Source organism: Pleurodeles waltl, chromosome 9, assembly GCF_031143425.1.
Source record: "Pleurodeles waltl isolate 20211129_DDA chromosome 9, aPleWal1.hap1.20221129, whole genome shotgun sequence".
Taxonomy (NCBI): domain Eukaryota; kingdom Metazoa; phylum Chordata; class Amphibia; order Caudata; family Salamandridae; genus Pleurodeles; species Pleurodeles waltl.
The window spans coordinates 730,446,422-730,518,510 of NC_090448.1; the positions used below are offsets into that span (position 1 = coordinate 730,446,422).

The 72,089-nt window shown below is 46.4% G+C and overlaps 1 protein-coding gene across 1 annotated transcript; it reads right to left on the reverse strand.

The window, feature by feature from the left end:
- Positions 1-6,791: 6,791 nt before the first annotated feature.
- Positions 6,792-59,822, reverse strand: LOC138259739 (uncharacterized). Its single transcript, XM_069207632.1, has 6 exons — positions 59,575-59,822; positions 56,211-56,262; positions 56,020-56,118; positions 55,744-55,872; positions 55,159-55,619; positions 6,792-7,025 (listed from the first exon to the last, which is right to left on the reverse strand). Exons 1-6 carry the CDS (start codon positions 59,632-59,634, stop codon positions 6,792-6,794), a joined length of 1,035 nt encoding a protein of 344 aa, XP_069063733.1. The 5' UTR covers positions 59,635-59,822.
- Between the last annotated feature and the right edge of the window lie 12,267 nt (positions 59,823-72,089).

The window sequence follows — 72,089 nt, forward strand, 5'->3', positions numbered from 1 at the left end:
AGACTGTGGCTTTGCACTCCCCAGGATAATGCAGTGGGCAAACCACCCAATGTATAGACTTGAGAGACTGTGGCTTTGCACTCCCCAGGATGCAGAAGTGGGCAAACCACCCACTGGAGGGACTTGAGAGACTGTGGCTTTGCACTCCCCAGGATTGAACAGTGGGCAAACCACCCACTGTATAGACTTGAGAGACTGTGGCTTTGCACTCCCCAGGATAATGCAGTGGGCAAACCACCCACTGGAGGGACTTGAGAGACTGTGGCTTTGCACTCCCCAGGATTGAACAGGGGGCAAACCACCCACTGTATAGACTTGAGAGACTGTGGCTTTGCACTCCCCAGGATAATGCAGTGGGCAAACCACCCACTGTATAGACTTGAGAGACTGTGGCTTTGCACTCCCCAGGATAATGCAGTGGCCAAACTACCCACTGGAGGGACTTAAGAGACTGTGGCTTTGCACTCCCCAGGATTGAACAGTGGGCAAACCACCCACTGTATAGACTTGAGAGACTGTGGCTTTGCACTCCCCAGGATACATCCATGGGCATGGAGCCCCCTTGTGGATCTGGCGTCGTGCACTCATCCGGCTGAGGTGCCCCCCCTTCCCTTCCCCCTGAGGTGCCTGTTGTATTTCTATCTGATGCCCCTGCAGTGTTCTCTCTGTTTTGATCTGGTATTGAGTGTGGGCCTCGCCCATGCATTTTGGGCCCAGTAGTTCACGGACTATGAATGGTGCAATACCTAGACTACTATTCTTGGTGTATATTTTGTTAATAGTGTATATATGTATATTTTTGCGTACTGGATTTTAATATATTACAATGGTTACACTCATTTCCTTTTGTCTTTGCAATCTTCCGGGGGGGGTTGGGGGGTGTTACTATAATGTATAGATATGTATTAGTGTGTGTGTTGTAGTGGGTGAGGGTGGGGGCGGGGGTGTTGCGTGTCTGTCCCCCTGTTTTTTGCCTCCCCTGTGTCGTAGGTGCAGTACTCACCGTGGTCTTCACCGCCGGCGTTGGTGCTCCTGGTACAGGAGCAGGAAGACTATCGCAGGTAGGATTTGGAGTTCCGGGTCCATGGTGTCCTCGTTCCTCGTGGAGTGTGTAGAGGTGAGCGTTTTCCCTCCGAAATTCCTGTTTCCGCCGTGTTTTTATCCGCAGTGAATCCGCCCCGGAAAAGGTGGCGGATTGGCCTGTCATCATAGTGTGGGCGGTACATTGTCCTCCGCCTGTCTGTTAGCGGTGACTGCCGCGCTGTTTGTTTGTACTGCCGTGGCAGTAGGAGTGTTAAAGTGGCTGTCTTTGTTGGCGGTTTCCGCCACGATCGTAATTCCAATTTTTTTACCGCCGTCCTGTTGGTGGTCTTACAGCGCTTTAACACCGTCCACCAGGGTTGTAATGACCACCAATATGTTTAGTGGCCCCAAACTGAGGCGGGCTTTGAATCTTCATGGCAGCAGAAGCATTTGTATAGAAATAACCCAATGGCAGTGAAACAATGCTGCTGGTGGACCATTGGCTGCAGCCAAAGAGTATGTTATGTACTAGAGTGGGTGAGTTGAAATTTACAACGACACAGTCACCTTGTCGATCAGCAGGCCCAGGTCCAATCCAACCCACTCTCCTAACCAATGAGATTGTATTTGTCATATATCATGGAAAATTCCTATGGTGGCCCAGCCAATGCAAAGTCTTGTTAAACAAGTCATTATAAGACTCCCTCTGGTCCTCGCGCAAAGGTGGCCCTCCGGATAGAACAAGTACATAGGGACAAGAGGCTGGGGAGGTTAACGACTGGTGTGTTACACTTTGACCTCATCCTTGGGCTAAATAAGCAGTTACAGATTGAGCAGGCTTCTTTTAGGTTCCACTTTGCTGTGAAGCAGAATGTTGCTGGACGTTAGATGGGATGTTAGAAAGAGGCTTGCGATTTGAAATAGCAGTTGTAGAGCTAGTGGGAGTATTATCTATAGGATTGAGGGCACAGCGTGCAGAATCACCAAGGGGGTTCCTTTGACTGCTCTACTTGTTGGAATCTAGGGGTCTAAAGGACTGTGACTGCAGTTCCACTAAGTGGTTAGTGCCTTTAAGCAGGCTCTTAATTGCTTCCAGCTTTGCACTGAGTGGAGAAAGCTCAGTGCGCAAAAGTTCCTTGATGTTATCCATATGTCCCTCCAGCAAGCTCCTTATCCTAAGAGAGTCCATTTGCAGGACCGCTAGCAGATTGTGAGAGTGGGTTGGAGCCAATACTGTCACAATACACTCCGGGAGCAGACACAATCCCAGCGGTATTTCTTGCCTGCGAGAAAGGTAGGTATCTGACTAGGAAGTCGGAATAACAGGCACACCACATGCAAAAGGCCTTAAAGTCCATAACTCAGTTCGATACCTTGGAAGAGAAGGAAGGGGAGAAGGAGCCAGGGAAGCATCAGTCAGGTGAGGATGCAGAATGGGAACAGTACCATTCCTTACCCGTGAATCCTCTATGTTTAAGGAATGTGTTGGAAATGGTGAGGGAAGAAGGGGTGATGCTGTGTGGAACAGTACCAACCCTTACCTGGGAAACCTCTGTGTTTGAGAGAAAGAGAGGTAGACAGTGATACCTGGGTCTAATTGAACTGCTGGAAGAGGGACCAGAGACTGAAACTGGGGAACATGCTGAAGGACTGTCATTAATACATAGGGCCAGATTTGCAAGGCCCAAGCACCACCAGAGTGTCACTTTTTGTGATGCTCCGGTGGTGCTAACCATTTCTCCATAGTTACAATAAGGTATATTGCCACTTTTTGTAGCATTAAACCTCCTTGTAAAAATGGGCCCCTCCAACACAGTTTTCTGTATCAGAGGGGCGTGCAATGGGTGTTCCACCGCAACACATATTGTTTTTGACACTGCCCCAGATTTACAAATCTGTGGTGGTGGCAAAAACTAGCGGGGTGGTGCTAACATGGCACAACAAGATGGAATACTTTTATTCCTCCTTGTTTGCTTTTTCCATGCGTGCATTTTGCAGCACACGTAGAAAGAGCAAAAGGCCATGAATAATTGTTTATGTACAGGAAGGTGTCCCTCCTTGCACAGAAACAATCATTCAGAAATGACGATTTGGTGCTGAATCGCCAATGTAGGAAACCTTCCTGCACATAAACAATCATACCCCTTAATGCAGACACCCTTGCACTATGGTGCCAGGATGCTTGCGTTGGCGCTGGCAGCTAAAGTTAGCACCGGAGTGGGGGAAACAAAGGGGTGCGCTGTATTCGAAGTGAATACGGTGCATCCCTGCGTTTTAAAATTGGCACAGCACAGCTGATTTTGGCGCAGCACCACGCTGCGCCAGTTTGTTGTAAATCTAGCCCATAGAATTTAATGGTGAATATTCTTCTGAGAGTTGGACTACTCCGAGAATTAATGCTTTCTTCACGTATTTAGTAAAACTATATTCAATTGGAAAGGACCCTTTGTGTACCAGGAGATTCCTTACACAGATTCACTTTTGTCCCTGGTGACTGGGAAGCCGCGGTTATTTGCTGCAGCGTTGTGTTCCAGTGTGCACTGGGGCATTTTTCCTCCTTGAACGTCAAGCACTAGGATGGTTATTCATTTTGTTTATTTGTCAGAGTGGATAAAATCAATAAACCATCATAATAAAACACATATTAATAATATAAATATTCACCTAAAATACACAAATAAAAACACAAGTTAAAATTGGATTAAAAATATATCAAGTTCTCCCTTAAAATACATTACACAGAATAATCAATGACTTACACGCATGATGCGGGTTGCTGACTCTTGTCCTCACATGCCAAATTGATTCCAGATATTTTGAAACAGAAAACCACATAGAGAATAGTATCAAAGTTGCAAATCCTTTTAGGATCTTATACCCAGCAGAGGACAAAGAGAGGCAATCCATCTTGACATTTGTCTTCGGTAAGCGGTACAGGAATTGTTTAGTCTCTTTAGTTTGACTCGCCCTTAGTCGATAAAATGAGCTAATGGTAAGATTCCTAACCTCAATTTAATGTATAGATTTAATCGATGATGGGTTGATATAATCCAAAAAATCTTTGTAACTGGATTTGCATTTCATTATTACAAAGGAAGTTGCCAATCTGCCCAACAATGGGGCTGATTGCAATTTGTCCAACTGACAGTGCTCAAATCTTTCCTTCGCAATGATATGCAAAGTGGAGGTAATAGATGTGATTTTGTGTAAATAATTTTTCAGACCAAGTGCACTCAAGGAGAACGATTATTCATTTATTGTGCTGCTACATGGTTGTTGACTGCTAAGCATGAGCACATCCGTACTACCACCTTAAAAAAGATGGTGATTGCTCTCCATCGCTACCACTAAGGGTCAAGTGCTGAAGAGGTAGAAATTGGCCCAGTTTGCATAGCCTTAGAATGATAGACTCTGGTATTTCAGAAGCAAATAACCCCAAATCCCTCTGTTAAGACGAAGTAGCACCTGCTTGCCTCACTCACCCTCAGAATGGGGTCTGAAATTGGTGGAAGTAGTAGCATCCTGCTTAAACTGGTTGTGATTTCAGAAACAAAGTACAACCAGTACAGATCAGGACCAGTTCCAGAATCTGTGTTAGATAGGGGGTAGAGGGGTACCAGTAACAAGGACAGGGAAGGAAGAAACCGTGATGGACTCTTGGCAATTGTCAGGAGCCTATTAGTAAGTGCATTTGTGTCAGACCTCTTAGCAGAAGTTGTCTCCAGTCACACCCAGTGTATCACCCAATTTGCTTCTAAGGTTTTCTTAATACAATCACTATCATCATTTTCTAAGACACTACTGTCATCCACTCCGTGTGTTATTTCCTTCGGTAGGTTAAGTCTAGCTGAGACCCTGATCTTGCTGATGGATCTCTAGAAAGCTAAGGCTGAGGAAAATGTGAAGGTCAGGGAGTTAGTGAGGGAGAAGCTGAGGATCACACCCAGGAACAAGAAGAATGGGTGAGAGAGAGAGACAAGAAGAATGTGTCAATGAAGAGAGGAACAATAGTTTGAGGAATGGGAAAGAGAAAGGTGAAGGCAGGAAAAGGAACATGAGAGAAAACTGGAGAGAAAGAGGATGGCTTTGAAAAAGAAGAGCTCACAGAAGCAGTTCATACAGCTACATATGGGAAACATGATTCCACGTAAAACTCTACTGGAGTACCTGCCAAGATTGAAGTTTCCAAAAAAGGTTTTGAACATGTATGTGGCAGGGCAAGATATTTTGGGCATTGAGATGTTGCTCAGGCTTTGAATGATGTGTGTCAGGCAGCCACTTTAATGTGTTGCCGTAGAAGGTAAGTCAGTCATTGTAGTGGTGTAACATAACTTGAGGGGGCCCGTGTAAAGTACATGGACGGGCTCTCCTCTCGAATCACCCCAGGGCTCTCAGGTCAGGGTACTCTGCTAAGGTCCCACACCACAGGGGCTCTGGAGGCTTTTGGTACACCACTGAGTCATTCAATCAATCAATCAATCAATATTTGTTAAGTGTGGCTACTCACCCAGGAGGGTCTCCAGGTGCGGAGGGGAGGGGCCTCATCCGAAGATGTTCTTCCTGAAGATGGTGAGTGATGGGCTTTGTCTGAGGTGCAGGGGGAGGTTGTTCCAGCTCTTTGCTGCAGTGTAGGTGAAGGATCGTCCTCCGGCGGTGGTTTTGTGGATACGAGGGATGGTGGCTAGGGCCATCTGGGTGGAGCGGAGGGATCTGGTGGGGTTGTGGAAGGAGACGCAGTAGTTCAGGTAGGCTAGTCCTGCGTTGTTTATGGCCTTGTATGTGTGGGTGAGAAGCTTGAAGGTGATTTGCTTCTCGACCAGTAGCCAGTGGAGGGTCCTAAGGTGTTGGGAGATGTGTTCTTGGTGAGGGAGGTCCAGAATGAGTCTGGTGGTTGCTTTCTGGATGAGTTGTCGTTTTTTGATGGTCCTAGTTGAGGTGCCGGCGTGGCGGGTCATGGATAGGGAGGAGTCGAAGATGATTCCTAAGTTGTGAGTGTGCTCAGTAGGTGCAGGGGGGGTGCTGAGGGATGTGGGCCTCCAGGAGTTGTCCCAAGTTGAGGTGGCAGTTCCAAAGATGATGAGCTCAGTCTTGTTGGAGTTGAGCTCGAGGCAGCTTTCTCTCATCCAGGTGGTGACGGCTTCCATTCCTGAGTGGAAGTTCCCTTTGGCCATGTCTGGGTCATCGGTTAGGGAAATGATGAGTTGTGTGTCATCGGCATATGACATGATGTTCATACTGTGGCTTCTGACAATGGCAGTGAGAGGGGCCATGTATATGTTGAAGAGTGTGGAACTCAGTGAGGATCTTTGGGGGACTCCACAGTTGACTCCTGTGGGTCTGGAAGAGTAGGGCAGAAGTCTGACTCTCTGCGTCCTCCCGGAGAGGAAGGAGTGGATCCACTCCAAGGTTCTTCTGCGGATTCCTATGTTGTGGAGACTGGTGCGCAGAGTGCTGTGGGAGACCGTGTTGAATGCTGCTGAGAGGTCGAGGAGTATGAGTGCTGTGGTGTAGCCGCGTTCTAGGAGTAAACGGATGTCATTGGTGGCTGCCAGGAGGGCTGCCTCCGTGCTGTGGTTGCTGCGAAAGCAGGACTGGGAGCTGTCCAGGGAGTTGTTGGCCTCGATGAAATTCCGTAGTTGTGGGTGGATTGTTTTCTCCAGTACTTTGGCGGTGTAGGGTAGCAGAGAGATGGGCCAGAAATTCTTTAGTTCTGATAGGTCGACCGAAGGTTTCTTCAGGAGAGGGCATATTTCTGCGTGTTTCCAGTCTTAGGGGAAGGTGCCCGTGTTGATGGAGCAGTTGATTGTGTTCCGGAGCTCTGGGGCGATAGATGCTCTGGCTCTGATGCATATGTGGTGCGGGTAGGGATCCGAGGGGGGTCCGGAGAGGATGCTGTTCATGATGTTGGCTGTCGTTGGAAGAATGCCTGTGGCTAAGCGTATAAAATGTGATGAATGAAGGAAGTTTTGAGCAGGTCGTTTGGTCTTAAGCCAGCTCAGTATCTTCAGATGTTTAAAAAATGAAAGAGAACAGATGTTGTTCCATTTGATACTTTGATTCATGGTATGATGTGGGATTGGAGTGAGTGAGTGAGTCAGTGAGTGAGTGAGAGGGATGGAAGCAAAGGATTTTCATGCTCTTAACTAGTTGATAATGAGAGAGAGAATCAAGGAGGAGTGCTCTCCCACACTTAGGTAATACCTGTGAAATGTGACAGAAAAGGATCCAAGGCATGTTGTGGAGTTAATAAAGGGCTGGAGCAGTATGTCTCTAACATAAAGGGAGATACAAATTCTCAACAGACTTGTTCCAACTGGAGCTTAAGGGCCAAAGGGAAATTCCAAGGCTCCAAGGAATGACCTAAGCAGAAAGGGAATTCAGTTACAAAAAATCAGCAAAAAGCAGAGAATGGAGGACAAGAAAGTTCTTAAAAGCACAAATTATGTGATTCTTTATTGCACTTGTTTACATGTCACAAGGAGTGGCATTACAAGAGAGGCTGTCAGGTGAAAGACCCTGTACCAGCTGCACCCATAATAATAAATGCGTACCTGTGGGTGAAGGCTGTACATCAGACTCAGGAAGAGACTAGAACCATCCTAGATTTGTCTAGTAAAATGACTGCACAGAGCCATATCCAGGCATCACTACACTGAGCCCATGGAATCTCAGAAACTCTTCATACCATGATCTAGCCTTCACCTGGGTTCTTTGCCCCATCTGCTCAAGCTGAAAAAGATCACCAGGGACCACACAGGAGCAGGACCACCTAATTTGCATTTTCCAAGAGGGCTACTAGCAGTCAGTGCAGAGATCTCAGACAGAGTTGCCAGTAGCTTCCCACCTCCAGCAAGATGTAGCTGGACAACTATCTGAAAGACTGGTCCTCTGCAGGTAGCAAGAAACTGTAAACATTGGACTTTGAGAAACTGAGCTTAAGCACACTGGAGAAGATATATGCATCTGGGCCATCATCATGCTTATCCTGATTGTGCAGAAGGGGTGCAGGGGGGTGGATAGTGGCACAGCCCTGCTTAACAACACCCCGGACACTTCATTGTGCTGAGACTATATTTATGTGTGGTATTCTATACTGAAGTGCAATAAAGTGTGAATTTATTTTTTGAAAATCAAGCACTTTGTTGGGCTTTCATTTATTGCACTGTCGAATGATTGTTGAGCTCTGAGCTCAAGCACCACATACTATCTTCCCTGAGAAGCCAGTCACTGCTTGCCATCACTACCACTGAATCAAGTGCTGTAGGGGTCCAGTTTGCAGAGCTGTACCTAGGGACATCTGAGACAAACACACCAACCCCATTGTTGAGGCCCAGTAGTCCCTGCTTGCCCCACGTCCCCCCAAACAGGGTCTGATAATTATTATATTAAAGGCCCTTTAGACAGTAATAGCAACTGCATTTAGCCACAAATCCAAGCTGTGCCTGATTTAAAATCAATTTTCTGGATAGCCAGTCTTTGAGGGATCTTGTAAACAATTTAACAAAAACCTTTCCCTCAGTGCACAGCATGGTAATAAGATGTCAGTTTTCAGTTTCAGTTCTAAACCCTTCCATAGGAATACTGATTAATATGCTACTCAGCCAAGAAATGGGAATGGTTACGATTACTAGCACTTTCTCAAACAGAACTGTCAACATCTATTTGATTTAATAACAACAGCTGTAGGTCCATTTTTGTCCTGGAGCTGGATAATAATTTATGGAATAAATCAAGATCTGAATTTCAGTTGCATTGATCCACAACCTGTCCAATTGTGAGTAGGAAACACATTAAGAAATTCTAGAAACATAGCGCTCCCTCATAAAACAGCAATTAAAGCTTGACCTTTGTGTTTGGCTACTTGAATGTCCGGTCGTGATTTTTTGTTAATACCAATCCAGAAACCTCTCACCAGAAGGCTATAATATTGTTTCTTTTGGAGATAGCCAATAAATGTACCCATTTATGTTCCTGATAACTTCTCTTTCACCGTTTCATTTTAACTTTGTACTTGTTTTGCTGCTTACAAGCTGGCTTTGTACCATGTCAGTTTATGCATTTTGTTTTGAGCGGGGACAGCATGAGATCATAGCATCTTACTTTTTGAAAATTTGTGATGGAAACGAGACTGGAATAAGCAACTCCACAGACAGCTACGAAACATCTACTGGGTGATACTCTAGATCAGTGGTTCTTTACCTTTTGTCTTCTGTGGAACCCCGCTAATCAATCCTGGGGCCCAAATTGAATCTTTAATGGAATCTGAGGAATCCTGCTTCGTAATTACTGGAAGTCAGGGACCATGGCCAGCCTAAGCAATCCTAATTGTTTGAATTGCAAAACAGTACGCAAAAATACAGACACAAGCATTAACCAAACAAATTCACAAATTATTAAATATTTGATTTAATTCACAAACAAATATAAAAAAGAAAATGTTCAATTTTAATGGGAAGGTAGGGTCTTTTCTAAAATCAAGTGAGGCCCCCTATTGTCCATATATTATTCTGTTTGATGCACTTGCACTGCTCTTGTTAATCAATCTGCGGATCCAACTTAGTTTTTAGCCTTATATTTCAAATTTGTTTGCTTCTTCATTTATTTATACACTTTATTAATCTGTTTATAATATTAAATTTTCTAAGCAACTATGTACCCTGTGAGTAGACATTGCAGACCCACAGGTGGCCCCGGACCACTGATTAAGAACTGCTGTTCTAGATGATCGTTTAGTTAAAAGTATGTGCACCCAGTAAAGGAACACATCCCTAAATTCATAGAATATACATCCCTCAGCCCATCTATTAGTGCAGCTTAAAATGTTATCCACATTTCCTGAGGGCCATTTTGCCACATAATTATTATGGGATTTTGTAGATGGCCAGAGTCCTTTCAACTAATTCGACTATAATCTTTTTGCAACCAATAGTAACTTGTTGGGGGAGATGATCATTAGTGAATTTTTGTATATTATAGAAATTTTTCAAGTCTAATTTAAATACCACTTGTTCACCCAGGTATGACCTAAGACTGTATTAGAGTTCATGGAGGAAATATTTGTAATATTAGCAGGTTGGTCCATTAAGAATCTACCAGTTAAAGGCATAAATTGAAGACATCATTATAAAGCCCTTTGGAACTTAAGCAACGTCTTTGATTATTATGGGGGCAATCTCACATCAATTATTGTATAAACATAAATCTTCATCCTCCTCTTAACCAAATAAAAACAACTGAAGTCATCTCTAATTATAATTGTAGGATGACACATGTTCTCCTAAGAATAATGAAGAAGTTCAATTATTTTCTGAAGTGATAAAGTTTGATCTCCCTTAACTGATGTGAGACATGTAATAATTAGAAGGAATTAAGCTGATGTAGATCATACAGTAGCATCGGTACGCACAACATGAAAGCAAAGTTGAGCTAAAAATGGTTCCTAGGAATTATCAATGTGAAGAGGCCATCTTTAGGGCAACCATTTAAAGAAGGCTACACTATAATGTTAAAAGTACAGTAACCTTTGAATGAAAGATCAGTTAGTTTCCAGATTTCTTGTAGATACACAAAATCATAAAGATAACAAAAATTTCTGTATTATTATTTGCCATGTGTGTAAACAGACCAGATACACTTCATGGACGTAGTTTTACTTGGGTAGCTCTAGAAGATAGTTCATAGTTCAGGCACCATCCTGGTTCGAATCGCCTACATACTCAATCAATAAACCATCAAACAGCTATTTCTTAGACTCTTAGATTGTCATCACTAGCTGATTGGCCGGCTTCCAAAATAATCTGTGATTCGCCTGATTTAATGTGGACTTGTAATTGATTTTCTAGAGTAAATATATCTGGGTCTGGGATACAAGAAGTACTAAGACGAGTGTGTAGTGTACCAACATTGATTTGATTGATTTGATTGATAGGGAAGTAAATATCTAGACACTTTTAAGGACGGAGGCATATTGGATTAGGTGTTTCATGTTCAAGCACTAATTATGCCCCTATTGCCAGAAAGCTAGAAATGTAATTGAGCACCCAACTTGTGTGGGTATTTTGTGAAATGGTAACCATGGTGTATTCGTCCATCAGGCCTTTCTTTGCCTACTTGAATTCAACTTGCTCAACTTGTCTAGAATAAATATTGTTTAGATGTATACAATTTATTATAAGAACCTTCTGATAAAAACAGTAGGTTAAAAATCAAATAATTAAAAGTCTCATTAGAGTTGTCAGCTCCCACACTTATTTGTGTTGTCTGAACAGCTCCCCTGTATTTTTACGTTGGTTGGGGCACAAGGCACAGGACAGTGAGATTTAGGACCTGATCTAGAGTGTGGTTGATGGGTTACTCTGTCACAAACGTGACAGATATCCTGTCCACTGTATTACAACTCCCATAGGATATAAAGGGATCGTAATACAGCGGCAAAAGGGATATCGTTTCAGCCTTAAACATCAGTTACCTCCCAATGTCTGAGCAGGCTCACAGGGTCCATAGGCCCAGATTTACAAAAAAAGTGGTGCAGAGCGGTGTTGCAACAAAATTTGCAGCACCGCGCCACTTTTGAAGCACAGGGATGCGCCGTATTTACAAATATATGGCGCACCCCTGTGTTTCCCCATGTGCTGGTGCTAAATTTGGCTGCCAACGCAGATATCCTTGAACCATATTGCAAGGGTGTCTGCGTTGAAGGGACAGATTGTTTATGTTCAGGAAGGTGTCCCTTCCAGCACATAAACAGTCTACAATGGAGGTTTGGCACTTCTATGTGTGCTGTAGAATGCAGAACACATAGAAGTACCAAATCGTAATTTTTGAATGAGTGTTTATGTGCAGGAAGGGAAACCTTCCTGCACATTAACAATAATTTATGGCATTTTGCTCTTTCTATGTGTGCTGCAGATGCAGCACGCATAGAAAAAGCAAAAGAGAGGAGGAATACAAGTATTCCTCCTCGTTGTGCCTTGCTAACACCACCCTTGGGGTGGTGTTAGTTTTTGGCGCTGCCACAGATTTACGATTTCTCATAAATCTGGGGCAGAGTCAAAAGCAATGGGTGTTGCCGTGGAAGGCCCACAGTAACACCCATTGCATGCCCCTCTGCCGCAGAAAACTGCGTTGGAAGGGTCATTATTTACAAGGTGGCGTTAAGCCAGAAAAAGTGGCTTAATGCCTCCTTATAAATATGGTGCAATGCACTATAGCACTAAAAGTGACGCTTCGGTGGCGAAAGGGCCTTGTAAATCTGGCCCACAGTGCGATAACATAGGGCCTGATTTATACTTTTTTTGTGCCTCATTTGCGTCATTTTTTTACGCAAAAGCTGCGCAATCTTACAAAATATAATTTAATTATGTAGCTTGCTCCGCTTTTGCTTAAAAAAATTACGCAAATGCGGCGCTAAAAAAGTATAAATCAGGCCCATAGAGTCCAAAGTTCAGCGACCGAGCCTTAAATCCGCAGCAGCTCCCAAAGGCTTCCTGCTTAGCGTTGGCTTCACAGTTCTGTGCCATTTCTTTCCAAAAGGAGCTCTGCTCAGGCTCAATTTCCCTCCCTCAAATGAGGCTTCCAGAGCTCTCTGCTGAAGTATAAGTGGCCAAACCTAACGCACGGTTAACAGTACTGCTACTAAAGCATGATAGTCCACTGCCTAGTTCTATACCAGTTGTTTTAAAGCCTTCTTCTAGAGTTATAGGCCCAGCTGCAGGCGATGGCCTATAATGAGTCACTTCAGTGGACTTTTCACCCACCAGTGTGAATAATTTAGTCCACCCAAAGGTTAAGTGAACAATTTTGCCTATAAGTGATGTCAGGGGCAGGGTGAGGCGGAGGACGGGACGTTTTTCAAATAATCTAATTCAGTTTTATAGGCCCATGTCGAATGCCAGAATTGCAAAAGCAATTAGAATCCCATAAAACGAGCAGCCGGCTGAAGCGAGGTTTTATAGGTCTTGGACCTGTATGAATGCCTATCACTGTGGCACCGCAATTATCACCCCAGCCTCCGCGCCGAGATCTTCCGTTAAATTCCAAGCTTTAGTTTTAAGTGTTACTGCAGTGAAGTCGTGTTCCCTGTGCAGAGAACTGCCTGTCGTAAATGTGTGCAGAGTTTCTAGCAAATAATCCTCCCGTTTTAATCTTTAATGAGCTTTCGTGTCCTTGGCCTTACATTCGCCACGAACTCTCCTTTTTGTTTATTCTTTCTCTTCTGTTCATGCGATTTTCTAATATATCTTTTCTCTTACTGTTCTCTCCACATACATTTCAGTCCTGATTTATGAAAGATGTGTCTGAGTGTTTGTGTGCCGCAAAGCCACAAAAAGTAATGCAAATTATAACACCAATCCACTTTCAACTACAAAGGTATTTCTGGACTGAAAATGGACACAAGTGCAGCATTGTTTCCTGAAGCCTGAATATCCTGATAATACATGTAACGGGGGTCCAACCGAGCAATAACAATGTTAACACCCCTAAGTTACCATGTATAGCCAGATCAATTACAGTCATTAAGAGCTGGATTAGGGTGGAATACTAGTGCCAAAATAAAAATAGGTGCAAACCAGGCCCGGACTGGCACTACCAGATGCTGGGCAGTTTCCCAGGGGATTGACGGGCTTATTTACTGGTGGTGGGGACCGGTTTTATTGACGGTGATGGGCAGGCCTTGATTCCTACCTTCAGCGCTGTGAGTAATTCCTGTCTCCTTCACGATATAACCAGCAGTGCTGACCTTCAGGGCTTTGGGAGGGAGGGGTCTGATTTTGCTTGGTTCAGAGAGTCCACTGAAAATATGATACTCTTCAGAGTTCAAAACAGTGTATTTCTTTACAACATGATCTTTGCAACCCTTTCAAGTCTGCTGTATTAGGTTGTTTCATTGCCCTAGATGGCAACCAGGCGTGGCCTCTCCTCTAGGGCAGTAGGGGGGCACGCCCCCCTCACCTTTTGCCCCTCATGAAGAGTGTCTGTCAGGCTGCACAAAGGTCAGCCTGACAGACACTCTTCATTTCCAGCTCAGACAGCCAGGAGTGAGTCATGCGCGATTTGCGCAGACCCCAGGCTCCCTGAGCTGAACTTTGCTGGGTTGAGGAGGTCACCGCTCCTATGGGCGTGACCTCCTCGGCTCAGCAAAGGTGCCTCGGGGCCCTCCCCTGGGTGACGAGGAAAGCATCACCCATTGACTTCGACCTGGGCGCTTCAGGTTTAAGCCCAGAAGCGCCCAGGGCGAGTGTCAATCAGTGACACTTCGTCACAGAGTGGGGTGGGGTCAGCAGTCTCACTGACTCCATCCCACTCTGTGTCGAGGCTGGGACTTCTGCCTTCCCTCATTGGCTGACCTAAGGTGGGGGAAGGCAGCAGTCCCAACCTTCCTGGGACCTCGAAACTGAAGGTAAGTGTGTGTGTGTGTGATGTTTTAAAATTAATATTTGGTGCGTGCCTGCATGTTTGAATGTTATGAGTGTTGTTAATGGATGTGCATGCTTGTGTGTGTGAAAGAATGAGTGTGTGTGATCTTTTAAAAGGAAGGTTTGGTGCGTGCATGCATGTTTGAATGTTATGAGTGTTAATGGATGTGCGTGTGTGTGTGAAAGAATGAGTGTGTGTGTGATGTTTTAAAATAAATGTTTGGTGCGTGCGTGCATGTTTGAATGTTATGAGTGTTGTAAATGGATGTGCGTGCGTGCATGCGTGTGTGTGTGAAAGATATGTGTGTGAATGAACTTTTAAAAGAATGTTTGGTGGGTGCATGCATGTTTGAATGTTATGATTGTTGTTAATGGATGTGCGTGCGTGTCTGTGTGTGAAAGAATGAGTGTGTGTGTGTGTGCTTCCCACCCGCCCCCCTCCCTCATAAAGCTGCCGGCCGCCACTGGTGGCAACTGTTGGAAGTGATAGATTCTAGTCATGAGCTCGAAACATTCATGTCTGCCCCCACGACCACTGCCCTTGCGACATTGCTATTGGTGAACTTGAGAGATAATTCTCTTTTGTCCCCTGTGCGTGGCCTATGCTGTTGCTGTGAATGCAGTTACATGTTTTTTTTGTTGCTTTGTGCCACATGTACCCTGGGATGACATGTTTTGTGGTGCTCTTATATGGTGATGGCGAGGGGTGAGGGGTGCACTATGAGAGTAGTAAATGTCCAGGATCACGTTGTGTGGTCGAATGGGGGCCTGTATTGTTGCACAGTTTTTGTGCAATTCAGCCACTACATAGTTGCCTCGTTTTCCCTCCCACTTTACATCAGAGCTTTATGTAATTCTTTGAGATGCTAAACAAGTGCACTATGTTAAATACATCCAGATGTATGTTCCATAAGGACCTATGATATTAGAGTTTTAGGTGCATGATGTTTGAATGCAGAAGCTAAAATAAAAACCAGAGCCTCCACCCTTGGTCATTATATTGAGACCATTTGCACCATGTAGCTAAAAGTCTTTATTCATTGCTATTAATTTTTTAATTAATTAAATAATCCACCTTCCTCACCATCCATCTGTTCATTTACTGACCCTGGCAGCCCTGTCTCCAATCTACATCTATTCATTCAATGACTTGATAAGGCTCTATCATGAAAAATGTGTTGTAAAACTCAATATTTTTGCAATTGTTTAGGATATTTCGTGGGAGAAACCTCAAACCCCCCTTGCAGTGAGCAAGCTCACTTACTGCACTTGCTCGCTATATTCAGTATGGAGGCTGGCCTGACAAAAATTGCCAGGGCTGGTTTTAGTTCCCAGTCCTGCCCTGGTGCAAACAAACAGTGAACAGAAGCAGAAACTGTGTGCTGTTCTCACGTGTATGTGTGTAATTTTCATGAAAATGTACACATATTAAGAGATTGACTTTTGGGACGCGACTGTATGAAGAAACTTTGCAGTGGTAGGTTTGGCTTAAATATGAATTTCATGCAAAATACAATTGCACAACGCCAGCCCAAGATTAGAGTCACTCAAACACAGTATTTTTAGGGCCTCATTTACAAGGCCCGCTGCACAGGGCAGCACAGGAAGTGCCTTGCTGCACATCCCGAGCCACCACGAAGGCGCAGAAATGCTCAGTACCTACAAAATATGGTGCATTTCTGTCCAATCACCCTGTGCTGATGCACACATTGCTGCCTAGCACCAATGCAGGCACCCTTGCACCATGGTACAAGGGTGCCTGCATTGTGGGGATGATTGTTTTGTGCAGGAAGGGACACCTTCCTGCACAAACACAATTACGAGAGGTGTTTTCCTGTTTCTATGTGTGCTGCAGGGGATAAATAAAGATATTGCTACCCGTTTTGCCATTGTTACACCACCTCTGAGGTGGCGTAGGAATCTGAGCATTCCTAGATTTCTAAATATGGGAATGCATCAGATTCCTTCCGGCTCCATGGTTGTTTCATGTGAACACCCCGAGCAACACCCATGGAACACCCCTTTCATACAGTGTTATGCCTGAAAGGGGTCCCTGTTTACAAGGCCATGAAAAGCCACACAAGGTGGCCTTGTAAATAAGGACTAGCACACTGTGCCACTAAAAAAATTATGCTCCGATGGCTCAGAGTATCGCTAGGACCTCGTAAGTGAGACCCTTAGTGTTTGCCTGGCCAATGACGTTATTGACACAACACATTAATTCAACGCTCCAAAATGTTGTTTGCCATTCACACAGGACAAGGCTTTAGATGTTTGCATATTTATGCTGTTCTTGGGAATTTGTCTTGGCATCTCTCTCAGGAAAGAAGTAAATTCATCAGAAGAGAGTAGCAAGTAAAATAAAATGCCCCCTAATTTTAACCATGACCCAAACAGCTGTGAGCTAGTGGATGAGAAAAGTGACCGCAGCAACAGTTTCGAAGACTGCTCACCCTAGGATAATTTTAATATTCTTCACTTTCCTTCTCTCCTTCCTTCTTTTGTTCTTATCCATACTTCTTTCTGTCTTTTTCATCTTGCTTACCTGTTTTCTTTCCATCCTTTCTGTTCTTTTTTACTTCATCTATATTTTTTCTGTCTTCTGCATCCTTTCCTCCTTCTCTATGTCTTTCTTTTAAGCCCTCTTTCCTTCCCTTCATCATTCTTTGGCTTTTTGCTTCCTTATTTTTCCGTACATCATCTACCCCTCCTTCTTGCCATCCAGCCACTGTCCACTATTCCATCCATCCATCCATCATTCAATACTAAATGTCCTTCCTTCTTTCTGTTCACCACTCAAACTTTTCTCTCCAACCATTCAGTATTCTCTCCATTCATCTCTTCTTTATTCTCTCCATTCATCTATGTCTCCATCCACCTCTCATCTACCTTCTCTCTGTCCTTCTCTTTATTCACCCTTCTCCAATCTCTTTCTTTCTTTCTTTCTTTCTTTCTTTCTTTCTTTCTTTCTTTCTTTCTTTCTTTCTTTCTTTCTTTCTCTGCTTGGAGTCCAGAGTATGCAAAGGAGCTACAAATAAAAACACACGTTTCATGTTACACATAATTGCCCAGTGACACGCACTTCTCACTCAAGAGAAGCAAGCAACGATTGTGATAAGTCCTGTCTTCTCTGTAAAACAGTACTTTAAGAATGGTGGTGGGCAGATTCTCTCCTCATCATCTTTTCGACATGGAAGTTGCTGACACCTAGATTTCTCTTTGTTTAGTGGAAATAATTAATGTCCTGAGCTCAATTTTTAAAAAACTTTAGACATGAACTATAGAACTTGTAGAGGAACATGTTTTTGCACATGCAACTCCTGCCACACAGCAGTATGGGTTTTGCAATACATATGGGCATGGATGAGAATCCATTCCAAATCACCCCTTTAACAAGGATAAGAGGGCTAGGATAAAAAAGGAGTGGTATATAGAATACGTTGCTCTCTGGTAGTCAGATATCAGCAGCATTATAGTCAGAACCAACTCTCCAGGTAGGATGAAACTGACAAACACACCAAACTCCTCTGTTCCCATTCATGAGATGTTGGAATCTAACGTTAATTTTAGTACAAAATTGTATATTTCAAGTAACTGGACTTCTGGTCTACTGAAAGATATGAGCTCCAGAAGATAGCTTGAATTTGTTAGGTGGATATAGGTTCCAAATTACTTACTGGATGAGCTATTGATGTTGTACCATTAGTTCATGCTATTTACGCAGGACCTTTATGAGTGAAGCATTATGAAACCTGGACCAATATTTCTACTATCTAGGCTAGTATCTCCACCACAATATCAACATTTGACATCATCGTAAGAACTACAGGTAGAAACTAAGAACATTCTCTTTCTACAGTTCCTAGGCTTGCCAAGTGGAAAGTCAGTGCTGTCACTCTTAGCCTTTTTCTGAAGACCCATCTGTTCCATTTCAGCACGGCTATTCGCATTCACAAGGTGCTGTTGTGGTGTTATCTGTAGCACGAACAGAGTGCCCAACAGACAGAGGGGCATATTTAAGAGCCCCTTGCACTGTCTTAGTGCTGCCTTAGTGTCATTATTAGAAATCGGCTTTCTGGTTGGCTAGGGTATGCAACTAAGCCAGGCAGAACCCACCCATTCTGGTCAGGTCAAGGGAGTTACACACCTAAGATAACGCCTGCTGACCCCTTGGTAGCTTGGCACGAGCAGGCAGGCCTATCCCAGAGGCAATGTGTATAGTGTTTGCACAACACACACAGCACACGTGATGCACTATCCCCACCACAAAGGAAACACAACACCAATTTACATAACAATAAACTGTATTGTACACAACATCATTTGACCAAACACAACACGTCGGTAATACCCTTCTCCCTAAGCAGTTGTCTGAACATTACCTAGTACTATTACTCTGCGAAAGCCAGCAGCATTCATCTAGAACACATAGGTTACTGATTATTCTGCAACATAAGTAGTAGTCAGGACAACATTACTAAAGAAATGCACTTGTCCTAAAATCATCATAAATGCCCATAAAAGGAACATCAGAGAACACATAACAAATCATAAAGGTACACTGTAGAGAACATATGTCACCAAAAGGTCATGTACAATACAACACCAGTCCTCTTGTGCAAGGGTTACCCAAACACCAAGGATGGTCCTGACCAGGAACCCTCCCTGGCCAAGTTAAAGGAAAGGGTGGGCCCCCAGTGCTCCTTATGTGCTAACCTGTGTATGAACACCCTCAGTTCTTTAAGAAAGGCCCATCCTAGGGAAAACGGCCTATCCAGGAGGCCTATTGTCCCCAGGGATCCCGGGGGCCAAGACCAGCACTCACGGGGAAGGGGAACCCCAAAACAAAACAAGAGGCAACGATCAGCGCATCATGCTTTTCTTGCAGTGATTGGGGGAAGAGGGGACTTACCCTTATCTCCCTCCCACGTCCTGCTCTTCGGGTCACTTGGTGCTGCACTGGGAGGAGCGGCAATCTGGATGGGTGATCCCAGTCCTTGCTGGAGGGCCATCCCGTTTTCTAACTCCACGGCTGGACGGGGGCCTTTGATTTCTCCCTGGCGTCCTCCGGAGACCGAGCATTGTTCCTTCAGGCCCGTGGTCCCTGCGGGCTGGGGTCTCCTGGCCCTGCCGAACTCCTCCACCAGCCCTCCACTGTCCTCAGGGGCTATTTCACAGCACGACACCAACTTCAGACAGAGCGCTACTCCATGCGCCTTGACAACTAAGAGAAAGTCGAAGGTTGCAGAGGGCAGGAGCCACTGCACCCAGCCTCTGGGGACGCAAGTAAAGCACAGGGCTGCAGGGCCCAACAACAGGCCAGCAGAAGGGGGATGCAGTCAGTGACAGTTTCTCCTAGTCACAGGTCAGCACAGCAGTAGCAGTCCGAGGCGGTTCCTTTTGCGTTCCTCCAACAGCATTCAGTGTCCAGTTCCAAGTATGTTTCTTGTGCACACTACATAGGGGAAAGTCCCCTGTACTTTTACTTAGTTTTGCAAAGAATTTCCATTGAGGGGGGAGAAGAGGTTCAAACCAGTGACAACTCTGGTTCTAGGAGTGTCCTCTTCTCTCCTCCAGTACAGGCTCCAGACATCAGTTGGAGGTAAACAAGCCCTTTATGTGAAGCCAGGGCACAGCCGTTACAAATGCAGGTGTGACCCTCCTCCCCTTCTATCAGCCCAGGAAGACCATTCAGTTTGCAGATGAACTTCTGTAACACCGTCACCCTCCCTGTGTAAAGGCTGTCTGAAAAGCAAGCGCATAGCCCAGCTGTCCCTCTGCCCCAGATGTGGATTGGAGTCAAGCTGCAAAACACCAGAGTTTTAAGCACAGAGCAATGCTCACTTTCTAGAAGTGGCGTTTCTATAATGGTAATAAAAAATCCACCTACACGAGTAAGCAGCATTTCCAACTATCATTACAACCATACCAAACTTGCCTTTGCTACCGCTCATAAATCAGACAATGCCCCCTAGTCATAAGGCAGGGCATTTCCAATGCAATCCTATGACTAAGGCAGCACTCACAGCAGTGAGAAACCAAAAAGGCTGTTTGTCACTACCAGGACAGGCCACACAACCAGGCACATGTCCTGCATTCCACATACCTAGCACCCTGCCCATAGGGCTAGCTAGGGCCTACCTTAGGGGTGACTTACATGTAGTTAAAGGGGAGTTCTGGGCCTGGCAAGTAAATTTGAATGCCAGGCCCCAGTGGCAGTAAACTGCGTACGCAGGCCCTGCGCTAACAGGCCTGAGTCAGGTCTGAAAGGCTACTTCAGTGGGTAGCGCAAGCAGCGCTGCAGACCCACTAGTGGCATTTAATTTACAGGCCCTAGGTATAGGGATACCACTGTACAAGGGATTCACAGGTAAAATAAATGTGCCAATTAGATTTAAGCCAATCATACCAACTTTAGCAGGAAGAGCACCTTCACTTAAGCACTAATCATCAGCGATAAAGTGCTCAGAACAGGATTACCATCAAGAATATCGCCACCCCGGACTGGACCGACCATCACTCCCTATACTTTGCCATCACTGCACCAAACAGCCGCCTCCTCGTCCCCAGGGCACCCCACAGGAAAAGGAACAAAATCACCAACGAGCAACTCACCACGGCCTTTGCCAAATCACCCCCGACACCGACAGACGACTCCAACAGAGAAGCACGCAACCTCAACTCCTGGATCACCGAATGTGCCAACTTCTTATCCCCCCTCCAATCAACTTCGGCAAAGCGCATCCCAAAAAAAAGCTAGCTGGTTCACCACTGTACTCCAAGAATCCAAATGCACCTGCAGGTGCCTAGTGAAGAAATGGAGAAACAGCAAAACCAGCGAAGACCTTGCCTCCTTCAGAGCTGCCACTGCCACCCATCATCAACTCATCAAAAACGCAAAAAAAGCTGCACTCCGTGAACGCATCATCACCTCCCTGCACAACACAAGAGAACTCTTCACAGTTATCAACGAATTCACCAATCCTTTCTCCGAAGCCACCAACATCCCCCCCATCGCAAGACCTCTGTGACAAACTGGCCACTTTCTTCCATTACAAGATTAAGGACATCTATGACAGCTTTCTCCCACAGAACCCACCCAGCATCAGAACCTACGACTGACCCAGCCCCCCAGAACACACCCAAACCATCCACAGCTGGTCCACTCTCACCACGGAAGAGTCTGAAATTATCATGAACAGCATTCACTCCAGAGCTCCACAGACCCCTGTCCTCACCATATCTACAACAGAGCCATTGTCTCAAACTCCGCAAGACACTGAACTACTCTATCAAAACAGCCACCTTCCCTGATGATTGGAAACATGCCGAAGTCTGCCCTCTCCTGAAGAAACCCACAGCCGACCCATCAGAGGTCAAGAATTTCTGGCCCATCTCTTAGCTACCCTGTCCAGCCAAAGTCCTGGAAAAAGCCATAACCTCACAGCTGCGACAATTCAAGGACAACAACTCTCTGCATACCTCTCAGTCTGGCTTCCGAAGCAACCACAGCACAGAGACAGCTCTTCTTGCAGCCACCAATGAAATCCACACACTCCTCGACTGCTGACACACCACAGCACTCCTTCTCCTCTCAGCCGCCTTCGACACAGTCTCCCACAGCACCTTATACACCAGACTCCCCGACGCAGCAATCCATGGAAAATCCTTGTAATGGATTCACTCCTTCCTCACCGGAAGAACACAGAGAGTCAGGCTCTCACTCTTCATCTCCAAACGAACAGACGTTAGCTGCGGAGTCCCTCAGGGATCCTCCCTGAGCCCAACGCTCTTCAACATCTACATGGCTCCGCTTGCAGCCATCGTCAGAGACCAAGGAATACGTGGTTGACACACAACTCATCATATCCCTCACTGAACACCTGGACAAAGCTAAGAGGCCAGCATAAATGATGCAGTGAAATTTAACCGATTTCACTGCGCCATTTTTAGTGTCATTTTTAACACCAGTTCAGAGCGGGCATTAACCTGTTCTGTGCCTTGGACGAGGTGACCTCGTCCAAGGCTACAGTTCCAGTTGGGGGGCAGAAACCTCTAGGCACCAGGGCAATTTTTTTTTTTTTTTTTTGTTTTGTTTGTTTGTTTGTTTTTTTAGAGATGGGGAGCGACCCATTAGGCAAGGGTAGCTCCCCTGGGGGGGCAAATTGTATTTAGACCACTTCTGCCCCCCTTAGGGGCAGATTGGCCGATTTTAGGTCAATCTGCCCCCAAGGGGGCAGAAACCACTAGGCACCGGGGATTTTGTTTTTGGCGCCAATGTCACGCAGGGGGAGCGACCCCGTAGGCAAGGGTCGCTCCCGGGGGGGTGTGGGTTGGGGGGGCAAATTAATTTTAGGCCATTTCTGCCCCCCCTGGGGGAAGATTGGCCTATTATAAGGCAGATCTGCCCCCAGGGGGGTCAGAAACCTCTAGGCGCCAGGGCAAAAAAAGAATTTTTTTTTTTTTTTTGTTTGTTTGTTTTTTTTAGAGATGGGGAGCGACCCATTAGGCAAGGGTCGCTCCCCTGGGGGGCAAATTGTATTTAGACCATTTCTGCCCCCCTTGGGGGCAGATCAACCTAAAATCGGCCAATCTGCCCCCAAGGGGGCAGAAACCACCAGGCACTGGGGATTTGTTTTTTGGCCCCAATGTCACGCAGGGGGAGCGACCCCGTAGGCAAGGGTCGCTCCCAGGGGGGGGGTGTTGGGGGGGGGCACATTTATTTTAGGCCATTTCTGCCCCCCGTGGGGCCGGCTGAGCTAGAGGCCAAAATCCACAGGTAGGCACTTTGCAAAAAACACTTCTGTTTTCTTTAAAAAATGTGTTGTGTCCACGTTGTGTTTTGGGCCATTTCCTTTCGTGGGCGCTAGGCCTACCCACAGAAGTGAGGTACCATTTTTATCGAGAGACTTAGGGGAACGCTGGGTGGAAGGAAATTTGTGGCTCCTCTCAGATTCCAGAGCTTTCTGTCACCGAAATGAGAGGAAAAGTGTTTTTTTGGCCAAATCTTGATGTTTGCAAAGGATTCTGGGTAACAGAATCAGAGCCCCGCAAGTCACCCCATCTTGGATTCCCCTGGGTTTCTAGTTTTCAAAAATGCGTTGGTTTGCTAGGTTTCCCCAGGTGCCGGCTGAGCTACAGGCCAAAATCCACAGGTAGGCACTGTTTTCTATGAAAAAATGTGATGGGTCCACGTTGTGTTTTGGGCCATTTCCTTTCGTGGGCGCTAGTCCTACCCACACAAGTGAGGTATAATTTTTATCGGGAGACTTGGGGGAACGCTGGGTGGAAGGAAATTTGTGGCTCCTCTCTGATTCCAGAACTTTATGTCACCAAAATGTGAGGAAAATGTGTTTTTTTAGCCAAATTTTGAGGTTTGTAAATGATTCTGGGTAACAAAACCTGGTCAGAGCCCCACAAGTCACCCCATCTTGGATTCCCCTAGGTCTCTAGTTTTCAAGAATGCATAGGTTTGGTAGGTTTCCATAGGTGCCGGCTGAGCTAGAGGCCAAAATCTACAGGTAGGCACTTTGCACAAAACACCTGTTTTCTTTCAAAAAATGTGATGTGTCCACATTGCGTTTTGGGGCATTTCCTGTCACGGGTGCTAGGCCTACCCACACAAGTGAGGTATCATTTTTATCGGGAGACTTGGGGGAATGCTGGGTGGAAGGAAATTTGTGGCTCCTCTCTGATTACAGAACTTTCTGTCACCAAAATGTGAGGAAAATGTGTTTTTTTAAGCCACATTTTGAGGTTTGCAAAGGATTCTGGGTAACAGAACCTGGTCAGAGCCCCACAAGTCACCCCATCTTGGATTCCCCCAGGCCTCTAGTTTTAAAAAATGCATAGGTTTGGTAGGTTTCCCTAGGTGCCGGCTGAGCTAGAGGCCAAAATCTACAGGTAGGCACTTTGCAAAAAACACCTCTGTTTTCTTAAAAATAATGTGATGTGTGCACGTTGCGGTTTGGGGCATTTCCTGTCGCGGGCGCTAGGCCTACCCACACAAGTGAGGTATCATTTTTATCAGGAGACTTCGGGGAACGCTGGGTGGAAGGAAATGTCTGGCTCCTCTCTGATTCCAGAACTTTCTGTCACCAAAATGTGAGGAAAATTTGTTTTTTTTGCCACATTTTGAGGTTTGCAAAAGATTCTGGGTAACAGAACCTGGTCAGAGCCCCACAAGTCACCCCATCGTGTATTCCCCTAGGTCTCTAGTTTTCAAAAATGCATAGGTTTGGTAGGTTTCCCTAGGTGCCGGCTGAGCTAGAGGCCAAAATCTACAGGTAGGCACTTTGCAAAAAACACCTCTGTTTTCTTTCAAAAAATTTGATGTGTGCACTTTGCTGTTTGGGGCATTTCCTGTCGCGGGCGCTAGGCCTACCCACACAAGTGAGGTATCATTTTTAGAGGGAGACTTGGGGGAAGGCTGGGTGGAAGGAAATTTGTGGCTCCTCTCTGATTCCAGAACTTTCTGTCACCAAAATGTGAGGAAAATGTGTTTTTTTAGCCAAATGTTGAGGTTTGCAAAGGATTTGGGGTAACAGAACCTGGTCAGAGCCCCACAAGTCACCCCATCTTGGATTCCCCTAGGTCCCTAGTTTTAAAAAATGCACAGGTTTGGTAGGTTTCCCTAGGTGCCGGCTGAGCTAGAGGCCAAAATCTACAGGTAGGCACTTTGCAAAAAACACCTGTTTTCTTTAAAAAAATGTGATGTCCACGTTGCGTTTTGGGGCGTTTCTTGTCGTGGGCGCTAGGCCTACCCACACAAGTGAGGTATCATTTTTAACGGGAGATTTGGGGGAACATAGATTAGCAAAACAAGTGTTATTGCACCTTGTCTTTCTATACATTTATTCCTTCCATATATAAGAGAGTGTGTATAAAAGACATCTATTTGAGAAATGCCCTGTAATTCACATGCTAGTATGGTCACCCCGGAATTCAGAGATGTGCAAATAACCACTGCTCCTCAACACCTTATCTTGTGCCCATTTGGGAAATGCAAAGGTTTTCTTGATAGCTATTTTTGACTCTTTATATTTCAGTAAATGAATTGCTGTATTCCCGGTATAGAATGAAAACGCACTGCAGGGTGCAGCTCATTTATTGCCTCTGGGTACCTTGGGTTCTTGATGAACCTACAAGCCCTATATATCCCCGCAACCAGAGGAGTCCAGCAGACGTAACAGTATATTGCTTTCGAAAATCTGACATTGCAGGAAAAAGTTACAGAGTAAAACGTAGAGAAAAATTGCTGTTTTTTCATCTCAATTTCAATATTTTTCTTTTTCAGTTGTTATTTTCTGTAGGAAACCCTTGTAGTATCTACACAAATGACCCCTTGCTGAATTCAGAAGTTTGTCTACTTTTCAGAAATGTTTAGGTTTCTGGGATCCAGCATTGGTTTCACACCCATTTCTGTCACTGACTGGAAGGAGGCTGAAAGCACAACATTTTTTAAAAATGGGGTATGTCCCAGTAAAATGCCAAATTTGTGATGAAAAATTGGGTTTTCTGATTCAAGTCTGCCTGTTCCTGAAAGCTGGGAAGCTGGTGATTTTAGCACCGCAAACCCTTTGTTGATGCAATTTTCAGGGGAAAAACCACAAGCCTTCTTCTGCAGCCACTTTTTCCAATTTTTTGAAAAAAACGAAATTTTCACTGTATTTTGGCTTATTTCTTGGCCTCCTTCAGGGGAACCTACAAAGTCTGGGTACCTCTAGAATCCCTAGGATGTTGGAAAAAAAGGACGCAAATTTGGCTTGGGTAGCTTATGTGGACAAAAAGTTATGAGGGCCTAAGCGCAAACTGCCTCAAATAGCTCAAAAAAAGGCCTGGTACAGGAGGGGGAAAAGGCCTGGCAGCGAAGGGGTTAAAATGACACACCCATAAATGATGCAGTAATATTTAACAGATTTCACTGCTCCATTTTTAGCGTCATTTTTAACACCAGTTCAGAGTGGGCATTAAAATGACACACCCATAAAAACCTATGGGCCTACCTGCAGTTTGCTACACTAGCGTCAACATTTTTGACGCTAGTGTAGCAAAGCACCACAATAGCGTAAAAAATGTTGATGCTATTGTACTAATGACCGCCATGGTATGCCGTATTATAAATACGGTGCAACCATGATGATGTTAGGTGCTGATAAGGGGGGCGCAGAAAGAGTGGCGGATCAGCTCTAATGGGTCACTTTTTCATAAATATGGGCCAGAGTGTCTAGCAGGACACTATTCACATAAGATAAGATATCACTAAGTGTGTACAGAAGGGCTGCCCTTGTATTCCACTAAATACCTGAAAAGCAAGCAGAAAAGAGTGTTTGCTTAAGGGTGCTGTAAAACAAATTCTGTGAGTGACTGGAAAGTTGGAAACAGCCTGGAAAACTCATGTATGAGAACCACTGTGAGTATGCAATGCTGCAGCTACCTTCCCACAGCTGTACCCAATCAGTGTGAAAGGTTTAACCAACCTCGATCATCCCCTGGAAAATCTATCCTCTTTAATGGACTTTTCCCTGATCTTTGTTTTAGGCTTAGTTCACTAATGTGAGTCTAAGACACCCCTACCTCTGCAGAAGGAACCTTAAAATGGTGGGGCTGAAAGAGGGTGAGAAAGGTCTCCCTGTCCTTTTCGCTGGAGTTAAATGGCACTCCCTCTTTGGATGCTTCCTCTATGGTTTGGAATACTCAGTAGAATTTCGGGGTACCTGCGTACACATGTTATCACACTTTTGAGTCCCTTGAAAAATGAATCACAAGCCCCTCCAACACTTCAGAACAACAAAGCTCTCACCCAGGAACCCACAGCCAGCCACAGCCAGGTGGTCTTTGGAAGGGGTGGGTGTGGTAAGAAAAGTAATGCTTCATCGGTAAACACAAGAAATTCCGTCTTGTGAAGGTGTAAAAGTCTGCCTAGAACACGTCAGTGCGCCCTAGTTATGTGAGTTTTCCGATGAACCAAAGTGGCAACTTTTGGTTTGAAAACAATTTTGTTTTTAAAATGTCACGTTTCTTTTTAAAATAGTTACGTTTTGCTTTAGAAAATCATTTTCAATGTATAATTCTCATCCCAATTACTGAAGGTTGGGTGCTGGACCCTTGTTAACTGCGACTTGTTTTCTGCCCCACCAACTTGTGTTCTGTAAAGCGCTCTGCTCTCCTTGTAGCTAATTCTGTGCTACATACATAACTAAAAAACAAATAAATGCTGGGACCTCTAGGTGAAGGCAACGTGTCCAGAGGAGTTTGTACTTCCAAGTGTCTAATCTGACACTAATACATGTGAGCCCATTTCGAAACAAGAAAACTGTTGCTGCACATGGCGTGAAAAAGAGGTGGGCGGCATGTGGAGAGGGGTGTGGTAGACGAAGTCAAGCCGAAAAATTAAATTAAAAATAAAAATAAAAACTTGCCTGACTCCCTGCCTCTGCGCCGCTGTTCTGGCTCCACTGCAGGCACAGGCTCCCAGCCTACCTGCGGCTAATCCCAACACTGCTCTCATGCTGGTGGCAGCAAGAAAGCAGCATTAGTAGTGGCCGGAGTGCCCTAGCTCGGCACTCCCAGGAAGACTGGGAGCCTCTGCCTGCTGTCCCCTAACCAGCAACACAGTGCAGGGTTGGCGAGAGCACAGTGCGCAATTGTGTTTGGCTGGCCCGAGACGGCCAGCCAAACACACATGCACACTGAGGGGAGTGCTGTTCACTACCTCTCTGTGCTCGTCATCACCATGGCCCGCCCTTTAAAAATAAAACGATAATGAACATAGTTTATGACAGGCAGCAAAGGCAGCACAGGGGTATTTTCGATTGAGCCCAGGAGAGTACTGGAGGCAGACAAGAGCCCTGATTCACTGAAATGAGTGTCAGTGGTGGTAGCCAGTAACCATCAGCACAGGCTACGTACTAACAGAGCATATTGTGACACCATCAGCACAAAATACTTCAGTCCAAGAACACAAGAGGACACAGCGACTCATGGAGCAGGAGAATATGCTGTCATTACAGCAGTACAGCATTCTTAGCAACCTGGGCATTCACAGTCACGCTGTGAACAAGGACACGGCTGCTACCCCAGGAATCTTTGCATGCATTAAAACATGACAAACACCAACATACCATGCAACCTCTAGAACACAAGCAAGGCTGGACTTGAAATCAAAGTCAGTTATGGCAAAAAATTCAAACCATCCCTGTAGTGCATGAGCCACAACTACTAGGGGTCCGTGCTTTGGTCATGGCAGCCCATTGGGGTCCTAAAGCACCCCATGGCGGGCACAACATCTGGGAAATGCCAGAATGACAGAACAGCCAGTCGGGTCCTTGACACAACCATACAATGCAGCTTCAGGAATGTTAATGTACACTGCTGCTCAGGAAACATGGCTACATGCACAGCAACCCCAGAAACACTAACATACACCTAACCTGAGAAGCATACCCTACTTCATTCACTCCCTGATTTCCTCACACATCCATGTGTTCAGTTACTCGCCTCATAATGCTAATAACTCATTCACTCATCCAAGCATTCAATTCCGTCAATTCACTAAGTCCTTCTATAAGTACATGTTCACATAGCCATTCCATCACACATGTATGTATCCGCTCACTTATTTATGCATCAACACATTTAGGCCCTCATTACAACCCTGGCGGTAAATCCTGCTTACCGCCGTGCAGAAGACAGCAAACATACCGCTGCGGCCGCGGATTTCCGCTACAGGTATTACGACCCACAGCCCGGAATCCGCCACAATACAGACACCCACACAAGTCCGCCACACCAAAGGTCAGTGATAAACTGGCGATACCAAAACCGACACCGTCACGCCAACAATAATACGCCCACACTATCACGACCCATGAATCACCGCAGTGGACTTTCAAACGCGGCAATCCATTGGCCGTACACACTGCCGCGCTCAAAATAGACACACATATACACAACACAACCACATTGGACAATTTGAAATACACACACCTGATACACATACACACACCCACACACCCAATCCAATATAAAACATACACCCACATTACCCACAAACCCTTACTACCAGAAATGTGAAAGCAGGCCAGAGAGAGACACTACCTAAAACAACACCAGCATCCACAGACACACAACACCATCACTTACACAACATCCACGCACCTCAAACAACACACACCAACACATCCCCTCACACATCACAACAGACACCACCTCACACATCACCCACATCACATCATGGCACCTCAACAACACCCCACATTCTCTGAGGAGGAGCTCAGGGTCATGGTGGAGGAAATCGTCCGGGTAGAGCCACAGCTATTCGGATCACAGGTGCAGCAGACATTCAGTGGGACAGCACCCAAGAACTAGGGATGACATCAGGAAGAGGTAGAACGACCTTCGGGGGAAGGTGCGTTCCGTGGTCTCCAGACACCAGATTGCTGTACAGAGGACTGGCGGTGGACGCCCACCTCCTCCCCCACAACTAACAACATAGGAGGAGCAAGTCTTGGCAATACTGCATCCTGAGGGCCTTGCAGGAGTAGCATTAGGACTGGACCCTGGTAAGGCAAATCTGTACTACCTTATCCCCCCCACCCCACCTGCATGCCATCACAAACTCCCACTCTTACCCTCACACCCATCACCCCAACAATCCACAGATACCCCACCAACACAACCCACACATCCCAAACCCAAGCCCTGCATGTAACACCAATGCATGTGCACCCTTCACCCAAGCATGTCCAGTACAGAGACTCACCCAGGCCCCAAAATCACCAATCACACAAGGACCAAGCCAATAATGCAAGCACTAGAGGGTCACTCACCCATTGAACACGATGGCACACACAGATACAATAATTATGCATTTACACCCCAACAGGACCCCTACCGAACGTCACCAGACAGGAGGAGCCAGACATATCCAGTCCCCCCACCGAAGAGGCCTACAGTGATGACAGCAGCCCTGCATGCCTGGATCAAGATGACTAGCCCGGCCCATCTGGGACCTCGGGACAGTCGGTTCCCCTGCCACTGGCACAAGCCACCACAGAGCCTCCCCCCTCAGGAAATACCACCACTGCACCCACCCAGAGGGCCCATACCTCTGTCCCCAGGACACGTCAAACAGCAGTGTGTCCACCACTACAGGGAACCCAGGAAACCCCACTTAACAGGACGATCAGGGACCTGAGGGCAGTGGCACTGGGCACACGGTTCAGGGGACAGAGGCACAGGATAACAGGGAAGCTGTTAGGACTGCTGTGTGACAGGGGGAGGACAGGCCCGGGAACCCACTCTCCACGAGGCACTCTCCAACATCATGGGAGCTTACCATCATTCCCAGGAGACAATGGCAACAGTACTGACCATGTTTCAGGAGACCCAGCGGCTGCAGGAAGAACACTACCTTGGGATCAGGGAGGACTTGAAGTCCATTAACACCACCCTGGTCACAATTGCAGGGTTCTGGCAGACCTTCTCAACACCAGGAGGGACACAGTGGCACAACAAGGGGCCCCTGACACTAGACTGGACGATGAACAGCCCTCCACCTCCGCCTGCGCTAGTGGACAGGAGGCACTGCCACAGGAACATAAGAACATCAGCACCCCACCCCCTGCAGATGGAGAACCACCCCGCAAACAGTCCCTGAGATCCAGGAACAAGACAGAGAACATTGCCAAGACCCCCGCCAGGAAATGAGACCCCGCTGAATGTCACCCTTCTGTCCACTATGTCACCCTGTCCATCATTAAACTGCCATTGCTCCACTTCCTATGCCCCTTTGGAAATTGCATTTGTGAAACAAATAGATTGGACTCTGTCATGGACATTCCTCCACCATCACCCCAGCCAATTTTACAACCCCCTCAACTTATTAGCACAGGAATAAACACACTTCAATCACAAAACAATCTGGAGTCAGTCTGTGCTTTCACAAATGTGTAATTACATTAACTATGGAATATAGCAATGTCAATGTACGTGTTCACATAGCAATGTAACACAACGGTAGGCCAGCAGTAAACATAGCAGAGGTCGCAAAGTAGGACCCAGATCTGTGAAATGGAAAGGTAAAGTGTCAAGTCAGGTTCCATACACTAAATGAAAATGACAGACTTATGGTAGCTCAAACAATAGTATGAGATGTGAGAAGCAGTGACATCTTCTTACCTGTGTCTCATTGGAAGTATTGCATGATGATGTTGTTTCGGTTGTCGATATCCTCTTCTTCTGCCTCCTCTTCTTCACTGTCCACAGGCTCCACAGCTGCCACAAGACCACCATCTGGCCCATCCTCCTGCAGAAAAGGCACTTGCCGTCGCAAAGCTAGGTTGTGCAGCATACAGCAGGCCACGATTATCTGGCACACCTTCTTCGGGGAGTAGTATAGGGAGCCACCTGTCAGTTGGAGGCACAGTAATCTGGCCTTCAGGAGGCCGAAGGTGCGTTCGATCACCCTCCTAGTTCGCCCATGTGCCTCATTATAGCGTTCCTCTGCCCTTGTCCTGGGATTCCTCACTGGGGTCAGTAGCCATGACAGGTTGGGGTAACCAGAGTCACCTGCATATATGTCGAGGGACAACTGTTAGACACACACTAACCCTTAGGGACAGCCCCATACCCAGACACCTATGTCAACTGCATTGGGACCTTGGCCTCACCTATTAGCCACACACGGTGCCTCTGGAGTTGCCCCATCACATAAGGGATTCTGCTAGTCCTCAAAATATAAGCATCATGCACAGAGCCAGGATACTTGGCATTGACATGGGAGATGTACTGGTCTGCCAAACACACCATCCGCACATTCATCGAATGGTAGCTCTTACGGTTTCTATACACCTGTTCATTCCTGCAGGGGGGTACAAATGCCACATGTGTACCATCAATGGCACCAATGATGTTGGGGATATGTCCCAGGGCATAGACGTCACCTTTCACTGTGGGCAAATCCTCCACCTGAAGGAACACAATGCAGCTGCGCATGTGTGTCAGCAGGGCAAACAACACTCTGGACAACACATTAGAGAACATTGGCTGGGACATTCCTGATGCCATGGCCACTGTTGTTTGAAAAGACCCCCTGGCCAGGAAATGGAGTACAGACAGGACCTGCACTAGAGGGGGGATTCCTGTGGGATGGCGGATAACTAACATCAGGTCTGGCTCCAACTGGGCACACAGTTCCAGGATTGTGGCACGATCAACTCTGTAGGTGACTAGGATGTGTCTCTCTTCCATTGTCGACAGGTCCACCAGGGGTCTGTACACCGGAGGATGCCGCCATCTCATCACCTGCCCCAGCGGACGTGCCTTATGGAGGAGAACAGCGAGCAGAGTGTCATCCAACACTGAGGTATCACAATGTGTTATTTGCAAAAACGTTATTAATCCGCAATGTGCCGGTATGTGTCTATATTCTCGGCCTAGATAGGTGTGACACAGTTAACATCCATCCCATGCGGCTGCCTGACCTGTAAGGTGGGACAAGGGTATATGAGGTAACTGCGCTGGCGTTGTACACCGTCGCGCTGGGCGGTCGAAGACCGCGGTGCAATTCTGCATTGGTTAACACTGGGCCCTATGGGTCCCAGGAGCCAATGACGATGTACGCCGGCGGTGACGGTACGCACCGCCGCGGACGTGACCACCATTTTCTGTCTGTTCACTCACTTGATACCTGACCTTCAACAGGAGAGGTCCTACACTGCAAGTGCTGTTGTGACCTGTGTCTGGATGCGACAATGGCTCATGTGTCTGGGGAAATGGCCCCTGCCTTCACTTCGGATGAGTTGGAGAAACTAGTGGATGGGGTCCACCCCTAGTAAACGCAACTGTATGGTCCTCCAGACAAACAGGTGAGTACACTGTGAGCATGCTGCATGGGCAATGCCTTTTTTGAGTGGTGTGGATGGAAGATACATAGGGGGGGCTGAGGCCTGCATGTACGGATGGGGAGTGTATGTGGGAACTTGGGGGCAATGAGTATGACGGTCTGGACGGGTAATGAATTTCCTTTTCCCCTGTACCATTCCTCTAGGTCAGCGCCCACCAGAAGAAGGATATTTGGCGTGCCATCGGCAAGGACGTCCGGACCCTGGGGGTCTACCACAGACGGAGCACCAACTGCCGTAAAAGATGGGAGGACCTGCGCCGCTGGAACAAGAAGACGGCGGAGGCCCAGCTGGGGATGGCCTCCCAGCGTGGGAGGGGTGCCCATCGCACCATGACCCCACTGATGTTCCGGATCCTGGAGGTGGCCTATCCGGAGTTGGATGGGCGCTTGAGGGCATCACAGCAGCCACAATGGGGTGAGTACACTCTTATTCAGCAGACTCAGTGCGCATTACAAGGTGTCTGGGTGGGGGAGGTGGGTAGTGGGTTCCCCTAGACCAGGGCAAAATTGGTAGGCAAGGTCCCTTGTGAGGCAGGCCATGTGGCACACTAAACCCACCAGTGGTAAGAGCCATCTACACCTAGTCAGGCTCCTGTGACTTCCAGGTGTGCAGCAATTGGTCTTAAGCCTCGTACCCCATGGTCAGCTGAAATTTCTAGGAACTGTCAGTGCATGGCATAGTGCAGAGGGCTGCTCCCTGTGTGTTAGGTCTGCCAACGGTAAAGGTATTGCATGCACTGAACATTTCTTTCTTCTGTCCCCCCCCCCCCCTTTTTGTGGTCTCTCTGTTCTTGTGTGCAATAGCATCATCAGGCGGAGGAGCAGTGGCACCAGAGCGGGAGGGAGATGCAACCCACTTGGCCCTGGAGGTCGAAGCAACGGAGTCTGAAGCCACCAGTGGGACGGAGGGTGAGGGGAGCTCTACGGCGAGGACAGGAGCAGACAACAGTGACAGCGACTCCTCCTCTGATGGGAGCTCCCTTGCGGTGGCGGGCACCTCTGTGCCCACCACATCAACAGGTACAGCCGCCACCCCCCTACCAGCACCGCCCTCCCAGCAGCCCCTCAGAGTGTGTCCCGTGCCCGCTCACCCAGGAAGGTGGGCATCTCCTTCGCCCCAGGCACCTCAGGCCCTGCCCAGTCAGCCCTGTTGCCCTCAGTGAGGAGGCTATTGACCTCCTGAGATCCCTCACTGTTGGGCAATCTCAGCCTATCCCAAGCACACCATCAGACCAGCATGCACACTCATCTAACAAGAGTGGGCATGGCAAACATAAGCACCACACATCCCGCAGGCACTCACACAAGCACCAGACCCATGCAGACACATCAACATCACTGCCACCACTGTGTCCCCCTCCTCCACGTCCTCCTCCTCCCTCCCTGTCTCATCTCCACTCACACCTGCATGCACTACATCCTCAGCCACTACCTCCATCACCAGCACGCCCATCACCACACACCGCTCACGTGCACTCACCACCCCCACTACCATTCACACATCCCCTGTGTCCTCTCCCAGGGTGTCAGTGAGCCTTCCTCCCAAAGTACACAAACGCAGGCACACACCCACCCAACAGCCATCCACCTCACAACAGCCTCCGGCCCATGCACCTTCACCCAAATTCAGCAGACGTACACCTCCTACAACCACTACCTCTACCTCCACTCCCAAACCCCCTCCATCTTCCCGTCCCAGTGTGTCTAAAAAACTCTTCCTGGCTAAAATTGACCTCTTCCCTACACCTCCCCCCATCCTTCCCCTAGGGCCAGGCTTTCCAGGTCCCAGCACCTCAGCCACCACATCCCCAGGCACAGTGGTGCCAGCAACTACAGGGTCATCGAGTGCGCCACCCATCAGGGCTGCCAGTGTGCCACGTAGCGAGGGCAAGGACATTCCGCCACCTGCCAAGGTGAAAAAGGTGCCCACATCCCAGAGGGAGAAGCCGAAACTACCAGCCACCAAGGGCTCAGCAAAAACCAAAGGGGATAGTGGCAAGACAACTGCGGCACCATCAAAGCTGGGGAAGGACCAAAAGCAGAAGAGCAGGCCAGGAGAGGGCATAGTGGCACCGACTGAGGGACCAGTGGCACCCTTTCTGTCCACGACCACGCCAAACTGTACAGAGGCGAACAATGCTAGCTGCCCCGCCACCACAACCGCCACCTGCACCTCAGTGACAGTCCCCAGCCTCTTCCCCAGTGGGCAGCCGTCTGAGGCTGCAGGAGACGTCCTGCTGTGCCCCTCAGCAGGTGCTGACCCATGCACCGCCACAGACACCGCCGCCACAGACACCGCCTCAAGCACCGCCACCAGCCCCACGGTGTCCTCGGACACAGGCACCACCGCTGACTGTGACTTTGCACCCCCCAGGATAAAGCAGTGGGCAAACCACCCACTGGAGAGACTTGAGAGACTGTGTGGCTTTGCACTCCCCAGAATACAGCAATGGGCATGGAGCCCCCTCGTGCAGCAGTGGTGTTGTGCGTTCATCAGGCTGAGGTGCCCCCCTCCCCCTGAGGTGCCTGTGTATTTTTGATCTGATGCCCCAGCAGTGTTCTCTCCGTTTCGAGTCAGGTATCATGTGTGGGCTTCGCCCATGCATTTTAAGCCCAGTGGTCCACGGACAATGATTAGTACACTATCTGGTGTACATATTTGTATATACTGAATTTGGAGTTTTGACTAATGGATTTTTCATGATTATAATCGTTACAATCATTTCCTTTTGTCCTTGCATTCTTCCAGGGGGTGGAGGGGTGTATATGTTGTGTTGCTGCATGTATTTGTGTGTATGTTGTTGTGGGTGAGGGTGAGGGTGGGGGTGTTGCGTGTTGCCTGTGTGTGTCACTCTCTTTCCTCCCCACCGCCCCTGTGTTGTAGGTGCAGTACTCACCATGGTCGCCGCCGCAGTTCGTACTCCTGGTAGAAGACGAGGTAAACCAACATGGGTAACACCTGAAGTTCGGGCTCCATGGCGTCCTGGTTCCTCGATGGGTGTCGAGAGGTAAGTGTTTTCCCTTCTGTGTACTGTTTCCGCTGTGCTTTTGATAGCATTGGTTCCACCCCAGAAAAGGTGGCGGATAGGCCTCTTGTAATGCAGTGGGCAGTACTTTGTCTTCCGCCTGTCTGTTGGCGGTGTCCGCCGTGCTGTTTGTTTCTACCGCCGTGGTGGTCGGAGTGTTAAAGTGGCTGTCTATGTTGGCGGTTTCCGCCACAGTCGTTATCCCTTTTTTTCTGCCGGCATGTTTGCGGTATTGCCTTTGCCACATATACATCACCACTATTAGTTCAATTTGCTCATTCTCTGGCTCAAACATACTTCCACTCACACACAGACTGCAATATAGTTAGTTATTCCATCCCTCATCTATGTATTATGTTGACCACGCATCCATGACCCAAGCCACTCATCCATGAACAAAGTCAGTCACATATGCATGTGCTAAAATATTCACTCACCCAGCTATAGATGCTTTAAGTCTTCTGCCCACTCAGACACTCACACATGCATATGCCCACTCACTCATTCATATATTCAGCCATTTTCTTCAATATTCATGGACCGATTGAGTCACTCAATTTGTGTACTCTGTTACTCAATCATGAATCCATACCGATGTGTTCAGTCATTCACCCAATCATCCCTGCAGTCAGTTAATCACTATCAAATACATCTGCACACCCACGGATGCTCGCATTCAATTAATCATGCCACATGCTCACTCACAAATGATCCGCCCACATTTTTCTTAGGGGCCCACCACTAGTGCTGCCAAATGCCTGAGTTGCCTAGTACCAAGGCCATCTTGAGTTTATCCCACCTCTAGCCTCTTTCTTCCCCCACCTTACACCTACTTTCTTTTTATCTCAGCCTTGACAAGCTTCTTTTCATCACTGCTTGATGCCCTTGTCACTGTTTTTCTATTTTTTTCTTTTCCTCCCTCTCTCCCTTTTCTGTCTTTTTAGGTCTGGCATTAGCAAGACCTTTTGATTGTGTTAAAATATGTATACTATACAAATATATATGAGGGCTTTTGCACACCTCTCTTCATGCATTGGTCCGTTGTTGTGTCATTCATATTTTGCTTCTGTCCACTTTAGCCTCATAGCCTGCCATAGCAGCTATACCAGCCATTAAAGGCCTGCTGCAGCGTTAAAGACTCAAGCCGAAGGCAAGGGCCTTTAACAAGGAAGAGGGATTTTAGTGCTGGTATAGCCCAGCTGCGGAGGGCTATAAGGCTATTAGAACATTCTGCCACTAGAGGGCAGAATGCTCTAATAAATTAAGCAAACGCATCAAGGAGCCCGAGGGGATTAAAATCCTGTTGGGCTCCTTGAGGCCTTTGTTCACAGGAACAGCTTTGACCAACATTGGAATGTTGGAGCTCCGGGCTTCTACCAGCCATTAGAAGCCCAGAGTACTCCATTGTTGTCAATGGAGCTCCCAACATTCCAATGTTCTAATATAGCCTTAGAACCCGCCTTAGTGGGCTCTACCGGCCATTAAAGGCCCTCTCCTGGGTTAACAAGGAAAAGGGCTTTTAATGGCCCTGAGAGCCGGCTAAGGCGGGTTCTAAGGCTATTAGAACATTCTGCCACTAAAGGGCAGAATGTTATATTGAACAAAACAAATTCCTCATGAAGCCCAAGGGGATTAAAATCCCCTCAGGCGCCGTGAGGCTTTGTTCACAGCTTATGCTGTGAACAAAGTGAACATTGGAATATTTATGCTCTGAGCTTTTACCAGCGAGTAAAAGCCCGGAGCACTCCTTTGTCTGCAAAGGAGCCCCCAACATTCCAATGTTCTAATATAGCATAGAACATGGGACAGCGGGTCAGCTTACTTCATCCACTGGTTAACTTCACTTTGAGTGACTACATTTTGGTCTCTCACAAGGAGCCTACACACACAACAAGCTAGTTCTCTTCAGTGCCAGTGTTTTTGTTTTCACTTTATAATTACTTAGTGTGGCCTTTGTGTTTAGAACCTGACATGATAGTTGGACACTTCTGATTCAGATTCTGTCTTTATCATTTCCCATCTCCTGCCAATGCTGTTGGAAATTCGTTTTGGAGTGTTTTGCTTTTCTGAATGCAGAAGTCCATTTGAAACTGTTCTCAATTAAGTTATCCTCTTTTTTCTTTCTTTCTCTATCTCTTCTTTCTTTCTTTTCTTCTTTCTTTCCTTCTCTCTTTCCTTGTTGAATTCTCTTTCCTTCTCTTGTTCTTTTTCTCTCCTTCATGCTGTTCTTATTTTCTAACTCTTTCTTTCTTTCTTCATATCGCTTTCTTTCTTCTTCTTTCTTTCCTCCTCTTTAAGTTTTCTTCTTTTATTTATTTTTTCTTCACTTTCATTCACTTTCCTTCCCTTTTCTTTCTCTTTGTTTCCTTCCATCTTTCTCCTTCTTTACTTCCTCCTATCCTTCTGTCTTTTTTCTTTCTTAAAGGTAGGAGGCTTACAGTCAATGTCATATGGAGTGACTTTTTTAGGTCTGTGTTAGCCAAGACCTTTCGATTTTACTAAAGTTCAGTGTACAACATAGTTACTTATAGGGGTTTTAGCCAGACTTCAGCCTACTTCAGCCATTGACTGATTACACTTTGAGTTATGTCATTCTGCCCTTTCACAATGAACACATCCACACACCAAGTCATTCTCTTCAGTGTTATTGAGTACTATGGTAACGATTGTTTTTTTTTAGACCAAAAAATCTTTTTTACCCGTAAAAAATGTTTTTAGATTGATGACATATTCCCAAATAATAAAGTTTTGAAAACACCATGATGAAACAAAACAAGAATTACCAGAAGGCTGGCAGCCAGAGCTGGACCTATTAGATTTGCCAATGCTGGATCTTCCTTGCTCTGGGTCAAAGTCTAATGACGTAAAACAAGCCTAGATCCCAAAAAATGAAATGTGTTTCCAACTAACTCCAACTGGATGCCATCTTTTCTTCTGATGGGTTGTGACGATAATGAGTTCATCACCTTCCTTAACAGTTTGCTTCACAGTATAATGTGTTTCTGACTATTCATGCATCTTTGAAGAATAATGCTTGACTTGCTGTCATTTCTCCATTGAGGATGCCCCATGATATAGATTCATTTGTTTCCCCAGGCTGGAGTCTCTCAGTCATTGAGTTCTCGATCCATCATGCCACTGACACTCAGTAGATTGGCTAGATCAGGGTAAATGTTAATTCAATGAGATCCATGTACTAAGTCACTCACTCACACATCATGCATTCAGTCACTCACACATCCATACATCTAGTCACACACATGCACTTAGTCAATCCCACATGTAAATACACTCAGTCACTTCACACACACCCATGTATCAGTCATTCACTTATATTGCTGTCAAGTGGCCCCATATCATGTGTGGTGTCTTCAGTCAGTCCTGGACATTTTTTTGATCCAACATTACTTTGCATGCAACAAAAAACTTGTGGTGTTGTAGGAACAAATTAGGACCGGTGAGGGCGTCATATATCACACATGGTTCATCAAGGATCTTTGCACTCAATCATGCACTGATTCCTTCTGAAACATTTTTTTCTGTCATCCTTCCCTCTCGTCAGAGTTCCCAGGTTGTTCTGTGTCAGGTGTGAATAGCTCATCCCTGCTGTAGCGGTATTACAGGGGCGTGGCCTGGGGGATTAAGACACTGAGGGCTGAATTTAAGAAAAGTGGTGCTGCATCGAATGCTGCACCACTTTTCTTATGCCCCCCCTGCACCCCACTCACGCCACCATGTGTGCGCCATATTTATGATACAGCGCACCATGGCAGTTTTAAGAACAATAGCATCAACACTTTTTATGCTATTGTAGCGTTTTGCTCCACTAGCATAAAAAATGTTGGCGCTAGTAGAGCAAAGTGCAAGGAGGCCCATTGATTACAATGGGGGTGTTCTTTTAACACCTGTATTCAGCAGGCGGTAAAAATGACGCCAAAAATGGCACAAAGAAATTTTGTAGATTTCATTGCGCTAGTTTTGCAGGCCTCCTTGTGCCAGAACATCCCCTTTGCATACAAAATGCATGGTGCATGCACAATGTGGCACAAAGTGTTACAAAGTGGGTCAATGCATGCATTGCGCCACTTTGTAAATATGGTGCAGGGTAAAAGTCCACCTCAGCGCCGCCTTAGCATAAAAAAAATTACGCTAAAATGGTGCTCAAGTGGTGCAAGGAGCTCTTAAATCTGCCTCTGAATGCTATATATCCCTTCATTTAAAATTGTATCACGCCACACTACCAATGGCTTCCAACAGGGCACACTAACACTCATGAAAACTGATTGTGCCTACATGTGATGTGCAGGTTTACTATTGTAAGTTAAAGAAACGCTCTGAAATTCCATAAATTGAATTCAGCATTACTTAAAACTTTTACAAAATTATAAAACCATGACTTTTTAAAACCATAAAAGCACATAGATGCATGATCACGCACACACACTCGCACAAAGAAAAGGAAGGAGGGTTGACACGCTATGTACAAACGAACCAAATACAGAACACTCAAACCAATCAATTACAAATACTTTTCAATAAAACTTCCCCAAATCTAGATGAAAGTATCAGGCCAGTTCCTTATGTACTTAAATAATTAACTAGATAATTTAATCAGCTGCTGTGACCATTCCTTGACACTTGGTATTTATGTACTGTTCCAAAGTCTCATTAAAACATTCTTTTAGCTAGTAAAACCGTTTTCATTGGGAGTCGGGGATTCGTTTGTAGTATGCTAACCCACCAGGACAGCGGAGGCTGTGGTATCCACTTCGCTAGCAGAGCACCTTCCACCAGATCTAGAGATTATTTCTGTCTACAAAGCATCCACCGCCTGCCAGACGCACTTTAGGCTCTTCTGAAAGGCAAATGGGTACAATGTTGTTTTTGCCCACTTATCAATTTCTGTGCTCTGAATAAATAAGTCTCCAAAACGAGAAATTGATTGTGTAAAAAAGAAACTCAAAGACCTTACAAGTAGCAATATTTCTCCCTGCGTGTGAGAGCTGTTGTTAAGTTTTTACTGCATGTCTCTGCACGTCTCTCATGGCAGAACCGGGTAGGAAATTCCAGTGAGTGACGCCCTCACCTACATGTGGCAGGGAGGGCAACACTGTGAGTTGAGGCACCTGGCTGGACAAGCTGTTAGGACAAGAGAGTAGTAGGAAGGGATACCTTTAATCACCATATTAAAAGTGACAGTTGTCCCGCCCCGGAAATGACGTCATATCCGGTGGCTGGGACTTCCGGTGTCCCAGAAAGCCCTCCCCGGAAGTGACGTGCATGGGGGTGTCACATGGTTTGTGAACACGTGTTGTTGGCTGGTAGAGCCACCCTTTTTTTTTTTTTTTGAAATGCTGCATATAAGGAGCTGGTTAGAACCGGCTGTCAAACCGCAAACCAGGGCTGAATCAGTTTGCCAAGGCGCTATGAAGAGATACAATCCGATCGCCAGAAAAGCCGTCTCCTCAGGGGCCCTGAACACTATTGGTAGATATTACCGGACCCTCGCCCCTCGTACGATGGATGAGAATGCACAACAGGGTGTCCCAGACACCCGGGATACCGATGTTACAGGTTTTCAAGAGGAACTTTGCCATCGGCTTGAAAAGCTTGACCTCAAGGATGTGTCGCCCTTGATATCCCCTATTAAGGGGTCCGGCAGTGACAGCGATGTCTCGAAAGATGGATTAAGCGGGGCATCTAACGTCGTAGACATTGAAGTTGAAGAATGTGTACCACCCCCGAATTCGCCCGTCTATGAAGACATGGGCTTCCAGGAGGACCCCGAGGCAGAGGCCTTTATTTTACAACCATCAGGTGTGAGTTCAGGCGCTGTTTCTGTCCCAATGGACCTCTGCGACTCCCAAGATTTCAGAGGAGCCGCTGAGTGTGAAGCGAATGCTGAGGTTAGTAAAGACATTTTTTATTTTATTTTTTTATGCCTGTATACTCTAATGTCATACTTTTAACTAATAATGTGTCTTGTGCTTTCTGTTTGAACCCTAGAACATAACAGAAGAAAGAGAGCCTCTAGAAGGGTCAGCTCCAAAGGTTAACACCGTAAATTTTTTCTGCTTATGCTGTTCCAGACAGTCTGAAAGTATTACAAGCCAGAACAAAGAGCCTCATAAGAAATGTGTTTGCACCTACACTAGCCACGATCTTGAAAAGGAAGCTCCGGGCGTCCCCTGTGACACCATATGGCCGGTTAAAGGCTTTGCAGCTGCCGTTGTGAACGCGTGTGTTAAAAGGGATTATTATGACCTTTGCTACGGGCATAAAATTAATGACCCTCAACAGGAGGCTCACGAATGTCTATACGATGCATACACTGCAAGAACAATTCGTCACGTTTGTAACCGGATAGACACTTATCGGGTATATAAGCTGTTAAGGGTTGTGTATGGGCTGTCTGCTGTGAAGAAAAGTGTCCACTGTGACATGATGAAGGTCTTGGCTGCGGCTGTCCTTGAGATCCGATACGCTGCAGAGCCATGCTCAAAACTCGACCGCATGCACGGGTTGTGTCCCCCCTTTGACAAACGTATGGTAGAACGGGTTATAGAAAGACGAATGTGTGACATTTATTATAAAAACAGAAGAATGTTGTCTTTAGCCCCTCGAAAACTGTTTTAAATAAATAAATAAAGAAATAAATAAAAAATAAATTTAAAAAAAAAAAAAAAAAAAAAAAAAGTAGACCATAAATATGTTACTTAACGCTCCATACTTACTCACTTTTAGGAGGGGATTCCGGGTATCGAGGTGCAAGATGTCTATGAGTTACAACCGGGCTACATCTGTATCGGGAGATTGATTTTTGTGCTGGTTAAAGAAAGAATAGCTGAAATACAGCCTGTGACTCTGCGATGTCTGAACATTTCGGAACCTTCTGCCTTGTTGCAATGTAACTGCCATGAGTGTATCGCCAAGTGGTGTATCAATGGCCGGCTAAACGCATCTGTTAAATGCTGGGCCTTGGACAAAGACCACAAGCGCAAGTTAAGACTTTCACCTGAGACGGGGGTGCATGAGGCTTTGGAGAACATGACTGTAGATTATCTCACAAATAAAGGTTCTGCATTGTCCTATCTAGAACTGTATGAACTGTTGAATTATATCAGTATCCTGAGCGTTCAGAGTTATAGACGTGGGGAACGGGAAGTCATGTCTAGAGCTATTGAGAGTATAGCTATAAAAATATCAATGTTTGTGTCGCTTAGGGTTTGTAAAGGAACATGCTCTGAGTAACATGTGTAGTGGATGTTGTACTATGTATACGTTTGTAAAAAAAAGCCACATTGGATCCGGGTTTTGACATTTATAAGCTATGTAGCACAAAATGTCAAATACACGCTGGTTGTATACCCCAGCCGCACATGTATGTTTTTTATGTTTAATAAAATGACCTTACACAAAACAGGTGTCTTTCATTTCGGGGTGTTGATGTGAGACAGCATGACGGATGCTGATTTAAGGAAGCTTTATTACGATAAACAGGGGGTTGGAAGTTTCGGAGGCTCCGAAGCTCTATTTAGAAGGGCTCGAGCTGAAAATGAATCTGTAAAACGTGCCAGTGTGAAGACTTGGTTAGCTGGGGAAGAGGCTTATTCGCTGCACAAACCTGCCAGGAGGCGCTTTAAGAGGCGGGCCACCGTTGTTAACGCACAGCTCGATTATCAGTGGCAGGCCGACATAATCAGTCTTCAAGATCTAGCAAAACATAACGATGGCGCCATGTATATATTAACCGTCATAGACGTCTTGTCCAAATACGCATATGCAGAGGCGTTAAACGATAAAAGTGGTACCAGCGTTACAGCTGCTTTTAAAGACATCTTCGCTAGCGGGCGTGTGCCCCAGAAACTACAAACAGACGCCGGAAAGGAATTTTTAAACAAACATTTCCAAAAATTATTAGACCTGCACGCTGTTCAACATTTTGTAACGCACACAGAGGTAAAGGCTGCTGTTGTAGAGCGTTTTAACCGTACTTTAAAGTCGAAGATGTGGCGATATTTCACCGCCAACAACACCTACAGATACGTGGATGTTCTAAAGGCTTTTATAGATGTTTATAACGCCACCTACCACAGGACAATCAAAATGGCCCCTGTTAAGGTAACAAGGGATAATTCGTTAATGGTGTGGAGAACGGTGTACGGTAGGCGTCTCACACAGAAGGTCAATAAACCGGATTTAAAAGAAGGGGCTCATGTCAGGGTTTCAAAGTTGAAGGGGGTCTTCACCAAAGGCTACCAACAAACATTCAGCGATGAGATATTCATAGTGGAAAGTGTGCAGCTTAAAGAAGGGGTATATATTTACAGGTTAAAGGACTACGCTGGGGAAGAGGTATCGGGTGTCTTTTACACAGAAGAGTTACAAGAGGTGCCCTACGACCCGAACAGGGTGTACAGGGTTGAAAAGGTTCTGAAAAGAAAAGGGAGCGGAGCCCGGCGACAGGCGTTGGTCAAATGGCGCGGGTGGCCCGAGAAATTTAACAGTTGGGTTCTGGCCAGCTCGTTGCACGGTGTGTGATGTATAGCTGTAAACGCTATGATGGAGAACTCCCCTTTTTATATCACGCTGCCATCCAACGCTTCGAAGGACATGTTCCCAGACAATCAGATTTCGAGTTATACGGTGAAACTTGCAAAGCCAGTGGATTTGAAAGGCCCGTGGGAGGTGGCACTAACGGAAATACAGTACCCTAGAACTTGGAATACCTTTACAAAGGCCGATGTTAAATTTCATATAAAGCGACCTCAGGATGCACTGACCTATAACTTGTCTTTCCCGCACGGCTATTACCCTACCGTCGCAACGGTGGTCGATGCCATCAACAAGTCTATAGCCAGCACTGAAGCGTATGCTAATATATATCTGGTATTGGATCACGTTAGAAGAAAGGTGGTTCTTAAAGCCCCAGAGTTCAGTACAGTGTTTAAATGTAGTGGTAAATTACAAAGGGTTTTAGGGACCGTACAGCATCACCAAAGGCAGATGGATCCAGACCCTACATGCCCCGATATTAACGGCGGTTTTTATACACTCTACGTTTATAGCGACATTGTAGAGCCGCAGAGGGTCGGGGATAGTTATTCCCCTTTGTTGAGGTGGGTCCCGGTGCATGGTGAAAATAACGCAATGGTTAATATACAACATCACAAACTCGACTATGTTGCAATTTCTAAAAACCATTTTGACACTATAACCATCATGGTGTACAACGATCAGTCGGAGCCGGTCGCCTTTAAATACGGGAAAGTTATTGTTAAGCTTCATTTAAGGCCACGGCGCGAAGGTGACTATTAGACAGCTGCAATGGTCACCATGAAAACCTACGGGGATCCCTCGATGTACAGGGACTATTATAGAGTTCAGGCCGGGTATGGCGGTCCCCAACCCTACTTTCAAGGGGCTCCGGTTATGTATGGGGCGGGATTGGGGGGTTTCTTCCGAAGCATGTTTAGACGTGCCATGCCCTTTTTGAGAAGAGGGTTCGAAATTGCAAAACCTCATGTTAAAGCGGCAGCTACAAACATAGCCCAGGACGTTGTGGGCAGTGTAACGTCTGCGGTAGCAGAGCGCATGAATAGACAGCCCCAAGAAGGAGCGGGGTTGCTGTATAAAGCGCATGGTTTTGTTAAAAGGAAGCGAAGGGCATCGCTGCGTAGGGGGCCGCCAAGGCCCTATAAGAAGCGCCGGACTACTTCAAAAGGCCCTCACAAAAGAAGAGTCATAAGACGGAAGAGATCAACCAAGAAGAAGAGAACTCGTTCTAGTGCGAATATTTTTTAAAACATCGATCATGGCCTTCGTACACTGTGCATCGGGTGAATGCGCCAAATCTGAATTAGATCTGTTTTCTCTCAAACCCACACAGACAAGCATTGAAAACAGTTTTTTCATGGAAGTGTCACCGATGGCCGCTCTGACACCCCTTGCACCGATAGAGTTTTATGTGTCGGGATCCACGGATATGTACCTTGATCTCAACAATACTCTCCTGCACCTCGTCTGTAAAATAACCAAAGCGAACGGTGACAACATCGAGGATGATGCTAGAGTGGCCCCTATAGCCTATCCCATCGCAACAATGTTTAATCAAGTGGACATTAACCTAGGCGATCGCCTCGTCACACAGAGTGATAACATGTATGCCTACAGGGCCTACATAGAGAGTATTCTAAATTATAGTCGTGATGCGCTGGACACACATCTTTCAGCAGGGCTCTTCTACCGAGATACCGAAGCGCATTTGGAGAACACAGCTTTGGACGGAGACAACGAGGGTTTTAAAAAAAGAGCCAGCTTCGTCGCCGGCAGTAGGCAGTTTGACCTCCTGGGGCGCGTACATTCAGACCTTTTCTTCCAAGACAAACTGTTAGTCAACGGTATTGATCTTAAGATCAAACTCAATCGTAACAAGGACTCTTTCTGTCTCATCAGCGGTGATGCAGAGCAGTATAAACTGGTTATATTGTCAGCGAGCCTGTTTGTAAAGAGAGTGAAAGTGTCCCCAAGTGTCAGACTAGCCCATGCTGAAGCTTTACAATTATCGAACGCCAAGTATGCCATTGAAAGAGTTGCTCTGAAGATATTCAGCATCCCCGCCGGAACCCGATTAACGCAGCAGCAGAATCTATTTCTGGGGCAGTTACCGAAACTCATCATCATAGGGTTTGTGGACAATACCGCTTTTAGTGGCGCCTACAACTCAAACCCTTTCAACTTCAAACACTATGATATCAACTATGCCGCTCTGGTTCACGAGGGTGCTGTGATCCCCGCAAAACCTTTCACGCCGAATTTTGGAACATCAAATTTTGTCCGGGAATATCTAGGGCTGGTCTCGATAACGGGGAAACAGCTGCGGGACTCAGGAGTAGTTGTTTCAAGGGAAGGGTATGCTGCAGGCTACACGCTGTTTGCGTTCGACCTGACGCCGGACATGGAAGATGGCGACCATTACAACCTGATCAAAAACGGAAATCTAAAAGCGGAAATACGTTTTACACAGGCACTGGCGGCCAATGTGAACATGGTTGTGTTCTCTGTATTCGACAGTGTTATTCAGATCAACCACGCCCGTCAGCTCATGTTTGACTACCATTGAAAAAGTGTAAAATAAAAATTAAATTTTTTTTTTTATTTTTTAAAAAAATATATAAAATGGACACTACTGAGATACGTGACTTCTTAAGTAGACATAAATATGCTAAGAAATACTTTCTAGGGGTATACCCTAGCGATGGACTACCTGAAAAGATAGGTCCGGAAAGGCCCCGTACCCTCGTCTTTAACACCGATCCCCATTACAAGGGTGGGGCACATTGGGCGGCACTGTTTCTGGATGTGGACAAGGTTATAGTGTTTGACAGTTTAGCTGAATTCCCTAAGCATAGTATTTATACAAAGCCGATATTCAAATATGTAAAAAAAGCATCACCCACTGTTGTGTATAATAAACTGCGGGTACAGGATCCTATGGCCATCACATGTGGGGAACATTGTATATACTTTATTAGTAAAATGTCTGAAGGTATAACGTTTAGAAATTTTTTAAATCTATACTCAGATGATTTAGTAAACAACGATGATGTTGTTATGAAATATGTGAATGAAAACTACAGGACAATGTCACACGTTGTTAAAACAGACGCGGGTCTCTGTCAAAAGTGTAAGGTCTTGTAAAGCTGTTATTTGTACTTGTGAGTGTCTAAAATAAAAAACATCTTAAACAAGCTTTCATCCTAGGCATTTTTTTTTTTTAATCCGTACTGTGTACATTTTCAAACCATTCATAAATAAAAAGATGGCATACTCCGGCTGAAAATTTAAAAGTGTTTATTACAAGCATGTTTCAACACGAACATTTACATGGTTAAACATATAAAATGAAGCACATTTTTTCGAACCGTAAAAACTTTTAACAAAAAAAAACTATACATGTGTGCAAAATTAGATCGGTAGCCATGTGTTCATTTTGAATAGTCTCTTTTTAGGCCCCATAGGAAGATCAGCACGGTCCCGAGCGGGTGTTAGTTGTGGAAAGAAAGGCGATGTCGATATAGCGGGGCTCCTTGTAAAAATAGCGGGGGCCGGGTCTTTTAAACTTTCAAGCTTACGGCGATTCTCGGCATTTCCGATGATCGTGGAGGGAATGTTGAGTTCCGCAGCTGCATTTAGGAACTGTTCCCAGCCTCTAGGAGCTTCTCGTGTTGTTAGGGTTTTACCGTGTGTGAGACCCCGGACCAGATCATACATATGGGAACCAGCAACCGGCTGCCCTTTGTAAACGAATTCACCCCGGGCGTTCCAAGTGGTCAAATCTTTAGTAGTACTCATTTTACTGAGTAACATTTGCGCAGCCCCTCTATATTTCTGACTGATATTTTTTAAAAGGTCTAAGACAAAGGCATCAGTTGTGGGTGTGGGACCTATGTCATGAGCCTGCGTAGAGGGTCCAGGCGGCTGTTCAGCATCTGGGGTGTACAGCGTCAGTTTGGTTTTTTCAGAGGTGAGTTGCTTGTAGTATTGTAGAAAGTTTTGAAGGGCTCCTGAGTAAAGCCCTGCCTTGTCGTGGGGTTTTAAATCAGTCCGGTTCAAAATGGCTTTGATTTCCGCATCGAGACGATGTGTTTCGTTTTTGCGTATGTCCCAGACGTCCGTGTTAGAAGGGGACAGATGATCCACCTGTTGCCGGGGCACGAGGTACATTTTGTGGGCGTGCTCCATCAGGATCTCGACAGTAGCCCTGTGATTAGGGGTATAGCTATACCTAACAACGACCCTATAAAGCCTCCTGACTGTTTGAACAGTTTTCTTTTGGAAAGGAGTGAAGCCCTCTTATTGCTGAGCTTCTTAATAATGTGGCGTTTCTTCTTCAGAACCCGGAACTGGCGCGTTGATATAGGGACATTACCTTTTAGGGTGTTTAGGGCTATTTCTGAAATGGCGGCCACTAAATCATCCGTGGCAGCGCAGAGGATGGCTTTTCTTCTCGCGGGGCTGGCCGTGATCAACATTTTTAGAAGTCCTAAATTACGTCGTAACCGAGCCGACATTGTGGGGACCTTATATTACAAGGTTTAGAGTGTAAATGTTATAAGCAGCTTTTTACTTGTTCTTTTTATAGTTTTTGGACACTGTTTTAGGCGTGTAGGCGACTGGGAAGTCCGGGGGTATTATGCCGGATCGTAGTCTGTAGTCTTCAAAAGTGTTGGGTTTCAAATCCACCAGTAAGTAGCCGTGGGGTTTTGCTGTAGCATCGTTAAAGGCATCCATGAAAAACTGGGTGTTGCCGGGGTACATTTGTTTAGCTATAATTGAGATTTGAAGTTTGTCTCTAGGGTTTTTAAATAAGACCAGGTATGAGGCGTTGAGAGTTATGGACCGGCTGCTCTTGCCCTTGTAAAACAGGTTCTGCACTATATAGCATATGCTCAGATTGCGGTGGTGTGAATATTGCATAAAAGCCCGCTCAAGCTCGGGGTGGTCCCCTCCTTCACGCATGAGGTCATCCACCACGACCATGTTTACAAGGTGTTTTGGTAGCAAGTCATCGTCGTTGAGATTATCGGGGATACCCTCTATAAATCGAATGTGGGGAAATTTTAGGGTGAGCTCAGTGTAAAGATCCTGCCAGCATGAATAAAGCCACACGATGTTGTTAGGGGTCTGAGATAAAACACCGGGAGCGTTTTCTAACAGTTTCTTTATAAAAAAACTTTTACCGCTATTGGAGGGCCCCGCTAAAACGCAGGAGAATGGGTGCTGCAGTCTGGTGTCCATATCTGGGCGATGTTCAAACCTCTAATGGCTTTTAGTAACCGTAAGGCAGTGTTTTGTAGTCCGTTGTGAGGACCCGTTTGTCAAACACTACTCTTAAGGTTTTAAACATAGGCTGTGTTGTAATTTCCCATTTTTTCTTGGACCTGACTATGCTCGGATGGTTTACAACAATGGCTTTGCTATTTTTGTGATCGCTCGATGCAGAGTATTCGTGCACCAGGCCCTTCAGACTGTCAAAGTTTATTTTAATCGTATTGTTGACGTTTAAAGTGATACCTTTGACTTTCATGCAAACCTTGTTGCTTGAGGTCTTATAACTGTACGTCTTAGGGCCTGATGAGGTAAATTCCTGTATATACTCCCCCTTTTCGAGCTCGCTGGTCAAATCCCCTAGATAATCACCCAGCGGAGGATCTTCATCACCCTCTTTACTCACAAAGATAACAGAGTCTGTGTCATGGTACAAACACCGTTCCTGAAGCTGGTCCAACAACCTGTAAAGCTCTAACCTGGCGTGAGCGGTTGTGAAGCATGCTATAAAGATGTTTATATTGTTACACGTTGTGGGGTACTCTTTGGCGTATTTCCAGCATAGAACGGCCGTCTCGTCGTCAATAAATTCACAACTGGATACGTCATAAACAGGTGTGAATATGTACTTAAAAAGCTCATCCGGATCTGTGACGATGGATGTGTTTGACAAATTGGTCCGCTGTGCGAACTTTCCCCACAAGGAGTTGAGACAGAGCTTAGCTAACTGCCGGCGGGCGGGGTTAACCTTAATGAACGCAGGTCTCAGTTTAATACCCTCGCGCGCTTTGTAATCAGCGATATACTTTTTCTTTGAGGGCTCATCGACACACCATTCTGGATACCCCGAGGCCTCCTGCTTGTCTCTAAGAAACAAGTTTATGTACTCAGAAAAGAGCTGTGTTGTTGTATTTGGAAAGTGCCAGACTTCCAGGATTTTACCAAGCCGATACCCTTTCTCTAGGGCCGTCTGCACCTCAATGGTACACCACGTCCCTTCCAGCAGCCTCTGCTCATCACTATGCCGACATTCGCTAAGCTGTTTACTTTCAGCGCAGGTACGGCATAGGGGGAACATTAGCTTACCGTCGACTCTATAAGGGAGCACCGGAAAGTAAAGTTTCCGCGGAGGGTGAATCTGACACTTAATGATTCCAAAGTACTCTTTGAGAGGTTTAAAGTTCCTGTATACAATTGTAGGGTGGCCCACAGGGTACAACTTCACCTTGTTCACAAATGGATACAGACTAGTGAAGTCGTAGTAATGTATTTTCTCACCAGGGCCAGCTACACGGTACAATTGAATGGCGTTTGTACGGCCGCCGAATAAGGCGTCACGGGGCTCCAGCGGTGAAGGTAGCTGCTGGCTCTTAATAAAAGTGCTCAGTGCGCCATCTTTCGATAGCTCAGTTACCCAATCATGTTCCCAGAGAGTTCTCAGAACAAACCCACAACTCTCAATATACTGCGCCTTTGCCAGAGTCCGGCGGTACAGATGTTCAAACGTGGTGCCCTGCAGTCTATTAAATTCATGGGGTTTGTAACACTGAGGGCAACCATGGTAAAAACACCCGTTGAACTCAAAGGCCGTTGGAACACCGTTAATTAATGCATACCCGTCTAGATAGTAGCGGCCTAGACGGTATTCGCCGCCCTGCAAAGCGTGCTGAATGAAGATGCTCTCATTCTCAGAGACGTACATGAGCCACTGAATAGAAGGTGTGGAGTAACGTTTCTGCTTGCCGTTATAGAGGTCAGGTGGTATTAAGGCGATAGTTTCAGACCTTAAAAACATGTGTTTATAAATAGACATGCACATTGAAGCCAGAGTAATGTTTTGAAATGGGTCCAGGTATACAGTTATTTTTTTTTCACGCTCGCACGGATCTGTTTCAATAAACACGACCCGCTTCGTCATAGCCACCACAACATCTCTGAATAGGTTGCATGCTTTTCGCAATATCATAACGTCCGCCTGACAGTATGCTCTCAATTCAGTTTGGAAATGAAACCGTTTTTCACGGTTTTCATCGTACCACTGTAGAAAACTCTCTTTTTCAGAGGGCATCATATAATCGCAACCATAACTGTCGGGCGGAGGCATAGGCCCGAAGTAATTCTGATTAGCCCATGTGTTAAAAAAGTGTGGGAAATAACCTTTACAGCCTTCAAACCCAAAGGCTTTTGGCAGTTTGCTCAACTTCATGGGCAGAAAATTCAAGGTGTCTATGAACCTAATGTCAAAAGGCACAACCTTAAGCAGCATTAGTTTGGAACCTTGGGTTATGAGACTAACGGGAAGCTTTTCATGTATCAGGTCCCTGATAATGAAAAAAGAATCATATGCTTTGGAGTTGTGAGCCAGAAATGTATAATCCTGGTATCGGGGTTGCATAAATGTGAGGAGGAAATCATTCACGCAAGCCCGACCTTCAAACTCCCAGCTCCCATCACCGGTTAGATGGTGGGCGTAAATATAGTTTGGTTGGTGCACCCCCGTCTCTTGCGTACACTCTATGTCAAATACGATATAGTCTTCTGTTTTTTTCTGGTAGTGACTTCTGAGCATGTAACACTCATGGGTTGTTCCGGCTATAAAAGGAGCTGTACACCTAGGGCACTGCATACCTTCACATTTGTGATCGACAGGTTTATAACGGCCGCAAGTCCCACAGTCGGCTTTAAGAACACATTGGGCGAGGCCTATGTGCGTGTTTAAGCAGTCTTGCGACCGACAAAACAGCTTGCACGTTGGACAGTTCACTTTCAGAGCATTGTCATTGACACAACCGTCCCTCTGACACATTTTACAGTGTAATTCACACTGGTGTTTGGTCCGGTTGTTGTATATGTGATCGCAATGCTCACACACATACTTGGCGCCTAGAAAACCCTTCAGGTTCAAGACACCGTAAAAGTGGTTTTCATGGTGTAGCACATACACGGTCTTGTTTTTCACACCTTCATTGGTAGTGAAGTACTTCCAAGAACCTGCATGGTATAGAACTTTAACCGTCACGGCGAAGTGATTCTCAAAAAGTCCCAGATCCCCAAAACCGACCATTTTGTCAGTCGGTATCTGAAGCGCCTCATGTGCTGCTACAGCCATCGCCATAATGACGGCGTCTGGGGTAGAGCGGTCCATCAATAAGCCTGCAATGCTTGCGGCCAGACACATGTTGGTAGCTCCGGTATTAAAATCGAGCAACCATCGTGATTTCTTGTCAATGATTTTACTGTACATAACGCTCTTTAAGGCTCTGGAAGCACCCCCCTCGCGCCCCCTAACAACGAGGGAGATGATTCTAAAGGACCCGTACGCCAGTAATTCAGCCTTGCTCTGTAAAAGTTTAGATAGGTTTTCTAAAAACGTTACAGCGTCAAACACATCCCGAGATGACCGTCTGGTGAACAGGGGACTATTGAGACCCTGTCCCTGAAAACGCATCTGAAAGAAATCATTAGGACCCACATCGTGTAACAATCGTTCGATCAGCGTTTGCACAGCCTGATGTATAGCTATGATGCCATGATCTGAGGAGTGTAGGCGATCTAGGTTAACGAACCTAAACTCCTCATAGTGTTCTGTAGCGTTAAACCGCTCTACAACACGACTATACCGTCTCACACTTTCCATAAAAACTGGTTCTGAAGCCTCAGTTTGAGAATTACTGGTTGTTGGAGAGCTCCCAGGGGTGTGGTTAGATGTAGGTGTGTTTTTAGACCTTCTGGTAACGCAGAGTCTGGCTTTCTTTAACTTTTTTATTACCAGCTTGCGTTTTCTAGAGCTACCAAGCCACTCTGGCTTCTTATGGGCCCATCTGGTTTTTGGTAAACGACCCCCGCCGATCTGAACAATGTCTGGCTTGTTTACAAATGGTGACACTGACACTACACCGACTTCGGACGGGGCTCCTCCAGACTGCTTAAGGCTGAGACGGCTCGGACCGCCACCCCCAGACGGCCTGTAAAGACCAGCAGCACCTCCTAACTCTATATTTTGAGGTCTTATGGGTGCAGGGCTTGGGGGTTGACATGACCTCTGACTATTGAGTGCTCGTAAAACTCTTAGAGCTCTACTAAGCAGGTGCTGGGGCTTCTTTTCATATTTAGACCTATGGCCCCCTGTACTGGTAAATGTAGTTCTAACATTCCCCGGGTATGTACGCTCACCTAGTCATGACGGGATGTTACCCATGGCCACAATTGTTGAAGCGCAAGTTTGGGCCATTGTGTTTCTACACCGAGCCATCAGCTGTTTTAAAGCCTTTATGCTAGCTCTGGATGCCCCTCTATTACCGTCGTTCTTACATAGTTTTAAAGTTTTTAGATGGAGTTGGCATTTTAACTGTCTGAACGAATGATGGATTTCTTTAACGTAGTTGTCTAGAACTCTAGCCCGGCTTGAAAGGTTTGTTTCAAGGCCAGTACTTGTGACACTAGAGGGGTGATTGCCAACTCCCTGAGCATCCCCAGTTATAGGACAGCGGCCGTTGTTATCACCCCCAATCACGGCTGAGGGATCAGAGCGGGACGTAAAAACAGGATTCCAGTGTGAACATCCAGGAGTTTGAGAGCCCTGATCATCGCTCGAGGGTGTTCCAAAACTCTGATTTTGCGTTCCGCTACACCCTATACTGCTGTCGGGGTATATTGATGATGATGGTGAAGACCATTGCGCACGGGCACTTGGCGCAGGACTGGTGGGGTCGTATGCCCCCGGGGGTGTATCGGGGGACATCAGACATGGGGATGCCGGGGCTTCAGAACTTTGGGTAGTACCAGCTAGAGCCTTAAGAAGCTCTATACAGTGGGAGTAGGGATCCTCTGCAGGGTGATCATTTTCCATGGAGGGGTCACATAACACAGCGGGGATAGTTGTACACCCTGGAGAGGTTAGGTCGAGGCCAGACACGCCGGTATTAGAACTCTGGACCCTAGGGGGAGCCGGTTGTACCTCAACAAAATTTTTAAAAGACAGGTCTAGAGGCCCAGATTGTTGCTCAGGGTTCTGGAACTTCTTCCTACGATTCTTTAAGGACAGCCGATTTATTTTAGGGTTGCTGCACTGTTTTGGGGACCCTCCAGAGGCTTCACAAGGTGCAATTAGTTGGGCGCTTGGCGTTGTAAGAACGATAATGTCCGGATGGTCACACCCCAAACCCTGGATAGTTGTTGCAGAAGTGCCCCCTGTACTAGGTATTCCCTTTATGATGGATGATGTGGTGTCGTTATGAGTTGTACCTGGTCCAGGAGCGACGGATGTGGAGATGTTGCAGGGCGGGTCTCGGTGCTCGGGTTGGCTCACGAGTACCGATGACTTTGTGGGGTTTTGAACAGTCCCAGTGTAGACCTTTAAAGATGACATCCGCGGCTTAGGCTGAGGGCAGGCGTCTCCGGAGCTCTGGTGTGATGATTCTAGGACGTAAAGATAGCAAAATATAGATTAGGGCTAGTTAGAGCGGCTATACCTATGGGTCGGAAAGACGTTTAGACACACGCTGCACTGTATACACCAAACTCTACATTTTCTTAAACTCACCATGGTTTTTCCGGCTTGAGGGTCCCTTCTTAATGGGCGGGCCGTCCTTAGAACCAGGGGACTTCCTTTTGCGGGGCTGCTTTTTAAGCTTTCCATCCATATCCCGGCTCGCTTCATCCATAGGAGCCCCTCGGGATAAAAAACATAAAAAAATAATGTTACACATACAATATAATACATAGACTATACGAACTCACTGAGATGACCAAATATAGGTCTGATTGTTAGACCCTGTTAGGTTTTCAATGGGGGTACAAAAAGACCCCTAATATATACCTGCAGAAACGTTATCCTGTGACAAGGTGCTTGACCCCTCTTGAACATGGAGGATTTGTTGGAGAGAGGCAATCGCGCACCTGAGTTCTGCATCATAACCTATGCAAACACATGGGTGCCCATTAGAAGTAAAATAAAAAAATAACATTCCTGACAACGTCGTTCAGAACGACCAAGGTCCTGTAACTCACCTTGCTGCACGGTCTCCATTTGCACAGGGGGTTCCCCAGACTCTTGACAGTCCTGTGTACAAGAGAGACAGATTTACCTTTAAACATACCACAATTCATCTTCTACGTCCGAACCCTTCATAAAAGCACAACAAGGGTAGGACAAAAAGAAAAAAAAAAAAATTTTAAATTTTTTTTAAAAAAAATAAAAAAATAATAATAAATAAAAAAAAAAAAATTATAAATAAAAAAAAAAAAAAAATTTTAAAAAAAAAAATGTATCTATCAAGATTCAAATTGTTGAATCCCTATGTTCTGTAAGTATAAATACATATTGACAACTGTAAAACTTTTCTCAAAAACTATACAAGGTTTAATAAACATATTCCACATGGTGGCGCTCTTGCATAATACTACCTCTAGGACTGTCTCTATAAGACATAGACTGGAAAGTGGATCCTAGGATCCAGGCCTGGTTTTCACCTTAGCTGAACAAGGCTGTGAACCATGTGTGGGGGCGGAGCTCAGTCTAAACTCCTAGCTGAGCCAATTCCAACACCACACAGTCTTTGTTTTAAAAGAAAAAGAAAATGGCCGGATGTGGATGCAACATGTGTGAGGTCCTGGGTTTTTTTCAAGGCAACAAAATCAGATCCAAAGCCATCCTGAACTAAGGTGAGTGGGCTGTGGTACTTGAGGGGTCTGAAAAGCTTTTAGCAGGGATAGTTATTTTTTAATCATTATTATTTTAATTTAATTCAATATTTTTTTTTATTTATATGCTTTTAAAAAAACGACCTTGTAGGCCCCTAAACCCCTGTCCACACTTGCCACACAAACACACACAGATATATATATATATATATATATAAATAAATAAATATATATATATATATATATATATATTTTTTTTTTTTTAAAAGGCTGTCACATGATGGCCTGGGGGTCTCTGAGCCCTGTGCTCAGGGACCTCATATTTGTATTTGTATTTTTTTTTTTAAAATGCTGCCCTAAGGGGCCTTGGGGGCCCCAATCCCAAGGCCCCCAAAACGCTATTCATTTTTATTTCTTTTTTTTTATATTTGTATGGGCCCTAGGGCCCTAGCGCGCGAGGTCAGGGCCCCACAGACCCGGGCCTCGCGCCATTACTATATATATTTTTTTTTTTTTAAACAAGCAAATGCCGCACTCTGGCGGCAAGCGATCGGATCCCCGAGACCATGGGAACCCCACGAGGTCTTGGGGATCCGATCGGATGGTTTAATTAGAGAGAATACCGCGCTGAAACACGCACGGCATTCTCTCTAATTAAACTTTCAACGCGGCTCTCAGAAGCCGCTGGGGTGTTCCCCAGCGGCTTCTGAGAGCCGCGTTGTTAATAAGCCCATTTTAAAAAAAAAAACTGCCGGCAGAGGTCTCCGAGGCTGTAAACGCTCGGAGACCTCGTTATCAAGTTAGGAGATCTCTTCACGGAGGCATCGCGACCTCCGAGAAGAGATCTCCTAACTTGATAACGCTGTCTCCGGGCTTTTACAGCCTCTGGAGACACGCGCTATTAACTTAACAAAGCGGCTCCCAGAGACCTGCAGGTCTCTGGGAGCCGTTTTGTTAAGTTAATAACGTGGGTCCCCAGAGCCCAGGACGGCTTTGGGGACCCGCGTTATTAACTTAACAAAGCGGCTCTCAGAGACCTGCAGGTCTCTGGGAGCCGTTTTGTTAAGTTAATAACGCAGGTCCCCAGAGCCCAGGACGGCTTTGGGGACCCGCGTTATTAACTTAACAAAGCGGCTCTCAGAGACCTGCAGGTCTCTGGGAGCCGTTTTGTTAAGTTAATAACGCCGGTCCCCAGAGCCCAGGACGGCTTTGGGGACCCGCGTTATTAACTTAACAAAGCGGCTCTCAGAGACCTGCAGGTCTCTGGGAGCCGTTTTGTTAAGTTAATAACGCCGGTCCCCAGAGCCCAGGACGGCTTTGGGGACCCGCGTTATTAACTTAACAAAGCGGCTCTCAGAGACCTGCAGGTCTCCGGGACCAGTTTTGCTAAGTTAATAACGCCGGTCCCCAGAGCCCAGGACGGGTTTGGGGACCTGCGTTATTAGCCTAGCACAGCTGCTTTCAGAGACCAGCAGGTCTCTGAAAGCAGTTGTGCTAGGTTAATAACACCGGTCCCCAGAGCACATACCGGCTCTGGGAACCACGAGTTATTAACCTAGCAAAGCTGCTTTCAGAGACCTGCAGGTCTCTGGGAGCAGTTTTGCTGTGTTAATTACTCGAGCCCCAGAGCGCAGTATGGCTCTGGGAACCTAGTGATTAACTTAACAAAACAGCTTTCAGAGACCTAGTGGCCTCTGAGACCAGTTTTGCTAAGTTAATCACAAGGGCCCCAGAGCTCAGGCCGGCTCTGGGGGGCCCTTGCTATGAACATTTTGGCGCTGCTCTCAAAAGGCCACGCGGTCTCTTGAGAGCCACGCCGCAAAAGTTCATAACCTGGGCACCCCAGAGCTATGGTTGACCCCTTGGAGCGTAGTTATTAATTTTAGAGCTCTGCACCCCGGAACTCATTGCGCTGAGCTCTAAAATTAACAACTAGGCCACCCCCAAAAGCTCACCACTTAAACACACTATTGCGGCCATATAATACTGGCCCATACCATAAAATACACATAAAAAAATACATAAAGAGCCCCATAACATTTCCTGTACAAATTAAATACAGCCCCACCACTAATACCCTTAGCTACACAACCCCCTGAACCATGACGTACACAATAAGCCCACCAAACTGCCATCAAAATAAGTGCAACCCCACAAAAATACAGGCCCCTACATAGTCCCAGAACCAATATGTACATATTAAGCAGTCCAAATACACCCCACATCGTAAGTGCACTCGCCCTGAAATACATGCCTATACATTGCACATTAACCCACAAGTACCAATTAAACAACCCCTAGCCCCACAAAACAAGTGCAGACTTTAAAAAATACCGACAGATACACAGCCCCAGAATCAGCAAGTACACATTAAAAGAACACCATCCCACAAAATGAGTGCAGATTTTCAAAAATACATGTCCATACACAGGTCCAGAACCAGCAGGTACAAGTTAAGCAGTACCAATACAATCCCCAAAATAATTGCACCCCCATAAAAATACAGACAAATACATAGCACAAGACCCTACTAGTACCATTTAAACAAAATCACCCCACAAAGTAATTACAGTATCTCAAAAATACACTAATAGCAGCTTTTACATTTTTTATTTTTTATTTATTTTTTAAAAGCAGGCATTTTACATCTCTATGTATAGTTAAACAGATTGGTGCTAATGTCATTGTTAAACTTTAGTAAAACACATACACACATCACACTGTTACAGACCTTAAGTAGAAGATGTTCAGCATCACCAGTCTGAGCTCTGCCCTTCATGTTTCCAGCCATTATGTCCTGATGCGTCCCTGCTTGCCACAAATGTCAGTATGTAGTTCAGAAAAAAAGAGGCCTGTGAAGTTGGGGGGTTCTTATACTAGGATCACAGTGGTAATTATGCCTGGGCTCTGTGATTGGTGGGACCTGGAAATAGGCATCTGTTATAGGTTAGCAATATTTGGCCTTTGTTGTGTTTCAACTTTTAATTACTGTGTCTGTTTTCTAATTTAACCCCACCTCTGTCACCCCTGGAAAGAATGTAAGCCCATCTCTGTTTTAGATTAGCCATGCCACAACAACCTCTGTTGTGTTTCAATCTTTTAATTACAGGGGCAGTTCTGGGAACCCCTGAAAGAATGTAGGCCCATCTCTGTTTTAGATTAGCCATGCCACAACAACCTCTGTTGTGTTTCAAACTTTTAATTACAGGGTCAGTTCTGGGAACCCCTGAAAGAATGTAGGCCCATCTCTGTTTTAAATCAGCCATGCCCCTCAACCTCTGTTGTGTTTCAAACTTTTAATTACCGTGTCAGTTCTGGGAACCCCTGAAAGAATGTAGGCCCATCTCTGTTTTAAATCAGCCATGCCCCTCAACCTCTGTTGTGTTTCAAACTTTTAATTACCGTGTCAGTTTCTAATTTATTAAACCATCTGGGAACCCATGAAAGAATGCAGGCCCACCTCTGTTTTAGATTTACCTCTCTACATTGATAGGCTGGCTCTAACATAAGCAGCATTTGACCATTCCCACTTTATTTATTTTTTGGATTAGCCAACAGTGTGGAGGTTTGACCAGACCGCCCACTTTGCAGCCCTGTGCAGAGGCCCCCTAACTGGCACTTGGGCATGAATGTCTGACATGTCCAGACCTGTCCCTCTCAGGCTCTGAAACCACTTGCACAGCACTAAGTCATACTTTTTTTTACACAACTCATAGGCCAAAACCCAGGGGCTAGGACCCAGACACAGGGCTAACACGTGACACCACGTGTTCACAAACCACGTGACACCCCCATGCACGTCACTTCCGGGGAGGGCTTTCTGGGACACCGGAAGTCCCAGCCACCGGATATGACGTCATTTCCGGGGCGGGACAACTGTCACTTTTAATATGGTGATTAAAGGTATCCCTTCCTACTACTCAAGAGTTTCTGATAGTAGAGTCAGTTGAAAGTGTGCGTCAGAAACCTTGACGCACCAAACACTCAAAATAAAGCGGACAACAACCAAAATATGTCGGTGCACTTTCCCTCCAAACTTTAAATGAGGTCCTCTTTGTTAGGCAGGTTCAATACAAAGTCACCACATCTTAACATACGGAGCAATAAATTACTGCTGTATCACTGATATCTCTCTCTATTCATGACTAAGCCAATTCCGCCCCAAAATTATGTTCAGTTCCTTTTTCTTCTCAAAACGTCTTTACTATAGTCATCCACAATTAACTTCAGTTTGAAAATGTTAAATTAGTACTTCCTCCAGTTTACATTTTGTTAAACGAATCAAACAGAATGCTTATTTGATTTAGACATTGTCTAAAAAAGCTCAGCCCAGGGGGGCGTCGCCTGGCGCTGAAAATGGCCTCACTCTTGGTCGGCTCTGTAGCGGTGATTTGAATTAGCCCTCATCCATGCAAACATTCAACTGACACCGCCCTCCTATGAAGGTCCTCATGCAGGGCAACATATCTGATGTGGAGTACCCAAAAACTCAGTGCTGCGGATGAATGATGGCATCCGAAGTATCTGCCTGCAACAACGAACAGCACTGCCTAGGCTGCAAGACAGCAGAGGTGGATAAATGTGGCCTCAGCAGAGGTGCCTGCCTGCACACTGGCCAGTAGGTGGAGTGCAGAAGAGACTGTGAGGGTGTCACAGGCTCTTGCAACCCCAGCGTGGGCTGAGGTGACACGAGTGTGAGGATTGCAGGGAAAGCACAATAGAGAGTGTGTATGCCCCCCCCACCCAGCGAGCAATGGAGTGGGCGATCATGATTGTGGCTGGGCCCCAGCGGAGGTGGAGGGCACAGCGATGGCAGGAGTGTGGCCCGGAAGGGGCCAGAGGCTGTGTGGGAAGCTGTGATGAGCCCGTGGAGCACTGGCTCCCAAAACAGGAACGAGGCACTAGACACAGCGCAGGCCTAGAATTAGAGGAAAGCCAGTGGGCCTTACAGATGGCTGACTGGAGCGCCCCCTGGAGTGGATCCTACTGCACTTTGAGGGGAGTCCCACTGAGTCTAGATGGCACCAAGGTGCAGTGATCAGAGGGGGAACCCACAATCCTGACAGATCAGACATAATCAATCCTGCCAGGTCAATCCCTGACCAAGGACATATAACCAAGATACCCAAAGCTGGACATGGGGGGCCTGTAGCTAGAGAAGGGTCCTGGATGGTCGGGGTGCATGGCTGAACTCCTCACATTGAGAAAAGTGCCTCTTGCATCTGGGGGTGACTCAAGCGCATGAGACCACGTGTCTGGGATGGACAGCTCCCTGAGAAAGGCCTGCAGCGGTGCTACAGACACCCCCACTTCAAGCAGATAAGTGACTAATTGGCTGAGCATGACGTGCTGGCTCTCTCTGGCCCGATTGGCTGAGGGACTGTCAAACTGAATTGATGCTCAATGAGCAACTACTCCACTGCCTGCTTGGGTGGGGTCTAGAGGAGGGGGTGAGGGACAGACAGAGACTGCAAAGTGTGAGGTGAGAAATGGAGGAGGGCCGTGGCCCACGCCCAACACAGTATAATAAAATGGACAAGTATGCTTATGGCCCCAGCTCCTGCTAGAGGGACTGGTGAATGAGGGAACTGTTGAAGGCTCACAAGGAAGAGTGGAGGTAGCTGCCTGGGAATCCTCTCTGGAAGAAATAATAGCTTCCATACATGACTTCAAAGGAAAGATCGAGCCTAAGTTGGATGAGGTCACATTGGATGTGCCCGCCTCAGGGCAGACTGTCAGAAAATAACCGAAAAGTGATAGTGGCTGAAACCAGCATTGCCTCCCTGCAGGCCACCACGAAGTCCCTCAAAAAGAGAATGAAACACTTGGTAAAAGAACATTTACTCATGATGACTGGGTTTGAGGTCCAGGAAGGGAGGGCTCGATGGAACAATATTCAGGTCATTGGGGGTTCCTGAAGGAGCAGAGTTTTATTTAGAGGATCTTATCACAAAGCAGCTGCACCCAAATAGACACTCTCATTGTTTCACAATAGAACGGGCACACATGGCACCAGTCTCTGTCCCCAAAGCCTGAAGCCCCACGAGAACCATCATTACAAGAGTGTTCAATCAGAGAGACTGTGATGCTATCCTACAGGCAGCAGGCATGAAGGGGGATATATGATTTGAAATTGCTATGATACGCTTCTTCCCAGACTTCACGCTACATACAGGTGCAGAGGCAGCACTGAAGCTTCCTGGAGGTGAAGAAACTACTAAGTGCAGTGGAATCGATGTACATGATGCTGTTCCCAGCCAGGCTTCGAGTCATCATGGAGGGCAGGTCCTGGCACTTCACCACACTAGAGGAGGCTGTGGACTGACTGGAGGGCTGGCGTGTCCCAGGAGAACAAAGGCAAGAAGGTGCAGTGGGACCCCAGCGCAATCAACTGGGCCCCCATCAGGCAGATCACCTGGATGAGGCCACAGAGAAGGAGGAACTGTGAGACAGTGAAGGCATTTGTGGGCTACCTTCTGCACTAGAGATGGTACAACACCCAGTGCCCTTGATATAACAAACTATGAACTAGAGCCATAAGGAGAAGCAATATGTTCCGCCTTCTGAGATGACATATTCATGGAGTGAGAGACACATTGGCATGGCTCGTGGTGGTAAACTGACCTTGGGGCATGAACAAACAAGTATTGGTTTTACGAAAAGGGATGTTGTATTTGCTGGCTGCTTTCTTCCTTTTGCATTTCAGACCGCACCTGTGATTTGACTATGTTGTTAATAGGGTGACAGGCACTCTGCACATTCTGGTAGTGGGCAGTTTGGAGTCTGCCTTGAAGGGGTGTTGGTTGGGGGGAGTTGGGGTAGTGTATGGTTGTGGGTTTGTTGTATACACCAGTGTTTTGTTTCAGCTGTATTGCAGTGCAGATGCATGTGGCAGATCCTGAGGAGGCAAGGAAGTGGGGTGGGTGCCCTGGATATTCTACTTACCTGAGGCAGCATGGGACATAGTGGGAATTCAGCTGCCCCCTCTTAGCACAGGTAGCACTGCAAGTTAAAATGATGAAGGTAATCACCTGGAACGTGAATGGCCTAGGGAGTAAATTCAAGAGGACTATGATACTACAGTATCTAAAGAGACCCCTCCCTTATATAATACTGTTGCAGGAGACACGCCTGTAGGACAATCACTATAAAGTGCCAGTCAGATCGAGGTTCACTTTGGTGGCCCCTGCGGAATGTATAGTAGATTCTGGGGGCATGTCAGGCCTACAATCCCAAATATGCTTCAGAACCGACATCTGTCATTTAGTGAAGTCTGCCCCTAAGCAAATCACCTGCCCTTGCATGGGCCAATGATTGTTGTTGCCTTTGAGAAATGTTTACTTGAGCCAATGCTTGTTTTAGAACTCGTGTAGGAATCTGGGGCACATGTCAACTTGTTGCCTGAACTTGTGCCATCTTCATGACTTAAACTGTATGTGGCCAAGTACAGAAGCCTTATGACTCAGACTGGGTGTGGCCAGGTGACAGACTGGATGTGGCCAGGTGCAGCAGGTATTTGAAGCCACACCACTCTAGAGGTGATTGCTTGCTGTCAGAGGTCTTCAGATGCAGAGCAGGATTCTCTGCTCCTCTGCTTGTGTTCCTGGATCATCTATTCCACAGCCCAGTGAAGCGAGTGCCAATCTAAAAAAAGAAGAGAGTCAGAAGATTAGCTTCATAAAAGGCGGTAACGCACTGCACGTACTTGAAAGGATTCTTACCAGTTACCTTTGACAGTTGATTGCTGGCTGTTGAGACAGGCAGCGCGCACTAGAAGGGTATGTTATCAGTGTCCTTGGTTACTTGAATACTTACTGTAAGCCGAATAATAACACTCGTTGTTAGCTTGCAATGACAGTGCAGATTTGAGCGCGTGTTGGATAATTATTATAACGATGTGCTATGAACATGTTTGTTATAGTTGAGTTTCATGTAGCATTTTTATTATACCCATCATTGCCTATGATAAAGAACACTCAGTGCTTGGCACACACTACTTTCAAAACGTGAATCAAAGGTCTGCTATTTCCATGTTCAATTGTCACTGTGATATAACAGCGATGACACCAATTACATATGAAAGTGAGCTTTAGTAGATTAGATTAGTGTGGTTTAAACACTGAACTGTGTTCTTTCCGATACTAACATGTTGCACTTATTAATCCCTGAATATTTGAGAAAGTACTTAAGAATTGATTTTCATTCTTTATCGCCTGTTATATGCCTATGTTTGTGTGTGTGACTGTGTTTTAGAAAGTCTCATCAAGACCCAACGAGCGAGTCATACACTGAAGTTCTGGAACACTTTAGGAAGGTCTTCCAGTAGGGCTATATTGACTTGGGGACATGGTGGGAATACATGTAGATAGCATAGAAAGATAAACATTGTATCTGATTACAGGTTCCATATTGTTTCTTGAAGAAACTTAGAAAGAGGGGAGAACATCAAAACCGGCAAAGGGGTCCCTGACAGGTACACCTAGTTTGTGGGAATCGGCAGAGTAGTTTTAGTATATTCGTTACATGAAAAGTATTATTTGACTAAATGTTTAATTCATCATAGGAGACATCTGCTCTTCATAGACCACCTCTAGCCACCCTGATCTTGCCAGGCGACGTCCGTGTTTCTCTTTCTCTGTTATCCATCCTCTTTTCCCCAGGATATTCCCGTGCGATCACGTACAAGTAAGTTGGAGGCAAGCAACATCTAGGTAGATTTGGAAACAAACAACTTGGGTCAGCATTGCGTCTCCGTGGCATGAACAGGTGAGTGCTTGACAGGGCCAAAGGAATCTCTGCCCTATACCCTGCATCGTACATGATGTGATCCGTCTGGTAAATTTGCGCTGCAGTCTGGCAGCTGGGAGGGACTCACTTTAAATCTCTGCTTGGCACACATCCTACCAAGACTTAACACAACAACGCTACCTGAATTAAGCAGTCTGATGGTCAACATGCCACCAGGCATACTTATTCTGAGGTGGACATAAATACAATTGTGGACTCTAGGGCTCACAGGACAAGGCCAAAGGGTGAGGAGGGAAACACTGGTCCCCTGCTGGCCTTCATGGAGGCCCTGGGCTTGGGGGACCTGTGGAGGGAACATAACCCTTTTGAGTGACAATATACATACTTGTCTGTGGCGCAAGCTAGTGACAAAATACAATTTAGTTCCCGGTATTTAGTGTGCGGTAAAAGTGCTGAGTGCAAATGGGTCAGAAAGTTCTTGATATCTCTGTTGTACCCTGGGCCTAAATAGCAGTAGGGTGTCTTAACCATACAAATGGGGAGGCAAATGCATATTGGGGTAAGAGGTGTGCAAACAGGGTGGGTGATGGTGAGAGTGTGTGTAGAGTAAGGGTGGCATTGCTTTGAGGTTGGGTGGGTTGGTAGGTGGGGTGGCGTCAATTGCCTGGGGTTCGGTAAGGAAAGACTGCAGGCACGTACTAATGTAGGAACCTCTGGCAGAGATTACAGATGCCTTGTATGAGCGGGGTGCATGGTATAATCATGGGGGAAAATCATCGCTTCCTTCCTCCTGATTGAAGCATGCGAGTATCGTGGCCCATTGCAGGGAAATTGGTTGCTTGCACAGACAACGTAACTCTTCGTGGAGGAGGCGTTTTCTTAAGCTGTGCCCCATTTGCAAACTGCTCCATACCAAGTGGCCACCAGGAGTGGTTGTCGGAACATGCCAATGTAGTTTTAGTGTGCGTTTGGCCAGAAGTGCTAAGGACATGAAGCAGATGTGCACTTTTTCTTGTTTTTTACACTTCACTATGCATAGGGATGCTTGGCATGTGTAAATGTCTGGGAGTTCTGTGACTGCAAGCAGGGTGGTGTGGAATGAGTGCCAATAACTCTGGAGAGCAGAACAGGTTCACAGGATATGCATGAGGTCTGCTTCATGAACTAGGCAACATGGGGATGTGACTTATGTCTCGAGAAGGTAACGGTTTAGTTGACCCGAGGTTAAGTATGCCCTATGGAGCATGAGGATTTGTATATTTTTAAAACAGGAATTGCAGGATACTAGTTTGGGAAATTTGAGTGCCCGATCCCACTGCTTGTCATGAAGGACCCCACCAAAGTTGTCTTCCCATTTTTGGCACAGTGCTGCGGGGGGGTGACTGCAGGTTTGCGAATGGCTTTATAGAGCCATGTTATTCTTGGCTTCAACCTAGTTAGGACTGATTGGAGAACCGGGTGTGTGGCAGGTTCTCTATCTGTGATTGCCCAAAGAGTACAGCAGGTATGACTGAGTTGTCTGTGTAAGAGGAATTGCCGTGGTGGAAGGCCATATTTCTCAACCATTTGGTCAAAGGGGAGGAGGTGGCCGTTGGAAAAGTGGCCACCTGTTGTAAGAATTGAGTGTTCTGATCAGACCCTCAGACCTCCAGCAGTGTAAAATCATGGGTTGAAGTAAGATAACCATATTAGTCAGGGTGATTTTGCCCAAATGGGCTTGGGGCAGGGACTGCCAGAAGTGTACCTGGGTTCTGATTTCTGCTAGGGTTTTGAGGAAGTTCCCTTCATATAGGTCCATGGTGGTATGATAAAAATAGATTTGAAGGCTTTGTGTCGTCTGTGAATGCCAGCTAAGGCGGGTGTCGCCCAGACGTATCATGAGTGTTTGTTGGTCAGGACAGAGCAGCTACATAGCTGATTTTGCCCAATTGATGCAAATCCTAGCAGCAGAGGCTTGTTCAGCAAGGGTGTCTCAGAGTGGAGTAAAGTGTGCCTTTATGTCTTGCTTGTATAGGAGCAGGTCATCCGATTATAGGGACACAGCATGTGTCCTGTCCGTGGGCGGAGTGCCCCACTAACGATCCTCTCCGTGCAGGCATATGGCAAGGGGTTCAATTGTGTGCATGAATAACGTTGAGGAAAGTGGGCATCCCTGTTTTGTGCTGTGATGAATCGAGAAGGGGGCCGAGACGGTTCGGCCCAGGTGAATCCAAGAGATAGGACTGGAGTATAATAGTCAGGTGTAGGCTAAAACTTAGGCCCGATTCCCATGCGGGTAAGGCCTGAAAAGAGATAATGCCATGTCAGAGCATCGAGCAACTTCTCCAGGTCAAGCATAAGGCAGGACGCTCTAAGAAACTGTTGTTTTACTTGGTCCTACCTGTGAAAGAGGCAACAAATATAAGGGGAAGTGCTGCATCTTGGTACAAAGTTATTCTGATATGTGTGGACAAGTTCTGTGAGGATCTGGGCAAACCTGTCAGTGAGAATTTTACCCTGTATTTTATAGTCTGCTCCAAGAATAGCTGTGGTCTTATATGAAGTTAGCCACATGGGGGTCCCTGTCTATTTTAGGGTTGGAGATCAAGAGAGATTTGCGAAGTGAGTCCAGGATTACGTTGGTGCTTAATGTGGCCTCGTACATTTCTGTCAGACAGGGAGTTAAAAGTGATGAGAAGGTGGTATAACATTCTAGGGTTAGACCATCTAGTCCTGGAGTTTTGTTCTGGGTGAGATCTTGAATAGCCTGCTGCACATCTGTTGTTGTGATCGCTGTGTCTAAGGAGAGTCTAGTGGATGCTCAAATACATGGGAGAGCAATGTTGGCAAGGAACACCTTGGAGGTACTCACCAAGATGTCTGGTGGGGCCATGTATATGGATGAATAGTAATTATAGAAGACCTGTGAAATGTCAGCTTGCATGCAGGCATTGTTGCCCATGAGGTCAATCACTGTAGTGATGGGGCGGGTCGGGTGTGCCAGGCCAGGATTCTGTCTGATTTGTCATGTTCCCTGTGGACTTTGGTCACGTAAACTGTGAAATTGTAGCGCCATATGTTTTCTAGAATTTCTGTCTAGGTGGTTTTTGCCTCCACGAGTTGCAAAGTGAGTGCAAGGTTACTGTCTACTGCTTTGCTCAAGTTGGCAAGGTTCTTTTCGACCTATGCTATGTCCCTCTCCAGAGTCCTGCAGACTCCACTATCTTTTCGATGTAGATTCCTCTCAGCACCACCATAAAGGTTTCCCACTCCAGCATCCTCCTTGCTCTTCTCAGAACATTGAGACTTCCAGACAGTCCTGTGGTAGCTTCCACTAGGGAGTCGGGTTGAATGTGCACATGTGAGTTTCATGATGTGTGCATTGTGGCCTTTGACAATACCTCCCAAGTAATCTGAGTGTTAGACAAGGGGCACCAGCGTGGTGGACCATAAGAAATGGTCAAGTCGAACATGTAAGTTGGGAGGTACGGAGTGGAAGGAATAGCACCGCATTCCAGGGTTTCGAGAGCATCACGCATCTGTGAGCGACTAGTGGCATGTCTGGGTTCAGAAGCAATCCGTCTGTGTTTGCTGGGGTGGGGTAGCTGGGGATGGGACCTGTTCAGCTTAAGGTCAAGCACACAAATGTATTCGCCATCCAACACCCATGGCAGTATGGTTTTATGTGCGAGCATGGTGGAGAGGGTGTCCCAAAAGGTACCCTGCTCAGTATTGGGACTGTAGATGCTCCCTGTGAGTAATGATCGGCATTGAGGCGGCCTCAAGGCATGCGTGTCGGCCCTCCTTGCTCATGGTCCAATTTGCTTCTTGAAGTGGGACACTGAGGCAAATCAATATCAAGGTGTCTCCACATGTGCTGAGTAGGCGGTGGTGCAAATGAGGCACATGAATCATTTGCGCTGGCTGTCTAGCTCACAAGTGGTGATATCAGCTCCTGTAAGATATATTAAAAGACAGCATAGTGCTTCCTGTCTGTGTGTATACCTCAGATGCTTAAGGCAAGGAAGCATATATCAGAACAATGAGAGAGCAATGGTAGTGTGAGAGAGCAGGCAAATATACTAATTTGGCACCTATACCCTGAAAGCATACATACACATCTCACTCAGCACACACCACACAACTGCACAACCAACACAATACACACATAACAAGCACACACAAACACCAAAAGTGTCCAACACTCACAATACACTACAACCACAACCCCTTTAATCACCCAACACTGCATCCTTACACACACAACCCCCCTCAACAGAACTACTACCATGTCCCCACAAAAGGATCCACGCTTTACAGACGAGGAGTTGAAGGTCATGGTGGATTAAATTGTCAGGGTAAAGCCACAACTGTTTGGAGCACAGGTACAGCGAACCTCGATTGCCAAGAACATGGAGTTATGGCAAAGAATAGTCAACAGGGTTAACTCAGTAGGCAGCCATCCACACACAAGGGAGGACATCAGGAAGAAGTAGAATGACCTCAGGGGAACGTACTTTCCATGGCATCACAACACCAGGCCACCATTCACAAGACTGGTGGTGGGCCCCACCTCCTCCTCCACACTTCACATCTTGGGAGGAGAAGGTCTTGGACATTCTGCACCCCAAGGGCCTGACTGGAATACCTGGCAGACTGGACTCTGGTAAATACCCACAACTTCCATGTCATGCAATTGTTGTGTCCTGCATGCCTTCGCCCCAACCATATACTCTTCATTTCATTGTATGTATCTCAACACCTCCCACCTATACACATAATGCCCCCTCCTGCATGCCAACTGCCACCCAGCCCAACTGCCCACACAGACGTTGCCAAAGGCACTGATAGCATTGGCTAATAATATCACTTCGACTCCCACAATGCACTAGCCCATCTACGTGAAAACCTGCAATGTGTACATCACCTCACATCCCTTGCATGTATGACTATTGTACTAGCTATACCAACCAGATGGTACGTTTGAGGACCAACACATGGCAATGCAATGGTACACCACAATGCCAACCAAGGCTAAACACAGCTACAGCTCTGTGACTAATCTGAATGCCCCCTTACCCAGATCTCCAACCCTGAAATAAACTCACCATGGTATGAAATGTAAGATGGCAGACTCCATGCACATGCACAATATTCACATACAGGACAATTTACCTTGCAGACTCACAAACTCTCCTCCCACTGGGACACCATGCTACAATGTCCAGCCATTTTGAGTCATATCTGGAATACTTCGTTAGTCAGTAGGTAACAGTGCTGAACAGTCATGTGAACTATCAGAAGGTATCTGAACACATCCACAGAGCTAGAGTTCACCAAACCTGATTGACACCAACCAACAAGGAGTATGGTACACATCGCATACTACTATTCACCACCAATAGTATGCTGTGCAGCATCTGTCATTGTCACTGCTGGGAATTATGTAAACCACTGTATGCATCTGAAAACAGATACCCAAACATACTTTCTATATGTAACTCTGTCTCTCATACAATCCACAGGTACCCCTGCCAGTGCCACCACGGAGAGGATTCTAGACACTGCCAGCCCTTCTTAGGATGAAGGCCCCAGTGTGACGACAACACCCCTGGATGTCTCAACACTGATGACCTACCTAGCCCATCTGGGACACCTGGTCAGTCTAGGACTCCATGCCTCACCCTGCACACATCAATTCCCCCAACCCTGTGACATCAACATCACAGCCAACCCTTCATCCACAAACCTGTGTCCCAAAGACTGTTTGAACTGTTGTGTGCTCAACTGTACAGGGTCGGCCCATGACACCACCAGACAATAAAGGCCCTGCAGACACTGGGAGTGGGCACATTGTGCTAGGGGCACAGGCACCTCAGGGCAGGGGGCATGGGAGGGAAGATGTGGGCCAGAGGAGGGGGCCCCCAAGGTACTCCACTGACCAGGAAACCATCTCCCAAGTCCTGAGAGCATACCAACAATCCCAGGCCCGGGTGGGCCAGATTTTCACCATTTTGGGGGGAAACCAAAGGCTGCAGAGGGAATACCACCAGGAGGTCATTCGGCAGTGGCAGTCCAACAATGCCACCATGGCACCCATTGCAGGGGTGCTGAGGGACATTAACACCACCCTGCATGCTTCCTCCACTCACCAGCAGGCCCTTTCCACTAGCAACATAACACTTGAGCTATCTACAACAGCGGCAGCTAGTGGAATGGAGGCCCTACAAGGGGAACCACAGGCCTCGGACACACCTCCCTCTGTAGCTGATGGGCATTTCCTTTGCTGCAGGCACCTCTTCCCCTGCCTCTGCCCCTGCCACTATCAGCCCTTCTACCCTTAGTGAGGAGGCTAGTGACCTCCTGAGGTCCATCTCTGTGGGTCAGTTGACCATTGTGAATGCCATCCAGCGACTGACAGCTCAAGTCCAGCAGAGCAATGCATTTCTGGTGGGCAGCCAGTCAGACTTTGTCTTCCGTTCCCCCTCCACCTACCTCTTCCCAATCCCAATCCCCTCT

What these genes read in the sequence shown, in the direction of transcription:
- LOC138259739 (XM_069207632.1), bottom strand. Translation starts at nt 59,634, where the DNA reads ATGGCTGGAAACATGAAGGGCAGAGCTCAGACTGGTGATGCTGAACAT. An exon ending in CTGAACATCTTCTACTTAAG is followed by an intron (nt 56,263 to 59,574) that starts GTCTGTAACAGT and finishes TCTTGTACACAG; the next exon opens with GACTGTCAAGAGTCTGGGGA. An exon ending in ACAGGATAACGTTTCTGCAG is followed by an intron (nt 55,873 to 56,019) that starts GTATATATTAGG and finishes TTTTATCCCGAG; the next exon opens with GGGCTCCTATGGATGAAGCG.